The sequence below is a fragment of the Dermacentor variabilis genome, chromosome 2 (genome assembly GCF_050947875.1).
Source record: "Dermacentor variabilis isolate Ectoservices chromosome 2, ASM5094787v1, whole genome shotgun sequence".
Classification (NCBI taxonomy): Eukaryota; Metazoa; Arthropoda; class Arachnida; order Ixodida; family Ixodidae; genus Dermacentor; species Dermacentor variabilis.
The window spans coordinates 45784248-45856336 of record NC_134569.1 but is presented as its reverse complement, the minus strand read 5'-3'; the positions used below and the strand labels follow the sequence as shown (position 1 = coordinate 45856336).

At 46.3% G+C, this 72089-nt stretch overlaps 1 protein-coding gene and 2 long non-coding RNA genes across 3 annotated transcripts; 1 reads left to right on the top strand and 2 right to left on the bottom strand.

The window, feature by feature from the left end:
• Window positions 1-12736: 12736 nt before the first annotated feature.
• On the bottom strand, window positions 12737-19516 carry LOC142571752 (uncharacterized). The gene is made up of 3 exons (XR_012825946.1): window positions 19365-19516; window positions 12937-13005; window positions 12737-12845 (listed from the first exon to the last, which is right to left on the bottom strand). It is a non-coding gene; the product is annotated as an uncharacterized LOC142571752 (long non-coding RNA).
• On the top strand, window positions 13724-37799 carry LOC142571750 (uncharacterized). Its single transcript, XR_012825945.1, has 2 exons — window positions 13724-14177; window positions 37464-37799. It is a non-coding gene; the product is annotated as an uncharacterized LOC142571750 (long non-coding RNA).
• On the bottom strand, window positions 37731-67331 carry GlyRS (glycine--tRNA ligase). The gene is made up of 17 exons (XM_075680327.1): window positions 67035-67331; window positions 66825-66926; window positions 66305-66407; window positions 62955-63096; window positions 61134-61222; window positions 59648-59724; window positions 58946-59091; window positions 58354-58503; window positions 57270-57432; window positions 57018-57182; window positions 49904-50011; window positions 47286-47431; window positions 45879-45964; window positions 44368-44477; window positions 40032-40125; window positions 38964-39151; window positions 37731-38026 (listed from the first exon to the last, which is right to left on the bottom strand). The coding sequence occupies exons 1-17, from the start codon at window positions 67260-67262 to the stop codon at window positions 37916-37918; spliced, it is 2208 nt and encodes a 735-aa protein (XP_075536442.1). The 5' UTR covers window positions 67263-67331; the 3' UTR covers window positions 37731-37915.
• Window positions 67332-72089: the final 4758 nt, after the last annotated feature.

Sequence of the window (72089 nt, the reverse complement as noted above, 5' to 3'; positions counted from 1 at the left end):
GCGAAATGAATAACCGGTTCACGTGATTTCCCAGTATGGCGTCGCCATGTCATGCAGCATTTCGTCCCTTCCAGCACGCTCGCTTCAAGGTGAGCAATGTCGCCAACGCATGAAAAGCGTCTCTCATGCAGCAGTGCCACGGTGCAATGAATGAATGACCGAATAAATGAATTGTTAATGAACTAATTAATTACAACTTCTGTAGAGTCCATTTGACGAGTAATGTCAACGCAAAGGCGATTAGCATTGAAGCAGTGCAGCGAGACACCGTATTGCCGAATTCCCTTCCGTGCAGCAGAGTAGCTTTTATAGCAGTGACACGGCATTTCTTCGTCAGCGTGTACCTTTTGGTTTGTTCGGCTGTTATAAAGCAACAAAAAGCTACAAAATATAATTTTACAGAATACATTACTGGGGGCACTGCGAAACACTTTCGTTGCACTACCCGAAGAGTTTTTCATGGCGCTTGCACTCACGGCCGCTGGAAGAACCCGGCATTCAACGCAGCCGGATTTAATAAAATTGACAACACTGTACATTTATTTCACCTTTCGGCGCCATAATGACAATGCATTTAAGGAGCTTACCATTTACGCTCCCATTCATTTGTATGCTACCACTAATTCGAGGAGAAAAGAAGATATAAACATTGTAGAGGGAGAGAGAATAAGGAATGAATGGCACGCACGCCAAATAGATGCATCTGTGATTAGCTACCCTACCCAAGGAGACTGCGGTTAAGGGATGAAATGAAAAAAAAAAAAGGAGAGACAACCATCCGGCTGCCCCAAGACCTCTCCCGCTGCGATGCAACGTTATTGTGTCACTTGTGACTGGATGTGGCATTCACAAAGACACATTTGTTCCTCATTGGGACGAATGACACACCTTCGTCTATGGAGGAGTCTATTGAACATATCTGCTTCTGTCCCCCCGCTGTGAAAATCAACGCCTTCTACTCCGCGCCATGTTAGCTCACGGATTCAAGATCATTCTCGGCTACGAAAGCGCTTGTGCTGTGGCTATGCAGGTTGCGAGCCCAGAAAGCGCGATACATGCACTACTGCGATTATTGAAGTCGACAGACCTCAGAGAGCGATTTCAATTTCAATGCGCGCTTCTGGATGCAAAGACATACATCCGCAGTGTCACAAGCACTACGGTCAGCTGAAGGAATAGCAGACGCAAGTATACTATGCGCCCGCTAAAGGGAGCGTTTCAAGAAAATAACGTTGGCGAAGCGGAACCCAAACTTTATTCACAGCCCCGGAATTTCGGACAATGAACAATGGAATTTCGGGAAAAAAAATGCCCCTGAGGTCATCTGTCGAACTTCACGGCGATGCACCAGCGTAACTCAAATGCCAGAATTGTTAAAGACTGATATTTGAAAAGATCGCTCGCATTTCAACAAATTTCAGTTAGCATTGTCGAGCGAGTACGCCCATCTAGTAACATGCCTACTAGCGACACTTATTCGTAAGTGTCCTGCTGCGTTATAGCAGTGTTTTATTCCTGACCAAAATTCTGATGTTACACAGCAAAGATGCTACGACTTAGTGCCGTAAATACGTATGTTAATAAATGTGCGTACACTCTCGACATTCCTATCTCAACATTTTTGAAATTTGACCGACCTTCTGAAATATCACGTTTTGCATATGCCGGCCATTCAATTACGCTGGCGCGCTGCAGTGAATTTCGACAGATAGCCAAAGGGGCAATGTCCGAAACTCCTGGACAAGGAAAACAAAGAACAGGAGGATTTGAACTAACGTTGCCTGGGTCTAGTCAAGCTGTCTAAAAACAGCTTTTTTATTTTTTTTTTGCCCACGTACCCCTTCCCGAAATCTGCATTATGACTCGAAAAATAAACATGAATTAAATTGAAAAAAAGGAAAAGAAAATGCAGCAGGTACGATGAGTTGGAATCAATATACAGCGAAGCTTTGGGAATGTATAAATAATCGGAGAGAGAGAGAGAGAGAGAGAGAGAGAGAGAGAGAGAGAGAGAGAGAGAGAGAGAGAGAGAGAGAGAGAGAGAGAAATGAGTCATAGAAAGGCAGGCAGGATAACCAGAAGTAGTTCCGGTTGGTTACCCAGGGGGAAGGGTTAAGGGGTATAAAACGATAAAGAGAGAGTAAAGGGGAGATAGAGAGAAAGAGAGATGAGCACAAACAAACCGCGTACACTATGGAGCGGTAGGGGGCGGCGTTCTTAGTCTATCGTGAAGGCCGGTAGACGGAAACACGAGTAGACGCATGCACGCACTCATCGTCAACGGGGGGCACGGGCGACTAACTCCCCCCCCCCCACTCCCCCTAATTATATTGACGTCCAAGTAGAGGAGAAAGGGAGAGAAAAATCAGGACCTGTTCAATTTCTGAACCAAACAATAGGTTACCGCGGAAGCTCGCTGAGCGCCATAGGAACAGTGAGAGCTTGTAATCAGAAATATATTTGGGATTATATGGCACTGAAATGTGTATTGCCCATGGAAGCAGAGTACATTTCGAGAGCACGAACCAGGAGGCAAGAGAATATTTAGAGGTGGAGAAATACGACACAGGGGCACGTACCACCGATGACGGCATCTAAACTATCAGACGCAAAGAGAGAGAGAGAGAGAGAGAGAGAGAGAGAGAGAGAGAGAGAGAGAGAGAGAGAGAGAGAGAGAGAGAGATCTTGCACGGCATCACTATAAAGGCGACGAACGCCCAAATTCATGTATAAAGACGGACGAAAGAACCAAAGAAAGATGTTCGCTTTAAAACGACAGAAAGAGCCAAACAAGTTCATTCGGTTTATTACAGGAATGATAAACTTGAAGGCGTATGTCTGTTGCAATGAGATATTTTGAAAGGGCTTGTTGTTTCACTGCGTAATTCCGTAGAGAACACAGCTAACAACCATGAGACACATCTGCAGTGGTAGTACAGATGGAAATACGTTTACACAGACTCAGTATATGTGTGTGCTATCCTGTGTTGAACCATGTCGGGCGATGACGTAGTTTCCTTGAAGCGGAAGACTGCGGATCGAGACCTGGAGAAAATCCGCTTCTGCAGCAAAATCACCGGATCCCACGCGTATGTGTGAATCGTTGATAAGCGGAGCTTTCTTTTGTGTTTACTGAAATGTCCTCACTTTTCTTTGTTCACTTCTATGTCGCTGACTCATCGCTCAATGCATTCTCTGGTTTGCATTTGGCTTTGGCGTCGCAACTTCTGTTACCTGGCCGGTACCACAGCTACGCCTTGCAGCATCTGCTTAATTTCCTGCAGGACACGAGGCTGGTGCCTAAGCCGTAAATACTCCGCCTGCCTGCCGTTGACAGCTATGGGTGCTGTGACCGTGAAGATCTTCATTCTCTCTCTTTTTTCCACTTTATGTCCTCCTCGCCTCCCCCAAGTTGCTGAGACGCGTTCTCTAAATGGCTGTGGAAAAATATTACAACAGAACCCAACTCATGATGACTGTTGACTGTAATGCGATTAGCATTCCAGCAATGTAACGATACACCGCATTGCTGAATTAACGCTTGTTAATTGTCTGTAACGACAATTCCGAGACTTTCCTTGCTTCGGTTATATTAGATATACACTGTCTCCGGTATTAGCCCACATTGCTGTGGCATTCCGTTGCCAAAATTGCCAATGAGCATGAACAATTGTTTCTGTGCTCTGTGATTTGTTGGTAAAATCTTCGCCTTCCGAGGTGCCTCGCCTCCCCGTCTTGCGGCCATGGAGGCGGAGCATGCCAGAGGCCCGCCTGGCCAGAAGTCATCACGGCCGTCAACCGCAAGGAAGCGAGTTGGCTCCCCCAGTGACACCGAAGACACCGAGCTGTACTCTATGTCGGAAGACGACTCATCCGACGACGGCTTCATACCCGTCCGGAGTAAGAGGGCGAGGAGAAAAATCGTCAACACAGCGCCGTCAACTCCTGCGAGCACAACGACTGTGAAGTCAAGGCCTGCGCGCTGGCCACACGTCATCTTTATGCCGGAAGAACCGTCAAGCAACCTACGATTGCTGAACAGGCAAGCCCTATCCATTTTTCTGGAATGTGCGGTGCCGGATCAAATTAAAGACATAAGAATAAATCCACGCAAGAATATACTCGCCATAGACGTGTACAACGCGAGTGCGCTTGGACAACTTCAAGAAATCACGGAGCTAGGTGTAGTCAAAATGCGCCCCTTTATCCCGATCGACGACACATCCATAGCCGGTGACATTGACATTGCCATTCCAAATGATGACTTACCTAGCCTCATCAAGCCGGCATACGAGGGCACGATCATTGCGCAAGTGCGCCGCCTTGTGAATACGCGCTGCGTAAAAGTAATATTCAAGGGGGATTGTATGCCACCCCACGTTAAAGTCGGACATTTCCGACGTCCGGTTCGACCATTCATCCAGAAGCCGCTTCAATGCCATCAGTGTTTCAGGCTAGGACACGTCAAGGGCGTGTGTCCCAACTCGCTACTGTGTCCCCGTTGCGCTGAACCTCATGCAGAACAGACCTGCGGTGCCACGGTCCTAAAGTGCGCCAACTGTAGCGGCCCTCACGCGGCCTCGTCGAAAGACTGTCCCCGCATCAAGAGGGAGCGCGCGGTTCTCAAGAAAATGGCCAGAGACAATTCGGCCCACAGGGAGGCAGCCAAAGTAGTCCGGCGTCGGCGTCGACGTCGGCACCATCGTACGTCTTCGAAGAAGGCGCAAGCGCGAAGTGACAGTACCCACTCCCCTGCGGTGCCAGTTAGTCGCGCCGCGAAATTTAAAGGCCCACCACTTCCACGAATGAAGCAGGAAAGACTCTTATCTATAGAGGAATGGCCTACGCTACCGAGCCGCTTCCTTGCTAAGGAACCTCAGAAGGTCGGAGCCCCACCTGATACTTCTCCGGCCATGGATGATTCACCTAAAACAGACCGTCAAGTCATCTCGGTGCTACGTACTCTCATGGAGGCCATTCGAGCGCTTTTAGTGGACATGGGGACACCGTCTGCTCGAAGCGCACTTAAAGTGCTGGACGCCTTAAGCCCAGTGCTTGCATCCCTCAATTAGAAAGATGGCTACCCATACCCCATCCTTCCGGAAAGAAGTCAAGGCAGCGTCCGTCATCCAGTGGAACGCCAGAGGGCTAAAATCACGAATTTCAGATTTTCGTCAGTTTGTGTACACCAATGTGTTTCCACTCATCGTCATTTGTGAGCCCAACTTGTCGAAACCAATAAGACTGTCAGGGTACGAATTTATCATGTCATCAACAAATGGTGCATGCAGCAAAATCGTCGTTTTTGTTCGTCGTGAACTCACCTGTTTTGCAACCAATTGCGCCCCACGACGACAATCAATATATATGCATCACAGTTAAAAAGAACAAACTTTTGTTTACTCTCATAGGCATGTATATATCGCCTTCCAGCAATTTCGATACCAGAAGATTTGCGGATATCTTGAGTGTTGCGGCTCATGACGCTGGCAGCCCGGCCTGTGGTGATGTCTTGCTTGGCCGGGTCCTCGGAGCGCAGTAGGGTCTCCCAAGCCTCAAGTAGTAAGGTGCTCCAGGCCCCGCGAGGGAGGATCCGCCGGGCAGAGGAAAAGGATGTGATCGAGAGCGGCTTTGGGGAGGTGGCAGAGGGTACAGGAGGGGTCGGTGTGGACGTGGTGATAGCGCGACCGTATATAAGGGGAGGGTATATAAGGTATATAGGGTATATAAGGCGGCTCCAAACTCGCCCCATGGGTCATCATAGCAGATTTCAATGCACATCATCCAGCATGGGGAAGTACAAGGACAAATGCAAGAGGACGAAGATTAGCAAGCATCGCCCACAACTATGGCCTTACTCTCCTGAACGATGGTAGCCCCACCTTTCTTCGAGGCGTGACACACGGCAGCTGCCTCAACCTTACTTTCGTCTCCAACTCTCTCGCCAGATGTGTGAAGTGGTTTCCAGACATTGAGACACATGGGATCGAGTGATCACATTCCCACATATCTGAACATCAAAGGCTTGTCGTCTAGATCAGGCCCCCGGAATACCATTCGGACGATTCAATGGGCCAACTTCAAATCTGAGATGGAAGATGCCTGCCGCGAGGGCCTACCCTCTGGGTTAGAGCAAACGATTAAAATTACGATGCAAAGCGCCACTCGCATGATGACGATCTCTTCCACGCGAAATGACTTCGACATAGAATTAGAGCGACTTCGAGCGCTTCGTCGCCGGGCGGAACGTCGATATCGGCGTACAAAATCCATCCATGACCTTATGGCAGCCTGGAGGATGCAAAATAAGATTCAGCGCCGTACGGATAGATTAGCGTCGGAACGTTGGGCAACGTTTTGCCAGACACTCGACCCCCGCAAGCCACTGTCTCACATTTGGAAAACGGTGCAAGGTCTGCGTTGCCTTCCGGAACGGCGTTTTTCATTCAAGGCGCTAGCGCTTTTCTAAGGGCGGCAAGACATCGAAGTCGCAGAAGACTTTTGTGCGCGGATCGCAGACCAAGCGACTCGTCCAGATCCTCCAGCCCGAGCTGACGTGCCCCATTCCCGTGATTGCCGCATGGACCTTCCTTTTACAATGGAGGAGCTCGAAGGGGCACTAGCTCTCTGCAGGCGCTCATCATCTCCGGGTCCAGATGGTATATCATACCGGGCCTTGTGCTATCTCGGAGAGTCCTCATCGGATAGAATTGTTGAGCCTTTACAACTCCTCATGGCAGGAGGGAAATGTTCCTGACGAATGGAAAATAAGCCGCCTGGTGCCACTCTTAAAGCAAAGCAAATCCCCACTAGAACTCACCTCTTACCGCCCAATAGCGCTGGCCAGCTGTGTAGGAAAGATAATGGAACGGATGATCCTTGGCCGCCTGGAATGGTACCTTGAATACTACAAGCTTTATCCGATTTCCATGGCTGGTTTCCGACGTGACCGCTCTTCCATCGACAATGTAGTTGATCTCGTTTCATATGTCCAGCACGAAAGGTCCCGTAAGCGTTTGTCTGCAACTTTATTCTTAGATGTAAAAGGGGCATACGATAACGTATTACATGAGGCCATTCTCGACGCTCTTGCGACGGTTGGCCTAGGTGGTCGAGTTTTTTTGTGGATTGCAAGTTACCTATCTGCAAGATCATTCTATGTGTTAACTGACGATGGCAATATTATTGGTATTCATAGGAGAAAAAAAGAACACTGGGAAGATTAACGTGGCAATCACTTTGTGTCGCTTATAAAGTTAAATATGGCATCACGTACGTTCCTATTGCAGTATCCTAGCGCCGACGCCCCGAGAGAAAGTATAACGGTAATATGGAATTCGTCTCTATACTAATTAGGTGCCTTTACTTGCAGTGAAAGAGCGACGTGACTAATATTATTAAATACAACGTATTGGAGAACGTGCTTGGTTTCAGTCTTCTAAGGGCGCATGAAAAAAGCACGTTTCACAAGGATCACAATATTATCACTTTCACGATGTGATGCCTGTATACCGTTTACAAAGAAAAAAAAAAGAAACACACACACACATCTTATTCGGCATTTGGTATTATATATAAATTATTACTTGTACCACAGACTCACTCGATCACTCGATCTGCAAAAAAAAAAAGAAGAAGAAAAAAAATACTGTTCTCCAATCCACGCTGTGAAGGCGGTTGGACAGCGAAGCTGTATACAACTAGAACGATTACCCAATGCGACGCAGGTTTAAATTATTCACGTGCCGACGTTCGCACGTACTTCACCTAATTATTAGCCTAGATGTTTCGACGGCTTGCAACTTGGCTTGCGCCGCTACTTCGTGCATCCACAAAGAGTGGACGAGAGAGAAGAGAAATTCGCCTCGCCTCGTATGCACGCTGTTCTTCAGGAGTCTTCACTGTACGCTTCCCATAGCACTGTCACAACACAAATCAGTTACTAGGCGGGTTCTTCCTTTACGTGCGAAAGTGTAGTTACGTCACTCCCCGCTTCGTGGGCTACAGTCAAGCTGCCGTCGTCGCGGCAGCTTGCGCAACAGTAATCTTTACCGGGAAACGCATACGGGGAGCGTTACGTGCTTCGCATTGCTTGTAAACGCAGAAGCGGCTTATTATCAATTATGCGGTTCGGATGGTTGTTTTGAGCTTGTTCTTTATTGAAACGTGTGCTGTTCTGTATGTTGTATGCATGATTCCAAAGAACGCATGCCCTGTGAATTCGCTTCACTTTGCTGAGTGCTTCGCTTCTCTTTGCTGACTGCTTGTGGCCTCTGCATCGGATTTGGGGGTATGAGCCACAGGTGACGACACTTTTCTGTCGACGTTACGCCCAGGAGAAATCCCGGGACGCTAGCCATAGACAGCTTCGGCGTAAAGAATAAAACAGCATATTGCGCCGGCGGTTACGAGGAACGAGCTCCTGCTGTCTCCGCCTAGACTGGCGCGTAAGTCCGCCCATTGATGCAGAGCCATACAGGCTACCTGTTATATTACGTTGACTACACGTCTAAAGCTTGCTACAAATTACACACGTTCACTTTTTTTTTTTATTTTCGTTGCCCGCGCGTCTCCGGGCGAAGCCTCTTCAGCCGCGCGCTGTGCACCGGGAAGCGCGCTTGAAGTGCAGCATCTGCGCGAAATGCTGAGAGCGCAGCTGTGAGCTGCAGCGAAGCGGCACAGCTTGCGTGACATCTTCTTTGCAAAGCGAGCCGGAGAAAAAAAAAAAACTGAGAGGAAGGAAAGAAGTCTACGGGCGACCGAACAATGGTTGACTGAAAATCAAAGCTACACTGCAACCCGCTGACGAAAAAAAAAAAAAAATTTAAAGCTACGCTTTCTTTGAATTTAAAGCTTTCTTTGACGAAAAATAACGATTAAGCAGATCCAACGAACATTTTAGGAGTCTGTGCGAAACGGAGTTTTTGTGAAACGGGTAGTGAAATGCGATAAGTTTGCCCACTTCATTCCAACATTGTTGTTGGCGTAGAGGAAGCTGGGCGCACGCGCTTTCACATGTGCTTTCGCGCGCGGGGGCTACGCTGTGCGACAGCTCTTGTAATGGCTCGTGTCTTTCTTGATTTCGTTTTAATTATTTTAAGTGTGCCGCCCTCTTCTTGGGCGATCCTCGGTTGTGGGCGCGTGCCATTGTATGGAAATCATCGTCATCAACAACGCGCGGAGGCGACCGCCTCAAGAAGCTGGTTGGCGTTGGCACAAGAGAAGTGCACGTGCGATTGCGGCCAGATGTGTGTAGCCACACTTGAACTGGAAGCGTGCTGGATGCGCTTTGAATAAAAACGTTTTTACCCAACGACTCGATGTGGTACTGGCATTAAACATAAGGCAAACGATGGAGGAGAAATGGAAAGAGCACCTCCGTCTATGCATCACAAATTGCTTTGCGGGAAGGAAACATAAATTCTACGCTAAATCGCACCTTCAAAAAATAAACTTTCAACCACGCTTCTTTGATAAAACGCCAAGGTTCTGTTGGCAGCTCTCTGAGAGTTAAAAAAAAAGAAAGAAAATGTAATAAATGATGGGGTTTTACGTGCCAAAACAACGATCTGATTATGAAGCACACCGTAGTGGGGGACTTCGGAAATTCGGACTACCTGGGGTTCTTTAACGTGCACCTAAATCTAGGCACATGGGTGTTTTCGCACCCATCGAAATGCGGTCGCCGTGGCCGGGATTCTATCCCGCGACCTCGTGCTTAGCAGACCAGCACCGTAGCCACTAAGCAACCACGGCAAGTTCTGAGAGTCGATGACACCATAATGTTTGGACCATAATGTTTGGACCATAATGTTTGGAAGGTAGTTAGCTAAACGAAGTTTCAACATTTTGTAAAAATGGGTTTTCGACTTCGCGGAGGAAAGGCAAGCGAGAACCAAGTTGCCTAACAAGGAGGCGAGCAGGCCACCACGTTCAGCTGGAATGAAAAGGTTATCTCGCCTCATGGACTCACATCGCGAGCTCCAAATGAACGTAGAAAAACATTTATGTATTTCTTTTAAGACCACAGGCGTGAGCAATGCAATACCTGAACGACGTACATGGAGGCGGGTCACAAGAAATATATTGCAAGCTTCAGCACGACTAAATATGGCCAGATGTCGGCCCTGCCACGAACGAGGAAATAGCTGCTTTGTTCCGTGTTTCGCCAAATTGTCGCCTGTGTCCTTGGCATGAAACAATTGATCACTGTTTTTGTTCATTGTCGGGACGCTGTATTATCTTAGGACATACTACAGGACATACTACAGAAAACGCTAAAGGAATACATAGCCATCACACCATATACAATTCGTTACACGGCATTTAGAAATTTCGGTAACCTCCCACACGATCTTATTTCACTCCTTGGCTTGCATAGCCTCTTGCGAAGCAGTATGTGTGATAGGCATGCTGAATACCCAATATCTACAACGTCCTTTTTCTGTGAGATCATGCAGCCCATGTAAGAAGTCTGTATGCTGCTCAGGAGCAGCCGCAAGATTTGATGGCGATGCCGAACGCCTGCGTAGGCTTACCTGCGTTTTAGGTGTATTGTGTTTTCCTCTTTCTATTCCGCTTTCCCGCACCCCCAGTGTAGTGTAGCAAACTGGGTGCTCTTCTGGTTGACCTCCCTGCCTTTCCTGTCCTTGCTCTCTCTCTCTCTCTCTCTCTCTCTCTCTCTCTCTCTTGTGTTAAATGCACTGTTTTTTGCATCTCTGTTTGAGCTGTTTCCGTGTGTGGCATTCCATATATTAAGGAATAACAAAAGCGACTGAGGCTTGATGGTTAGGGCATCGAGCTGCTGTGCTGCGGGGCCGGGATTTGTTCCCACCTGGGAGCACGTGATTCCATATTTTTATATGTATAACAGCAGCAGCACCCAGCCAGCCACGGTATGGAAAATCCGGGAGAGTTCGCAGAGAAAGACTTCGCTTTAAAACGTAGTTCGTTAATATTTAAAAAAAAGGAAGGCTATAGGCTATACTGGCCACTGTGGCTCAGAGAGGGTGCGGCGTTCTATTGAAGAGCGCAAGGTAACGGGTCCGCTTTCCGGCAATCATCTGGCTCCGCAAATGAGATGTCATATATGCGCAATGAAGGCAACGCCAAGTGTTCATCAGCTCGCGTGGGAACGCGAGCGACTCAAGACATCGCGGAAGAAGTAGCACATACTACGGAGGTGACGTCGTTTGAGGACATGCCCGACCACGGGACAAGGTCAAAGAGACACTTAAATAACTATGGGGCTTCGCGCGTGCAGCTTCCATAGCGAGCCGCACTTGGCTCCCATCCCAACAACTTCACCAAATAGGTCGGGAGTGACCATTTAAATATATTATTCTCCTGCTGTTAGCCTTCAGGCCGCCACAGCCACAAGGGCAGTATGCGAAAACGCCGTGTGGCAGGACGACTCCGGTGGTCCGAACAAAAATTAATCCGAAGCCTCGGGCCCCAGCTACGGCGTCCGTCACAACCAAATTGTGCGGCTTCGGCAGGTTAACCACATGATTTTACAAGCCACGTTGCCCTTTCGTTCAATCTCACGCCTGTAAATGGCGGCGGCGATGACGTCAGTATGACGTGACGCATTACGCGCAGTATTTACATATATGTGGCGGCCGTTCTCATGCTGCAAAACCAAGGAAAGTTCCTGGGTCGAGTCTGCTTACTTTCTAATTCAATATTACATCTTAATCTACAGACAAACAGTTAAACAAAGCAGGCGTTCTCAAAAACACGACGCCACGTGTGGGAATCTCTAAGCGGCTCATCACCCATTTTCCTTTTAGAGCGCAGCTCTTAGGCGCCCGTCCCTGCGTTGAGCGTCGGCGTCCCTCGGCGTAACCGAGCGAACGAGCAAATGGAGGAGGAGGGTGCAGCGGAACCATGAGGCGGAAAGCAGAGGAGGAGAGTATGACGAAAGCGTGAGAAGAAATGTATAGCTATAATGCTGCACAAGGATGTGCTCTGCGGCGACAATCGCTATGAGATGGCGCCAGAGGAGCGCGCGTCGTCTGTTCGCCGATGACGCCATCGATAAGGCATGCGGCGCGCGCGTCCACCGATACCATATATGGATGCAAAGCGTTGCGTGAGCGGAGGTCTGTCTGCGGCGGCTGCTGTGAATCGCGCCCACGTGTCACCCACGGGCTGTCTCTCGCGTTCTCCCGATTAGTGAGGCAGTCGTGCCGCACTTAGCTCCGTTTGCAACGTGCCTCACGAGAGAGATTGTCCACGCCAGCCAATATATCGTGAAATGAAAACAAGCATAGAGCTGCGCACAAATTTCGCATTATAGAGAGTATCGTAAGATGTCGGTGAACTTTTTTTATTGCGCCTTTTCAAGCTTACCATAGATCACCTTGCTTAACCTAACAATTACTTTTTCTTGTCCCTTTAAAACACATCAGCGAAGTAATCACTTATGTCTCGCTGTAACTTTGTGCAAGTTCAGAGAGTGAGATATCTTTTAATGAGAACTGGACAGGTTAGCGTATGCATCCATATACGCCTGATGATACACTAAGATGTCTAAGATTATAGTGACTGCGGAAAGCTTTACAGGCGGTCGAAATTATCGAAGTTCCTTTTTTTTTCTTAAAGCGTATTAGATGAGAAGCATATTCCGAGGCGCTTCGAGTAGTAAAGTATGCGCGTTCAACTTCCTTTGCGCAGGAGATCGCGCATGTCGGCATAAAGCGACGCTATACATATAGCAGATCGCAAACGTCGTCGAAGTTGCTTGCTTTGATTGCGTCACGTCGATTCTCTGCTCTTTTGTTGTCTTGACATTACACAAAGAGTGCCGAATTTTCCCGCTGTGCGTGCTGGTGGAGCACCGCCTGAAAATGAGTCGCTGAGGTGAAAAACCATCGAGTATAGTGAGGAAAAATAAATTATATTGTTGTTTGTCGATAAAAATTAATTACTTACGTTTCTGAGCTATTTAGGTGCTGTATATTTTTTTCTCCATGCTTGCAAACCGGGTGTACGCTGCTGCAGCTAAAGGGACAGAGATGATAAAGATTTTGTTTATTGGCGGTACCATAAGGCTCCACTTTGTTCATATTCTTGGTGCTCACTGTAACCTACATTTCCGAGTTTGTGTACGAGTGGATGTGTGTGCGATTTCTTTCTTTTCGCACCTCGTTTGACCTCTTGTGATTTATCAAACCTGCAGTAGCATGACCAATTCTTTCACTCGGATAACCTCACCAGTTATCATTAATATTTATCTCACAAGCGCTCACGTCTTTTCACCTACCGGTTCATGTATATACGGTTTCCTTGTGCTACATTCATGGAATACGCAAGTTCGGCCAAGGTCGGTTCAGGGCCGAAACGTCGAAAATTTGTTGTTTTTCAACGCGTTTTTCAACACACACACACACACACACACACACACACACACACACACACACACACACACACACACACACACACACACACACACACACACACACACACACACACACACACACACACACACACACTGTTTCTTCATCTTTTTTATTTACGTGTTCAAAATTCTTGGCAGCGTTTTCTATTTTACTTTTGTTAATACACGAATTATTGACAATTCTTTGGCAAGACAAACAGACAGCTGGTAAGTAACACAACATTGAGAAAAGCGCTTACTCGTCGAGAGAAAATAATTCTTTACAACACACTCAGAAGAAAGTGTAGCATACGTCCAGCGGCAACCACTGCAGTGGGATCGGAAAAATCCACTGCCATTCCATTAGTATTCACAGCAATGGCGACTAGTTGACGTACACTGTGTACTCGTGATGACTAGAACTCAACGTTTACAATCACCACTTTTGAATCAGACGACTGACGTGGCGACAGAACTGCGAGGTAAGCAACAAATACACAAGCCGTTGGCCTGCCGCTACGCGTTTCTTACTGTAGTCGAACAAGACAGGAAAAAAAAAAGAAGAGAGAAAGAAGATCGATGTAAAGTATAACGGCAAAGAAAGAAAGAAAAAAAATCTTGGCGAACAGAAAGTATATAGAACCGCACTCCCACAGGCCGCAGGTAATCGGACGCATCGTGTTACACGAGACAGCCAACTTCACACAATGTTTTTATTTTCTTCAATTCGTTTTCTTTCCTTCTTCCTTAAAGACAATGTGTTCCTCGGCGAGTGACCCCCCTTGTTCCGTATCGGGTAAGTATGTCTGTTTCTATGTTCTTTCGAGGGCCGATCTCGGAGATAGTGGACTAAAAAAAATGTGGGCCATTCCCGTGGGTATATGTGCAGTCTAAAAATGTGGGCAGACCCCTTTTCAGCTGCCTCGGGATTACTTTAGCTGAATTACTTCAACAGGCTGACATATCACTTGTACGATAACAAACCATTATTAACAAAGTTACGCCAATTAGTTTCTTTCTTTACTCTTTATTTTTATTATAAACTCCAGTACGCGACTGCATATGCCGGGTCATGATTAAGTCAAGCGGAAATTCCGTGACTGTACTAGACACTGCGTCTAGCGCACAACGCTAAGACAAGGACAGAGTGAAAACCGACGAAGACAGGCGTGCTAGTCACTTGAGAGCCGCCCTTAAAATGTGCTGTCAAATACATTGCCGTCGCACAATTAGTTTTGTTTAGCATAGTGCGCGAAGATTTTGGTATAAAAATAATAAGCTGCAAGCTAGACTTTTACAAACACGTCGGGAAGGGATATATCCCGAAAGCGGTGCCAGTATTCGTTCTCACGTGTTGAAATTTCGTTCCGCAATTTCAACATGTGCCCAAAATGAATTATTTGACGGTGATTAGTGGAAAGCGTAGCTCCGCTATCTGCCGAAGACGACTTCTAAAGGCGTCAGTCGCGTTTCGATTGGGCCTGAATACAAAAACGCCCGTGTACCAAACTTTAAGGAACCACGGATGTATTAAGCATCCAGCAGCCTCTCCCTTGTTCTGGGACGTTGCACTGACTGACTGACTGACTAACTGACTGACTGACTGACTGACTGACTGACTGACTGACTCACTCACTCACTCACTCACTCACTCACTCACTCACTCACTCACTCACTCACTCACTCACTCACTCACTCACTCACTCACTCACTCACTCACTCACTCACTCACTCACTCAATTTTTATTGCAATTTTCGCTATCTGACTGGTCAATATTGCCACAGCTCTACTGCCGATAACGGTTTCTTGCAATCGTGCTCCAAAGAGTTAGTTTGTTTTCCAGAATGTAAAAAGCGAAAGTGCGCGACACCCACGACGCGCACATTGTCATTTACTTTTGCTTTCATTCAGAGAGCTGACACATAACCTTTGGGCATCGGGCGTCTGCGGGCAGCTATATCACCCTCGGCGCCGGAAGGCGTCAGCGAGCAGTGCCTGACCTCAGCCGCTCGTTATACACAGCAGCACCTGCGACATTGAATGATTTGACTTGCAAACCCGGCACCGTCGGTGACGCTCGCTTCAATCTACTTGCTTCTTTTCCTGGCAAGGGCGATGCTCGACTTATTTTAATCGCTGCTTCAATTTAATACTAATTAGGTCGTTGAAGATTTCCCTCAAGGGATTAACTTTCGGACGCTGCTCTCGAGGACAGTTTTTTGTACACTTGTACACTCCCTATTATTATTTCATGGCTTTCAGTTACGAAAATTTATTAATTCTTTTCTAATCTAGGAAGTTCCATAGACCATCTTATAACGCAACTTTTCGTCTACCTATAAATCTAAGCATGCGTGCCGTTTGTTTTCGAAGGAAGCTTACATTCTTAAATTGCTGGCTCCCCACACCAGCCAGACGGCGCTGTGATTCTTTCGTTTATCACACCGGTTTGGTGATACCTTGCCGCTAGGAGTGCGAAAAAAAAAATCAAAATCAAACGACGTTTTAAGTGCGAAGAGAGGCACCCATATCACATGCATGTTTCACTCCTCGTCTGAGTATTAAGCCCAGCTCATAACCCAAAGCTTAGCAAAAGGTTCGTTGTGGCGCCTTCGAGCGGCGATATCGGGCGCTCTTCCCTCGCGATAAGCGATCGGAAGTATTATAGCGAACGTATGTAAACCACGTCTTTCCGATTGCACTTCCTCCGCACGCCACGCTATGCGTTCTGGCGCTGCTGTCGAATATGGGAAGCTTTAACGCAGTGGGCAAATCAGCTCTGCGGAAACCCACAGGGTGAAGGAAATTTCACGATAGGGAAACACGTCATCCGCTTGAGAATAGTGCGAAGCTTTCAGGGTCAGTGTGCCTGCGTCGGTGTCGATCCCTGCGGTTCGAGTTGTCAATCAATTGGGCCTCGCCTTGCGATCTATTAGCCTCCTTGCCTAGCGGAGATGACAGAGCGACCGTCCCGCCAGAAAGCCATTGGCCCCGAGTTCGATCCCCCGACCAGAACAAAATTTTCTTCAACTGCGGATCTTCCTTTCTGAGAAATCCCTATGGATTTCCTCGCATAGCTTCGTGCTAACTCTCAAATGGACAAAATCCCCCCCTCCCCCCCTTTCTTGAACGCAGTGTGCCTACACGGAAATTTGCGTTCTCTGGCTCCATAGCGCGCAAGCTCGGAGCGCCGATTGCGTATGCATCTCACATGACACGTTCGATAGACGCCCCCCTATAGAGAGACGCGCACGAACCCCGCGCGTTGGCATCGCGCCGTTCTTTCGCCGTTAACCTTCGCAGACTCTCGCGGCGAGATGCCGTGTGCACACGTGACGACATATAGATCGCGACATTCCGCGAGCAGCCTCTGCGCCCGTATGCAGACGCGGCACGTCGCCGGTGCTTGTTTTGCGAGCGCGCACTGCACAGCACAGCTGCGCCGGCCGTGCGCTTGCCGCGGCGTCTTGGCATTCCATTGTGTGTGTGTGTGTGCGCGCGCGCGCGCTCTTCGAGAAAGATCGGCGCATTGGGGAGCCGAGCCACGCGGCGTCTTGAAGCGCGTGTTTCACAAGATGTCACTCGTGACGCCCGAAAGGGCGCCCGAGGTGCAGCGGCAGCCGCCACGAAGCCGGCGATATCCTTACGGGTTGGGTGGGCGACCCGTGACCTTTGTTCGCGAAGGACGACGGCGCTGATCTGCGACGGCGCTGATCTGCCGGGAACGCGAGCTCGCCGCACGCGCGCGCGCGCTGCGCGAGGAGTGACAAACAACAGGAACTCGCTCTTTGAAATTTACGTGAGCGACGAGGTTTTACAAGCACGCCCACGATAGTGTATTTTTGTATCAGACCCTTTCTTTTTATGTTTACAAATGGAGTTCGCGAAGGAGTTCCGGTTAAGCCCTCTGAACAACGCAAGTTACAGTAGCACATATAGAACTCTCCCAGCTGGCACCAGCTTTGCTGTAGAGTTAGAATGTCTGAAAAGTGAATTTTAGTATACAACGAGAAAGCTGCATGAATGAGCTCGATGCACGGAGCACGTTCCTTATACTTGAACAAATCAAGAGCAGAGAGAGAGAGAGAGAGAGAGAGAGAGAGAGAGAGAGAGAGAAATTTAATGATACAAATTATGCAGAGAGGTCGGCCTGAGGTATATCCCTCTAGCCAGCTACTCTGCACTGGGAGACGGGGAAGAAGGAAAGAAACAGGGAAGAAAGAGAAGCATGATGGGTGACAATGGCAAGAACATGTGCCAATAGTATAGTATAGGACCAAAATACTCCTTTTTTTTTTTGCTTGGCTAACTTGACTATCACAAATGCACGTACGAAAGTTTTCTGGAGCCATGAACGCACTGCTGCCACAGCGCGGACAAAAATGTTCAGCATGCGTGACATCGCGCATCCTATACAATTTCGGTTACCATTGACATATCAATAGGAAAGCGATCACTCTATTCGAACTCGCTGTTCTTCATTTCTTTCTCTTCTCTTTAATGTGTATGATAATCACTAGTGGCTTCAAGCGAGGAAGGGTCGGCTCACATTTGAATCGAAACGAAAATCTACATTTTTTTTCTTCAAATGTTAGAAGATCGGGGTTCGAAGGAAGGCTGCAGGAACACGGCATTGTGTCTCAGCCGCTGACTTCGGCGCACGAATATGTCTCAAGAATGATGATGTTGATCGTCGATGCTGACGCCCTTTTCGACAAACACTTTAAGCGTTACGACAACTGCCATCATTTCGTTCCTTCGCTTTAAATAAGGCGTGCGAGCGAGGCCAGCCTAAGTAATTTGCATATGCGACGTGGCCGACACTCTCGACAGTAGAGCTTGGCAAGCGAGTACTACATTTTCGACACTTAGTCGGCACTTAGTGCTGCGTTATGAGTGTTTTGGTCAGAACCAAAACACTGCTATAAAGCAAGTACGAAGTTTGGATAAGTTTCGTAAATGCGTCTGTTATAAGAAGGAACTACTCCCTGAACGTTGCTAATTAAAGCTTGTGGAAATATAACTTCGTGAAAATGTTGCCCATTGAGTCACGTTGGTGTACTGCAGTGAAGTTTAAAAAGATTTCGAAGGGGTAATGCCCAAAATTCTTGTAGATGCATGAGAACGAGGTAAAACTATAAAAAGAACATCATAAACATGTGTCAGAACGTTGTACAATGACATTAATATTAGAAAAACGTTTTGTGCCTGTAATGCCCACGTGACTTGCGCAGAGGCTCATCGGTATATTGTGCGTACTATGGGCGAGGTATATACACACTACTGCCTTACTGAGAAAGCTGTTGCTCACGATGCAGCGTGCCCCACGCCGCAGACTCCTGTGCAGCCACGGTTCTCAAATGCACCAACTGCCTTAGGTCCCATGATGCTTCCTCGAAGGACTGCCCCAAAATGAAGAAGGAAAAGGCGGTCTTGAAGCAGATGGCAAGAGACCGCTAGTCTCGTCGGGAAGCTGCTGAAGCCGTTAGAAAGCGACGCTCCCGACGCCGTCGGGCTTCAAAGAACGTTGATGCCTCTGTGAAGAGTACGCCACATCCAACAGCACCTTTTCCTCTGCCCCCTAGGCCTGGCCGAATCCAATAGAAATCAATCTGACGAGAAGGTCATGGTGGAGAACAATGAAACTTGATCCGCACTAGTAAATCCGCAGCAGAAGCCAAAACCACAGCGGAAGTCACAACCAAAGCCACAGCCGATGCCACAGCTGATGCCACAGCCAATGCCACAGCCGGAGCCGGAGCCACTTCAAATGATACAGCGCACCGCTGTAGAGTGCTCAGCGCGGGTTCCTGACAAATTGCCCGAAGAAGACCGGCAAATGGTTATGATGCTCCGGTCCCTGATGAATACTTTTCGAATGCTCTTGAATAATATGCATACACTGTCAGCGCGGAGTGCAGTGCAAGTGCTGGATGTTCTCAATTCAGTGCTTGCAAGTCTACAGTAAACATCAAGGCTCACCCGCAGCATTTTACCACTGGCCCCTTGATCTTCCCAGATGGCTTCAATGCACATCACCAGATGTTGGGAAGCACCAAGATTAGCCTCAGATAGCAGGATGACGGGAGCCGAATGTATGGGCGGGGCACTTGCTTGCACTTGACTGATTTCAAGACGTTTTGCTGCGTGCACACACAGTGTTCACTCTCTCCCGCTTTCCTCTTTCTGCTCCCCCTTTCCCTTCCCCACTGTAGGGTAGCAAACCGGGCGCTCATTCGGTTGACCTTCCTACAATTATTCTGCTTGCTTTCTGTCTCTCTGAGTAACGGCAACCTTTTATATACCACCGTTTACCATGTTCCCCATAGAGCTGCCTCTGAGCTGACCTTTACTATAGAAGTTGCTAAATATATTGCGAGTATCGTCGACATGAAGTACGATTCGGGCACTGAAACGCGGCGAAACGAGGCTACTGCTGCTAATAAAGCATCTATTAAAAAACAAGGCAGCATTTGTCGATACGCGTGGCAAAATCAAAGCGTCCGGCTACTTTGGGGTGCACGATCGTTAACTCTGCTATAAATTACGTGGCTTAGAGACATTAAAGAACAGCAGTAGACTAGCTCAGATGAGTGAACTATTATTTCACGGCCCTGTTCACTTGTCTAGAGAAGTTTGATTGTTGGCGGGGAAAATGATATCCAACTTCTCCCGTCTTGAAATTCGCGCCGTGGTTTGTGACGTCAAAAACATCAAGCTTTTCTTTTTCTCTCTCTCTCTCTTTCTGCGTGTTTATACCGGTTTTCTAATTCGTCTAGATCGTCCTTATGCTTTGCAATAAGAGTGTAGAAGTATCACATTTACAGTGATTTATAGTGTGACTACCTAGCACAACCTACTGCACTCAAGTAAAGAAAGACTGCGGCAAGGCAATAACGTCCCGCCCCGCGGTGCGTCTTTCGTGACTTCAGGAATACTTTTCTCCCAATACTACCGAGACCGCATTAAGTTGTCGTGCAGCGTAAACCGCTGAAAGTGTCTGTCAAGGTTACCATTCTTGTTTTTTTTTTTTCTGGCGAATTAAAACCAAAAACCAAGAACGCGACAGACCCCGCTCGTGAAGATAGCCGACCCGACAGGATCATACACAAGCTGTTTTCTGTGGTATAAACACAGTGGGGCAACGGACATCTCAACATAGGCGTGATTTTCTTTTTTCTCGCGCCAGCGTTGCGCGTTCGCCCCCTGTGCTGCACTTTCTCTATTCCTTCTATCTTCCGCTTTTCCCTTTTAAGTGCAGCGGAGCAAACCGGATACTCCCAGCTGGCTAACCTCCCTGCATTTCCGTTTATTCATTTCTCTATCTTCTTCAACATGCAGAAGAAGAGAACGAAAATCTTCCATCATACAGTTGTCGATGATCTCGGAAGGCTTCAACGCCGCCTCATACACGGCAGCATCGCAATATGTTTAGCGCGTGACCTTGTCTGTCGATGTGTCGCTTATTCTTAAATGTCACCGCTGTGAGCGGAAGAGGCACGCTGCCGCCGCACCATGCGCCCCACCGTGCTACACATAGATTCGCCAAAACAAAAAGGTACATCCCTATTCTGTACCACTCCCACGGTATAGGGAATATAGGGCTAGGCAATCGATCGATTAGCGTCTGATTATAATCGATTACAAAATTAATCACGACAAGCTCTTTTATCGCGATTAATATCTTAAGGCTAAACCCTATGAGAGCAATTTTGTGCGTGACGGCGACGAGCGACGCCTTCGAGCAATGAAACGGGCCGTCGCTTGAACAGATCGCTCGGTCTTGTCCCTCGGTCACTCGGTTTTGGAAACCTAAAATTCGTTGGCCGTCGCCTGGAAATGCTATGAGCGACTAGCCCATAGCGCGAAGCCGGAACTGGATGTGCATCACTCAAGTATACCACCGATTGTTGCACGAAACGAGCAAACGATTGAATTTTTATACGTGCAAGGATAAGAACCTATACTGCAAGACCTTCAGGTATATCTTATGCTGCTTTTTACAGTAAGACACATCAACTTGATTAATAAAGCACGCGTCACGCCAGTTACGACGCGCATTTGCTGCCCTCATACTGGCAATTAACACCGGCGAGACGTCGCTTGAAGTCATCGCTGGACTTGTAGGCGACGAGCGCATGCGGCAGCCACTTCTATCGCGTCACTTGTCGATGTTGCGCGTAAAATCGCTTGCATGGGGTAAATACTTTAAGCTTAACAAAGGGCAGCTGTAGGTAGTGTGGGAAAAAGCTTGCTTTCAAGGTTAGCCAATCAATTATCGGTCGAACAGATCGGTCGAACAGGTCCCGTATGTCCGGATGAGAAATTTGTATAGTTGCGAGAAGCAGCGCGAAAGAATCGTTAAACAGAGAATCGCGGTTGCAACACCGAAATGTCAACCGAGACCAGCATGAGACGTCGAAGAAGAGGCGAGTAGTAGGAATGTTCATTCGTGTTATACGATGCGATGGTGCGTTTAATAATAATTGGGGTTTTACGTGCCAAAACCACTTTCTGATTATGAGGCATGCCGTAGTGGAGGACTCCGGAAATTTCGACCACCTGGGGTTCTTTGACGTGCGCCTAAATCTAAGCACACGGGTGTTTTCGCATTTCGCCCCGATCGAAATGCGGCCGCCGTGGCCGGGATTCAATCCCGCGACCTCGTGTTCAGCAGCCCAACACCATAGCCACTGAGCAACCACGGCGGGTTCTTGTGCACTGAACTCTCGCCGTTTAGTACGCGTTTAAGTGAGAGGCGTCACGAAGGTAAATTCGCTCGCTGCTGCGGGCCCTATCTTGAAAGCGGTCGTCTTACGTGACGGACGCGTGCTGACGGACGGACGGACGGGTTCCTTCGAGGCATAGAAATGCTTACGCATTTAAAACGTAACTGCTGGCGTTCGGCGGAAAATGACGAGGAAAGCGCGCCAAGCCAGTTGTTAAATCGTTCGATCCCGGAAGTAACTGACGACGACTTGGACCCCTTGCAGTGGTGGCGAGCTCGGGGCTCCCTTCTAGTGGACATAACCAAAGTTGTAAAGACGGTGATGCGTGTCCGCAGACAACATCAACGCCACGCGAGCGCGCCTACTTTGACTGTTAACATTACTGCTAACAAGCAAAGGAACTCTCTGTTGCCACATAATGTTCACGAGTTTCCTTGCCTCCAGTGTTGGACCTGTGATTGCGTTCGACTGACATGCTTGCATCTCGTTTGAGCAGAGTGCCGTTCAAATAACAATGAACAAATTGTCGATTCAAATCGCACGGTTCTTTCGTTCTTCAACGTGCATGTATCGTGAGAAATTGCCTGCTTTGATATTTCTCGCTTACGTAGGTAAACCCACAAATCCGATTAACTGATTATTCAATCGATTAAGGTATATTGATTAATCGGGTTACATTTTTTAATCGAATCGGAGCCCTATAATGGGGAATCGATCGAAGCCGCAAGAAAATCGTGTCTTTCGACTGGTGTACACGAAGCAACTTCGTAACAGGCGCCACCTATAATGGTGGAAGCGAGCATAATTAGCGAGGGCGGCCCCCCTATGACAAAGATTTCGAACGATCGAAAAAAGGGGTCGCTTGGTCTGTTGCCTGCCAAGGTCACGAAAAAGAAAATCTAATTATATAATCCATCACGGAAGTATTTGTTTTCATGGATGTAAAACGCAAGAACACCCTCTGTATGCTGACATATATATGATCGTGTTTGACGGTGAGTCGTTCCCAGCCGTTCGATATAGGACGCAGAACGGGCAGGCCCACTTGTTCCCAATTACCATCCACCTTTCTCGTGTCGTGAGTCGATAGGTGAAATCTTGACGGATCCATCGCCCGGTGGCTTCGTTTCCAGTGGCGTAAAAAGCGAAGGAACGTCTCGGACGCTCACATAAAAGCGAGCGTTCTTTTGACGGCCCGAACACAGGCTCGTATCTGAAGCAGCCCATGCGTTGGCATATGAAATCACGCCCTCTCTGCCGTAAGCTGAACAGTGCAGGTGCAGAGCGCTCAGAAGCCACAACGGACAGCGGAGAAAGGAGGCCGAGATCGTGCCTGTCGCAGCGCGGGGAAGCATAATCGAAGGCCATAAATTTAGGATGAGAAAGGTCTCCGAGAGGGGGGCGGGGTCTCGGGGTCGAGAAAGCCACGAAGCATGCAGGGTACACGCTGTCCAAAAAAAGATAAAGAGCACGGGGTCAGGCCTATTGGGAAAGCGGCGGCACTTACAATTAACGACTGCGTATCTTCCAGCCGCTCAACATGAGCCGTGAAAGGATTGAAAAATTGCGCTCTCCGGACACTTAGTACCATGTTCTAGCTTAGTACCACTTAGTTCTACCTGCACTGTGCATTTTTACTGTACACATTAGAGAGGCCACATACACTGTACCGCGAAAACTTCATATTCCGACGCTAAGATTCGTCGTAAGTGTGATGTCATTTCACGAAGACAGTTTTTTGTTTCTTCCGGGCCTTTCTTCCGTCACCACAGGGTTTGTCTTTCACGAGAATGCACCGACAAACTTACGATAGGTGTCGCCGGCTCGTTCTAGACGACAAAAGTGAGCTCGTGAGGAACACCTTTCTGTCGCTACGACGGCAAATTTTATTGGGGGAGCATCAATGGGCGTTCGGAATTATTTCTGCCGTTACAAGAAAGCTTTCCGTTGCATTCCTCGTCACAGCACCAACTAAGTTATTGAAACTTCCTTTCACTAAGCACGAACCAAAATCTCGCCAAGGCAGCACGCAGTTAGGGCTAATTGGTCCGTCACACTTGGGAATTAAGTATCGGGAAACTTGAGAGACCTTAACCGATGCACTATGTGTTTTGTATCCTCGTCTTTCTACATAACGCTGCGCAGTTTTCCAGTGTGACAACCCTCGTTGCAGTTAGTAAACAACAGTCTGCCTTTCACCATCCGGCAAATGGCTGCATCGAACAAAGGGAAGAGCGATCGGCTCGCTCGGAATCGTTCGGGAATCTGCAGAAAGGGTTGTCAAAGCGCGCCAGCGCAGAAGTGGCGTGGGGGAACCGAGCGCCGCTCCCGCGGCGTGCAGCTGTGTGTACGGGACGAGCGCGCGATGATCGAGGCCTCGTCGTCGCCCGAGGAGGGCTCGCGCTTCGGTCCCACCGGTGCTTGGGGCGCAGGTATGGGCGGCGGAAGGGCGAGTCCCTCCACCCCCCCCCCCCCCCCGCCGCTGCCGTTGGTCGCGATCGATCGGCGTGAGAGGCAGGAGGAATCCAAATAAAGCAGCGCACGTGGGCCGCCGACGCCCAGGTCCCGCGTGCGGCACGGCACACGCCCTTGCGCGCGGCGCACGGCGGCGGCGACGCCGGTCTCCCCTCTCCGGAAGGGTCGCCCCCGCACGTGCACGCACGCGGGGCGCCGGTCACTGGCGGCAACGCAGTGCGCCCGGCTTCGAAGAGTAAAAAAATCGACAACGGGCTGGTCCCGTTCCTTCATCTCGAGTCCTCGCTCTTGCTCGTGGCACGCCGCAGGAGTCGCCGGCGACGAGCCAGCGCACCCCGTCACTTTTCAAACTGCTGCGGCAGCAAGCCGCCCCCGAAAAGACGATGATGACCGAGTCGAGCGGGAAAGTGCCGTTATTACCACATCTCAAGCGCAACTCCTGCTCTGAAACATATACAGCAGCACGCTTGAAGTCGCCGTCTCGAGATCAGATGCCATTAATCCTGAGAATCTGATTTTCCAAGTCACGAGGCCGGCCGCCACTGAGGCGAGAAATCGGCTGGACCATCTTACGAGCCGAAGAAATTGCCCGGCTGCATGGTTAAACAGGAATCGCAACATGCATGAGGCGACTTAGGTACGACTTGCTTTCTCGGAACTGCTAACTCGGAGTGACGATGACAACAGCGAAAAGCGAGCGAGCGCTGCTGCGCAAGGGTCGCACGTGCGCGGGTTGAAACGGAGTAATATGTAAGCCGAAGACGCTGGCCACTTGCCCGTCGCTGCAATCTAAAAAAAAGAAAATAATAATAACAATAAATAAGAATAAATCATGGGGTTTTACGTGCGAAAACCACGATTTCATTATGAGGCACCGCCTCACCGCAGTCTACTATACAGCCAACCTGCTCGCTGGAGTACAGCCGGACTGCACTCTCATCCGCTTCTGACGTGTACAGTTCGTCCACAGCAACGGCAATGATTCCGCAGACACGAGACACGACTGCCGGCATAGTTGAGACGCCGGGAAGCCCGACCGCCAGAGCTCACGCAATGGCTCCATCGTTCGTACATCGTCACGCCAGGGCTTGATGCCGAAACTACCACCATTTCAGAAAGCACGTTTAAAAGCTCGTTTCGTACACTGAATGCACGCGCCGTGCATGAACGCATTAGCAATGCACACACATACGCATGGCGTTCGCAGAGTCGGATCCAGAGCACTTTCGGAGGCGAATATCAGTTTTCTTCGCACAGCATACCGTTCCGCTATTCTATGTCTCCCCTGCCCCCTTGCCCCCTCCCCACCGTAAGCTAGCCAAATGGGAATATTTCTGATCGACTTTTCTCTGTTTAACTTTTGTACCATACCAAAATTCAGATAAACCGCTTCGAAAAATCGAGATTATACTGCATTACATAAGAGTTCGCGTATCGTGGAGATGGTATCGTAGTATCGTAAGACGAAGAGGACTCACGTGGAAGTAGCCGCCAGCTTTAGCATGCGCACCGTTTAGATTATTAGCGGTTTCAAACTCGTGTTAGACACCGGACCGGAAACATTGTGCACAGCCTCAGACGGGCCGCACTGTGCCTTGCTCAAGGGGCGGCGGTGCAATCGGCTGTTTTAAGGTACCTGGACTCTAAGACATGTTCTACGGTGCCTAAACGTTCAGAAGGGTATAGTGGTCTTCACGAACTCGGCGGGCCGTTCACATGCAGTCCCACGATGATTCTGATGATTTCTATTGGCATCCCATTCGAAACGGGGTGGCAGGAAATAGTCACTTACCAGTCTGCTTAAGCTCACGACGTATTACATACGTGTATAGTAGTCTAGCATTTTGCCTATCTCTCCTCGATACTTCTCTATTCGTTAAAACCTCTATATATACAGGGTGTCCCACATAACTTGAGTCAAGAATTTAAAAATGAAAGACGCGTCGGAAGCGAATTGAACTGAACGCATACTATTAGCAATAGCCTAATTAATGCGGAAACGGTTTTGTTTTCTTCATAACTCGCTAATTAGTTAAGTTTAATTACCCAAATTTTTAATTACTGGCTGAGGACCCCAAGTACGATATGCAGATTTGTAGGCCCCTTCGGAAACCACCGAATGAGTTGTTTCCTTTACGATACGTCTCACGCAGTCCTTTTTTTCCAGGTTGCAAAGAAAGCCTGAGAAATATGAAACAAGCCCCATGACGGTGCGCTTGCGCAGTGGTATCGTGATGCACTCATGCGCGCGTTCGGTGAACAAGGCCGGCTCCCGTCGGATGACGGCGAGAAGTCATGCTGCTGGCCGAGGGCTACCGATGAGATAAAGAACGCCCTGCCGCTTCCTCGTCTCCAGTCACGATGCAGCCGACCTTGTTTACCGAACGCGCGCTTGAGACCAGCACAATACCACTGCGCAAACGCTCCGTCACGTGGATTTTTTTTTTTTCATATTTCGTGGGCCTTCTTTGTAACCCGGAAAAAAGGACTACGTGAGACGTATCGTACAGAAAACAACTCGACCGGTGGTTTCTGAAGGTGCTCCACAAACCTGCGTGTCATACTTGGGGTCCTCAACCAATAATTAAAAAGTTGGGTAATTAAACGTAAATAATTAGTGAGCTATGGGGGAAAAATTGTGCGAGTCACTATAGGCCAGTGCGAATAGTATGCGTTCGGTTCAGTTCGCTTCCGACGCGCCTTTCATTTTTAAGTTCTTGGCTCAGATTACGTGGGACACCCTGTATCTTGCACAGTATGCCTGTATGGACTTTGGTTCTATCAATTTCTTCCCTGCATTTTTTTCTTCCCAGCAATACTCTAAATGTCTCTTGCTTGTCTCGACTCCTGACCAGTTGATGCTTCCATCCGATTTGAATCCCAGCGCTCCTGGAAGGTGGACCTTCCATGCGGGTCTTGCTGGGTGAATAGCTTGGCATTCCATTACGATGTGCTGAGTCATTTCCGGATTTGTGCTGCAGAAGACGCATGTCTCGTCCTGTTGCGAATATTTGGCAAGGCATGTTTTCGTATTCAGGCAGCCAACTCGGGCCTCAAATAGCAAGGCACTTGCCTTAGTGTTATAGTACAGATTTGTCTTTCGAATTTTTTCTTGTAATTCTTGTAAATACCTACGCTCTTCTTTGTATCCAATCTTTGCATCCAATCTACTGTCTTTGTTTCTCTCACTTTCGTTCAGATGACTCCTGGTTGTCTATTTACACTTTCAATTACCCTGTATTTGGTTGCCAACTTTCTTTACCTCTTTCTCCACTCTGTGCCCACGCTTTCTAGGTACAGATGATATCTGCGCGCTTTGTCCGGCCATTTCTTGTCATCCACGTTTCTGACCCTTGTTTGAAAACTAGTTTTGCTCTGTGCTTCTCCGACTTCAAGAGAGCCCCACCCATTTCACCCTTCACTGCCTCATTTGTGGTTTCACCACGGGCTGTCAACGCCAATCGGCGTATCGATCCTTGTTTGATTTCCAACTCCGACGAGACGTCTTATTTTAAGCACATAATACATTTGCGAATGACACCGTTACTTCCTTCCGAATTCTTCGCACCGCCTCATATCTATTGTAGCACCGCAGTGGTCCGTTTCATTACCACTGCCATTCCGCTTCCCGTTCATTTCCTTCCCGCGTGTTCAATCCCGGCGCCATCTACCGGCGTCAAGACGAGGCCTATCTGACTCCACGTGGATTCCCCGATGATACACGACCTCGTTTCCTCCACCGCCGTGCGCGGCCTCAACGACACAGCAGGTTGAACGTGCGGTTTCAGCCATCGTGCGCGCCAAAAGCGCGACCAAACGGAGACAAGTGTGCGCTCGCTCGCGATGTCTTTCTAGCTCGCGGCGAATGTCTAAAGAACACAACAATGAGCCATTCGTCATCGGTGCGGACAGACGGGTCGCTTCTGCTGCCGCTCCGCCGACCGCGTGCGTCTGCACAGCCGGTGGCGGTCGCGGCGACATTCAGCAGCGCACCCCGGCGCCAGGCGTGCTGCTGCTGCTGCTGCTGCTGCCTTGCCATACGCTTCGCCTTTTCAGCGGCCGTGGCATAGCTAGGCTGAAGTAGCAGGGCCGAGGAATCGCCCCGGAAGACCGCTGTGCTGCGCTCACAATGGGATGCAGACAACGGCCATGTCTCGAATTGTGCCGCTCGCGCGGTTTCCCGCTCGTCGACTGGGCTTCATTGCGAAAAAGACACTTCATTGTGTGTAATTTGTCGATAATTCAGCCTGAATATTGTGGCTGCACGTAATAGTGAAGATGTCGATGAAAAGCACACACATTTTACATGCTTCGTGTCTTTTATACCGTGGAGGGGGAAACGGACAAGAGCGCTGACTCGCCTATGTTGCAACGCATTGGGCGCGTCAAACCATTGTCTCATAGATGCATCGCTCCTAACTTTCCATAGCGCTCTCTTCCTCCCGCCTTTGTAACATGCGTTCTCCGTTTTCTTTCTTCACTAGATGTCAGCACTGCTGGCGTAAAGTTAGCACTGAATGTGCGCGCCGCGGTATGGTCCCTAGCCGCGGTGCAGACAGGGCAGGAAGTAAACTCGGCCATTGCGGGAGAAAAAACGGTGCAGTATGTAGGGCCATGTCATCACAGCAAAAGCGGCGGCCATCGCCTGAGGCGCGTCATCGAAGTGCATTTCTCGTTAGTTGTCTGCAGCATTGCCGCGCCTGAGAGCTGCGGCGTTGCCGGTGTTCCGAGAGGGCACAGGAGACACGGCAGTGTAGGGGTGCCAAAGTGACAGTGACCTTAAATGGGTTGCAATGCCACTGATGTGTTCATCCGAGAATATGGAATCGGTAGGACATTATAAAGTTAGACTGCTTTATCAGCCCAGCCGACACTCCGCGCTCTGTACCATGTCGACATTCACACAAATGTCAACAAAATCGACACGTCCCACATGCCACTAACAGCTTGCCTTGAAAAAAAGTGGCAGCTCAAGTAGCGAACTATATGCTGGGGAATTATTCGCATAATAACTTGTTAACCAACTATGTGGAAGCGTCATGTGAAACCAGGAGACAGGAAAGAAGGAAGTCTCTTGCAACGATGAGCGTTGCGGCATTGCTATAAAGAAATAGTATGCTTCATGCTTCACGGTCTTTAGCTGCGTTCGTTGGCAGAGAAGGGGAATGCTCTACAATATCACTTTTTGCTTCTATAATTGCTGTACAGTTATTGCGACATCTGCCCCGTGTAGTTCAGGTGTCGCGTCTCTCCGAGTCCACGCGAGTCATGTCCCAGACGACGCGCTGTGCTCAGCTGCGCTCAGACATTTTATCAGATACCCCGCACAGCAAGTCGCGGCACTGTTTTTTAGGTAATTGGCGACAGAAGCGTGATCTGCTTCAATACATTACTTATGAAGTCAATCAGTCTAAACATCCACAAATAACTTATCGGATTTGTGCAAAAACTGTCGTAATACTTCTTCCTTATTGCATATTACGTTTAATGTCACGTGTGACGGTGTCAACTGTTTCGCGACAATACAATGCAACATGTCATGGCACACTCCCATTGCAGCGATGGCCACGTCGAATAATGCGGCGACATGCTGGGGGTGTAGGAACCCTGTCCTCCCCCTCCCTTCCCAAAGAGTGCGGATTTCTTTTCTTTTTTTTTCTGTGACGATGTGACTGGCGAAAGCCGCCTCTACGCCGCTGTCAAGACACGTGAGCGCTCTCCTTTTTCGACCGGCTCCCGACAATGTCACGTGACGCTTTCCAGCGATTCCCGCTGTTATACTCTCTGAGCCGCGACTGCATCGCGAGGTGTTCCTCTCAGCTCGTACAGCTTCCCGGTGCCTCATTCGTAGAAGTCGGTTGAAACGACCGACGCTGAAACCGAAAGGTCGCAGGCTCGAAACCGGCTGTCGAGCTTTCTTGGCTTAATGGCTTACAGTTAGTCACAATGATTGGCGTTGCCACGGAAGCACGATAACAACTGGCACTGCGGAGCCGGCTGACGCAGCAACTGAGCCGCGTGTACACCGGCTTTCGCTGAAATTGGTCTCCCTGTATTCCAAGCAGTCTTTCGAAACTCCGCGCGCCCTGCTGTAACGTCCTCCTCGGATGCTTATTTCCGAGAGCATTATAATTTGCTTTTTGGCGTATCTTAGAAATTTCGGATCGCTTGAAATTCGCCCCAAGATACCTACTGCATTCCGGCTCGCTTCTTCAGACATTTGTGTACGACACAGCTGCCGTGTCTAACTGGTTTTTCTGGCAGGAAACATACGATGCGAACACCGTCATTAGGAGCGTGATATTAAGGCCCTCTTGCTGGGATAATGTAACGATTCTATTCTAACTGTATTCATTTTCGCGTTTTCTCACTGATATGAACTATCATCAGCGTTGGCCAGCCATGAACCTAGATAGGGGAATGGATGCAAGCGAATAAATCAAATAAAGAATAAAAGTAAAAAAAAATATCAGGCCCATACTAAATGAAGCTTAGAACGACAGAAAGCTGAGCTAGTTGGTAAGGATTCATTATGCAAAAGAGAGGTGAGGTGTGCAGACAGGACACAGGGTAGAGAAGTGGACGGCGTTCGTGTTGTCTTCTATACCCTGTGTCGTGTCTGCACGCCTCACCTCTTTTTTGCATAACCATACTAAATATTCATGTCCGAGCCTACAATTACAAACTACCATAGGTCGCACATTAGGTGTTCATGTTTGTATTAGCGTTGTAGTGCGTTCTCATGTGTGCAGATACGTCAGCCGCCTCGTCTGCAAAACTGCCAACTTGTGTGCACGTTTTCGGACTCGTTTGTGTGCTTCCACTTGTTCACAGAACTATGTGCGTCGTGCGACTCTCTTCCGTGCCTTCCATTACTCCTGTGGGGAACTTCGTAAATGTTCGTGCTTATTTGACTGTCTTCAGTGTTTTTAGTTTTATTTGTACTGCGACCTCCATATCCCTCCTTTAGATCAATAATAATGGGCTATACATGTCGGTCTTACGCCCAACGCGTGCATGCCGGCACACGACATTGCAATGGGTTGCACTCGATCGCCTAATAATGACGCGGGCCAAGCTGGAGCCCTTTCAGCTCATGTTACCTTTATTTTCCATTTATCACGACTCGCATGATTCGCGTCATCGTCGATTCGTACGGGAAAAAATAAAAATAATTGAAGTGTTTTTATTTACTACAGAAAACTGGGCAGAAGCAGGCTTCCCCACACAATGATGTTTATTGTGGAGAAGCCAGCGTTGACAAATACCGTTACAGAAACGGGTCGCGAAAAAGCGCTCAGGCTTTATTTTAGCACACCCATATTAGGGCGTTTACGCGTCATCGTCACTAGCCTGTTTGAGTCCACTGCAGAATGAAGGCCTCTGGCATGGTGGAGTCCAGTCTAGCCCTGTGCTACTACAACCGACTTTATCCCCCATGCTTGGAACTTTCCTAATCTCGTCATTCTATACTTGATCCTATCTGCCAACATGGGAATGCGATTCCTTCCCATTCGCACAAATTTTACTTTTATAACGTAACGCCTGCTCTGCACATTGTGTGACCCCCCCCCCCCCGCGACCGCCATTTCCTGCTATCCGGACTTGTTCACGGGTTCCACTACCTGCCGCGCGAAAGCCGCGTATTCCGAGAGGTACGAATGCAAGATACCACCTTGCGCCGTGCTTTGCGTGATTGGTTAAGAACCGGGGGCGTCCAAAGTTTATCTGGAGCCCTCCATTACGCCGTCTCTCAGAGTCTGTGTTGCTTAGGTACGTGGAACAAAAATCGATCAGTTAATTTACATCATCTACCGGCGTTTGCTAATTCATATATATATATATATATATATATATATATATATATATATATATATATATATATATATATATATATATATATATATCCCTCTCTTAACGATGCACGTATCATCTGCCGTTATATTTCGCTCGTTGCGCGACCTTTAGGCTACAAGTTTCTTTCTTGTTCCCGCACTAGCAACTTTGTATAGTTCGGTAGTGACAGATCGCACCGACCGAGCACATGTGCACGGGTTCGAGGTCCGCATATGTTGAGAACACGTACACGTAGCGAACTTTTTAATGCGCGGACAAAGGAAAAGCGAGAATACAAGGCCTCGCCGTTCCTGCTCGCGCGCCTCTGGGGACACGCGTCACGGCGCTACAGAAGTCACTGTGAAGTTTGCCAAAGTCCGCGGTACAATTGTGGGCGACTCAATGGAAGCCTTAGCGAAACCCAAATTATGGGTAGCCGGCTCGGTGATAACGGCACGACGACGACCGATGTACGGCTCGAACACGTCACGAATCAGGGATTAAACGAGTACCAAAACGCCCTGTGATGGTTCACGCGGGTGGGCATGAAGCTGAGCTACACAGTTAGAACTTGAGGCGTTCTAAACATTTCCAGCGCTGCCTTTATCGACACTCCTCGAAGGACGGCATGAGGTATGCATGCCGCCACGGTCCACGCAAGTAAAGCGCTCAGTACGCACAGCTGTCGCTGCGAAATTATACGACGGTAGACTGCGGGACAACGAAGTCCCTCCTCCCAGAGGCTGCCGCTCGCGACGCGGTGACAACTTGATTCTCGAGAAACTGAGCGCCATTAGGAGCTCGCTGCGGTCAGCAGCTAGCGTTCTTGCATGTGCCTCCGGTAGCTCTGGTCCACAGTCAGCGGCCGGTAGCGAGCAAAAAAGTTGGAGAAGCCAATGAGCAACTCAGCGCGCGGGTGGTCACGTGCCACGCGCGCTCCCACGTCGGTCGACTGTCGGGGCAGTCACAGAAATGAAGGCGACAGCGCCAAGGAAAGCTGCTCCAGCTGCTAGCTCGGCGCCCGACGCAACAAAGATGCGGAGAAAAGACGCGCTTTCTTTGTCTTTTTGCCCGACCATTCCTATATATGAGCGACGTGTGTTGTCGGCGCGCGGAGGTGCGTCCACCTGGTCCAGTCATATAAGCGCCGTGACCGGCCGAAGCAGTACTCCCACTTCACGCGGAGTGCCACTATGCGCAGCAAGTGCAGCCTCTTGGTGTACACTTTTTTTCCGAAGCTGTATAGACGCAGGCATATGTGCAGATCCAAAGTTTCGCGGTACGCTGTGGACGTTATTTTCCGCCAAATCCGTGCCGTTGGCGACAACACGTGACCCGTTTGGGTGATGAATCATTCGAAAGATGACCGAGGCGGTGCGTTTTAATCAAGTTGTCCGTGGCTGTAGCAATACTTAATCTAATCCACTGCTGACACAGGGAAACGTGCGACACGGCAGATTACCCGCTCGTGGAATGACCAGAAACGCAACTACGTAAGCAGGAGTTATTGCGATTCGAATTAACGAATCTTCGACGGCGACAAAACTAAGTACACGCAATAATAGTCGTTCCTCGCCACGGACTCTTATACGGAAACAAAGAAATCCGAGATCAGAGGTACACGAGGCTCCATCCTTCTTTAATGCGTCCACGCCGGCTGCGTCAGCGACAAGTGTAATGTGCTACGCTTGAAGATAGAGCAAACTCGTCCGAAGCAGTAACAGGCCCCTTGTTTGTGTCTTTAATTCGAAACATTAATTTCCCCAGTGATCGCACAGAAAGTCCCCCCTCTGCATCCAGACGCCGACAAAGGCGCATTGACACGGAGAGAGAGAGCGTAAATCAGAGGAAAACGTTAAACGCCGACGAGGAAAGTGGTGCGAGGTCAAGTGATCGGATACCCTCATAGCGGAGCCGAGCGCCTCTGTAACGCTCGCTTCGGTTTCCTTCGAGCTACGCGCGGCCTTTTGACGCTTCCACGTTCTAGCCGTCATCAATTACGTGGAGGCAGCGACAAAGACCGCAGCGCGACGGGGAATCGCGGCGCGCGCGACCGCGGCTCTGCAGCGACATTCAGACAATGCGTCGCGCGAGCGAGTTCCTATGAAGCAGGTGCGCCGATTTAAAATAACAGCCACAGTGGTTCCGCATCGAGCAACGAAAACCGTTGTAGGGCCAGCTCATTTAAGTCGGACAGCCCAGACAGCCCATTTTAAGAATTCAGGATGGCGGACACAGACGCCATTCAAACCAGGCACACTGTCTAGGAGAACCCCCGTTGAGCATCAGCTCGCCTAACGCAGAGGCAAACACTGAGCCCACTTCACTAGTAGCTTCGTTTAAGCTGAACTCTATACAAGCAGGTCAAATCACATTCGGGCACACCCAGACCAACACTATACCATGTCAACATGTACTTTACTAAGCAAGTCGGTGCAACACTTTGCAAGTAGCTTCACCCAACCCACCCCAACACTTTGCCGACCAAATCACGTGTGTTCACATAAACATGATAACCGGATTCCTGGCCAACAAGCTGCCTCTACCGAACTTTGATTCACGTACACGTAGCTGTAGCCACCGAGGCTTTAGAATACACACGGATAGCGTGACTAAGATGGAGGTCGCTTGTCCACTGCCGTCACGTAGACGCGGACGAGAACTGGGCAGTGGGCCTAATGTGCCAAGCCATAGCGAGGCATAAGTACGAGTATGGTGCAGTAGAGCACAGTCATCAACAATGGACTTTCTCATGAAGACATGGCAAACCGCAGCTTTCATCTCTTGTCATGTGCAGAAGAGAAACTTTAACCAGGTCGATGACAACACAGAACTTGCATTCTAACACCTCTGCCAAAATCAGGCATTTATAAAGTGACATACCATATCTACACGAGTATAATGCAACATTTATTTAGGAATTCTTGGCCTCAGGACATGCTTCACGGTGCATTTGGGCTCATATAACGCGAATACAACATTTTTTTCCTTTCCTTTTTTTTTTTGACGTGGAAAGTACGTCAGCACTCACCCTTTCACATTATTGTGCAATGGCATCTCACAGTAACAGTGAATAAAGCCCTTAGGCCATGCACTTTTTAGTGTAGTTTTCTGTTTCTACAATAATAATTCCTGTTTCCATGGCAATCTTTATGAATATATGAGGGACCGAAAGCCCGCTCGCATTAGGTTTATGGTCGCATTATTTAAGTGCAAAGATGGTATGTGTTTTAAGGGGAGATGCACCTCTGAGACAAATTTTTGTTAAGAATAAAGCTAATTGGATTAAATCTATGCACAATACAGAGTTAATCCTATTTTTGATTAAGATTTTATTTTCTCAATACTTTATTTTTCTGTGCCCCCTCAACGTGGGAAAGCTAGGGACATTGGGTAAGGCCTAAAAGAGTCAGCATTATAAAACAGCCTAAAGTAGCGTTATAAAGAGCTGGTGCCGACCCAGCCAGGGCTAGAGTTCGCTTGTTGTTCAGGAACGCTCCCCATGTGGACAACACTTGTGGTTGGGAGCCTCATCGGTTGAGCATAAATTAAATGAAGCTACTATGCCACCATTGGAATAATTGTTTGCAGTCTTCTGGTTAAAGAACTGCTTGATTTTTTACACATGGAAAATAGAGTGCTGATGATTAACTTTGTAATCAAAATGTAAACAACAGTTTTTCAAAACAAAGAATTAATTTTTCGATCTACATGTGCCTTTAAAGCTGTGACATTTCACTAGCAATCTGTGCTTTTCACTTTTCAATGGTGGTTGCAAAATAATGTGTGCATGCACGCGCGCGCGCGCACGCACACACACACACACACGCACACGCACTAGAATACAACTGATTACTACTGTAGAGAAAAATACACAAGAAATTAACCTTAGAAAACCCAACATATCACTATTTTATAGGCCAAGTTTGACATCTCAAAATGCAGATTTGAGCATGGGATACTAAATGCAAAACTTATACACTAGCTTTTTGTAAAAGCTGGATTTACGTTTCAGCTGTGGATCATTATGAAATTGAATTACTAATTACTGAATATACTAATTAAGTTTTAGGTCAAATAATGTTTCACTATTTTTTTTCTGGTATGAATGTGCTCTCCAAGGCCAGGAATAAAGGTGAACTAGCTCTAACTTTCCTTGATATTGAATGGTGTTTGGACATTCTGTGGTTAAATTAAGTTCAGCTGTATTTCAAGATAACGTAAATTTGCAATTAAAACAAATTTTGTCTTTACTTCTCAATATGTAGGGATAAGAAAGTAGGCATTGAGGCATTTAAGCTCGGGTGCCCTCAGCTCAAGAAAGTAACAGGTGATATGGCACACAGGAGTGATTCAACTAACCCAGAACACTGAATGCAGGGACAGCTGTGTCAGTTTTCACAATTTATTAAATGAAAGAAAGTAGACGGCCAAGCTCAAAATTCTGGTTCCTTGTCTTTAAGCCTTGATTCTTTCACAAGCGGACCTCATTTCAATAAGTGCCATGGGTGCCAAATGAATGTACATCTTTGTTGTCATGCATATCAATAAGTATGCACAAGATAATGCTTCCTGCTACAACTAGCCTGAGTCCTTCCCTACTGCTGCCTGCTATGTAGTTCAAAGAATGCCCTTCTGGGCCTCTAATTCACAAAAAAAGTTCTTGCAATGCTGGACAAATTATTAGCAAAGGTGACTGGCCAATAGCAAGCAGCACTTAGAGAAAGAGCTTTGCTAAGTTGACCCTTGAAGTGTAGCGATCCAACCCCTTCTGTATGACTTGCAAATGCCAAGTGTGCTGATTTGAAGAAACAGTTTACTGTTTTCCTCGAGCGCTGTAATCACAAGTTCAATTTGAAAATGAAGAACTAGTCCAGACAATAATAGCTCCTTGTAGATGCTCTACTGCAATTGAGAGTGGCACAAAAGAGGAAAGTAGTCACCAATGATGTTTGTGATCGTTTATCTGATTCAAGCTTGCAAGTAGTTGAAATTTGTTCACTGCCCTATATTCATTCTTTAATGACTTGTTTCTTTGCAGTGGTCTTTAGACATTGCTTGCACCAAATAGACAATATTTACTGGTGGTCTTGGCAACCACCATGTATCTGGATGTCATCAGACTTGCAAGAGGAATAAACGAAGAAGAAAAAGTAAGACGGAAACCACTGTGACACGAGAAGAGGATAACAGAAGCACATGACACTTAACATTACTTTATAGTACATGACAACATTAGATGCAGCCACGTATATGGACAGTATGTGACCCATGATATTCCAGCGTATCAAAACACAATGGTGCAACGTCCTCCGATGGTGCAATGTCCTCCACCATATATTCAAGTCTGCAGTACAAATAAAACGCCAGTGGAAGACCCCAAAAGATGCAGCTTCTTGAAAGCACGTTCTGCGATCTGTGACAGCGATGAATAAAGCACCTAGTGGGCAGGGCTCACAAAGCCACTACACAGAAAGCCTATTCCTATCATAATTATGCCTTGGTCACTTCCTGCTGCTCGAACTTTGGGTAGACAGAGCAAACGTGGTCCCAGGTGATCTTTCCACGTACGAGGTCATGCACCAAGGGAGCAAGGTCTTCAATCTGCATAATGAACCAAACGCAGATTAGAATACACCTACTGCTCGGGTGTTACTGGCTCCTTAAAATGAGCCTACTTACCAACTGCTGGTGCATATACAGATGTGACTAGCCTAGTGCATGTTTTGCCTGATGCTATGCTTAGCTACAACACTTTAACAGTTTTAAACGACTGCAAGTAGGACAATTCCTACTCAGCTCTCATCTTGAATGGTGCCTAATTACATCCCATTTACAGAAGTATAATAACTGCTATTGCAGAACAAGGCTTTGCTTTGAATCTTGATACAAAGTGTTACCTCTACAAGAAACTACTACCTTAGTGCTTCAGGCTAAATAATTATTTAAGTGGAGAAATAGCTACAGTATACAGAAAACTTTACACCTCCTTGATTTTAGCAGACAAACAGTCATAAGAATGAAAAAAAAAGTCATTACTGATATCAAACCAGAAATAAAGGTAAGCATAAAATGCCTCATTTTATATGTTAAATGTACTCATGCACTTGTCAGCCACTGTCACTTTCTTCTCTTATATTTAGTGATCTCACTTTTTCTTGTCACCACCACTGGCTTTCTAACAATGAATTAATTTAGCGATAAGTTATTACTGCGTTACAGTTCCCCTTAGCTGTCTGAATTCTTCGTGCACAAACATGCACCATGTACCTCATGAGCATTAGCAACTCTTTGCAGTGCATGATAGTGCAGACGAGCTCGTGGCACACTCAGCAGAGCACTGGCCTTTCCTTTTCCTTGCCATACTACCTAATGATGAGATGCATAAAGGGTCTATTGCCAACTCAAGTGGATGCAGCATCTTCTGCGCATTAGTTGCTGTCCGTACATTCTTTAGCACTGTTCCTCAGATTCAGAATTTAAATGCAACAAGTGGGCTATCAGGCTATACAGTGATCAATATACTGCTTGCCCTACTTACAGGGCACCGGACTTGCAGCATGGTGTCTCGTTCACGCAGGGTGGCTGTGTGTGGCTCCCGCAAAGTGTCAAAGTCCACCGTGATGCCATAGGGGACTGCAACTTCATCAGTGCGGGCATAGCGACGACCTATAGATCCACTGCTATCGTCAACTTTGTGTGCCACATCATGCTGTGTCAGTGCAGACGCTGCATAGAGGAACAGGAGTAACTCTGTAACTGCATAATAAATGATGATATCACAATCCTATGCCTATTAGGACATATAAAGTGGACAAAATTGACGGATTATACACAGCTCTCAAGCGTACCACTAATCTGCAAGCAGGGCTTTTGCAACACCCTCTTAAGCATTGCAACGATTTCACATAAGCTGCAAACTCATACATGTACTATCAAAGTTGTCAACTTCAGATGCTCTAAGAGATGCAGTTTACAGAACTGTGATATATGTCTTTTGTGCAGCATTAAGGATTTGTAAACTTTATGTTAAATTTTTCTGAGGCTTACCAATCATCAGCAATTTTTGTAAAAAGTATGAGGTCCTAAACAACATTCTGCTTTCTACAGTCAATAAAATATAGCTTTACCTCTTAAATGCAACAAATTTCATTCAAATTGGTCCTGTGGTTGTCTCTCGCGAGGGCATTTCTGCATTTTACGCGTAGCAATTGAATAGGAAAATCGGAGTTTGGTCCGAGTTAACACTTTTTCTTAACGAGAAACAGTGTACTCATGGCTAGCCATCCTAAATATTTGCTTCTTTCAGACTTATGAGCAAACAAGTACCTGCCCTGAAGTGTTATGGCTGATGGACAGCACTTGGAATTCCAAAGATGCAAAAGTGCTATGAGGTATGCAGAGTGGAGGTCCCAAAATTAACTTGAACAACTTGGAAATCCATCAAAATCTCAATACATGGATGTTTTTGCATACAACTTCATCAAAATGAGACTGAAGTGTCCAGGAGTTAAACCTGCGGCTATTTGCTTAGCAGCCGAATGTACCCACATTGTGACAAGTGGCGCTCTGCTATATGAGCAGAATAGAATGCACTCTGAAAACTTACAGATCTGCTGCACAAACTTGGTAAAGTCTGGATTGTTGCTCAGTGGCAGCACGGAACACTTGAGTGGAGCAACAGCAGCAGGCAGGGAGAAGTACTACAAGATAATAAGAATCACGCTATCACAAAGTGCACTTGCAATGGCATAATGAACTACCATAATTAAGCAACCCTTAAATCTAGGCACAGCACCTGCTTTGAGAATAGTAGAGCCCAAACAAAAAGAGAATGAATTAAAAATGTGCCCCAATGTCTTATGTAAATTAAATAATAAAGTCTTTCCCATAATGATTATCATGAAGATTGAAATAGAAAATGACACAAAAAGCACTTCAAATCCTATGGTGTATGGATACATGCGCAAATACACATACATACATTAAACTTCCGTTAATTCGATCACGACTGGACCAACGAAACTGGTCGGATTATATGGCGGTTTGAATAAAAACAAAAGGTGGAATAAACGCCAAAACATGCCGTTGATTCACTTGGCAGTGTGGGTCTAAATTTAGCTTCGCCACAACACAGCCGTACTATGAGGTGAATCATTCCAAGTGAGAAAAAGTGTTACTGTTACGGGACATAGCATCCGCAGGGTGTTCACCAAGTTGACGTTTCCAAATTCCCTGAGGGACAAAGAACTTTGTTTTATGTCAAGACAGGCTGACACCATGTTGCCTGATGCTGTCGCTCTCCAGTAAGCACGTTAAAAAATAAGAAACTACTTAATCCAGTTTGAATAGTTAGGAGTAGTATTTATTTTATTCAAAAACAGAAGGGAGGGTTAATGTATGTATACATGCACGAATACACATACACACATTAAACTTCCGTTAATTCGATCACGAATGGACCAACGAAACTGGTCTGATTACCCGACGGGTCGAATAAAAACAAAAGGTAGAATAAATGCCGAAACATGCCGTTGATTCGCTAGACAGTATGTGTTTAAATTTAGCTTCACCACAACACAGCCCTGCTACGAGGTGAACCATTCCAAGCGGGAAAGAGTGCCACATATAGGGGACATAGCACATGCAGGCACCAAGTTGACATTTCCAAATTTTCCCTGCGTGCACAGCGAAAAAAATATATTTGAAAAAGGTAAAACCCATTGCCAAACATTCCTAAATACGAATAAAAAGGAGATGCATACAGAAGCAAATATTTTCGAAGATGAGCTACTTCTGTCAACTCATTGATAGAAGTAGTAAGCTCATTGGTGTGAAACCCGAACTTTGTCACAAGTGAGGTTCTCTCTCAACAGCTGGTAACAACAAGTGTCCTGACATACTCTCAGCCTGTGCACAACACCTCAGTGTTGCGTTTCACGGCTTTAGAGAGTTTATTTTGGTTTGTATTACGGACTCCTCCATCTCGGCATCAGCCAACACTTTGATTATTGAGCTCAAGCTTCTTCAAAGAAGCAGTGGCACGCTTCCTTTTCTGTTCATTCCTCAATGCGTAGGTCCTTTCTGTTCTCGTCCTCCTTCCGCAGCATGTTTGCGCCGCGGCCCATTTGAAGCATCCTGCTGGTCAGTTGTACAGTCAACGTCCGATTTTTCAGACTCCCTAGGGGCAGCGAAAACGTCCGAAAAATCAAGCAGGCCTTAAGGGCTAAACTCGCCGAAGGCACATCCAAAAAAGCTCTGAAGGTCTGCCAGCACCGCTTTACTTTCGCGTATGCTTCACCGCGTAACATTGCTGTACTGACGCGAAGCTGACTTTCGGGAACCGGCATTGTGCAACGCGCCGTACTTTCCGAGCTTAGAAGCCAATCGCGAAGATTACAAAGGTGGAGTCGGTGCCATTTCTGACAGCGGCGAATTCTTTCAATGAAAAAACACGGCACCAAACGGCAAGAAGCTTAATACCGAACGTCGAAGCAGCTAGGCCTAGCGCTGCTGCTGTCTTGACTACGGCTGCCAGCGGCGGTTCGAGGCAGCGACGCAATAAAAATGGTATCGATGGTGGCTTTGATTAATGCCGATTCGAACTTGCGGTGGCGGCAAACAGTCCTGAAAATCAGACGGCAAAAGGTTCTTGCCTCCAAAATTTCAGACATTCTTATACATATGCTCTATGGGGTATGTGGTGGTGCCGCGAAGCCGTAGGAATTATCGGGCGTCCGAAAAGTCGGTCGTTGACTGTATACTGTGTGGGGATGCCTGACACTCACGCGTCCCCTGATATGTTGTTTTCCCGCATAGCACCCGTCTCCTGTAATCCGGCTTCGCCGCGAGGCCTGGTGCCCGCGGCAGTCGGTATGGTTGAATCGCACTACGAGAGATTGCGCGAGTGTTGCGCTTCTAACGCCACCTAACGGCAGGGTTACTTGGGCGCGGAAAGGAGAAGGCTCTTCCTTTTTGGCAGTGGGTCGGAAAGCGGTGCGGACGTTCCGCGCGTGCGCAGATCCATGTTTCTGCGAGAATGTCTCGCGAGGCCTCGTTCGAACGCGCCACCGTTCACGTGACCCCGTACGCGCGAACGACCAGGCTTTGGTGTCCAGCATGGGGCGAACATATTCGCTCGCTATCCGGTCGCAGTGAGTCGGACTTCCTAGATTTGTCGCGCGCCCATCGGCATGTTTTGTGGATAGCAACTCGGCTAGCAGGCATTAGTCTATGGAAGGTGCAATAAATGCCCTTGTGATTGTTTGCACTACTATGTTGTCGTTCCTTTGCCCCAAGAGCACGGGTGAGAACCCCACAACTGGCAACTCCTCAAGCCACGATGTCAAAGACGATTCTCTGTTACTCGAGCCAGCATTACCACAACTCTCTTTCCCTTTCAATAAAGTTAGAGCCAATTTTCCCTGACACAAGCACAATTTCCCGGAGTTTTCCCGGTGTTTCCAGGCTATTAAAAATCCCTTATTATCCCTATTAAAATTTCCCAGTTTTTCCGGTTGGTAGAGACTCTGCATGTGCAAGTTTACACCCGCACATGCGCCATCTCCGGTCACAGTATGAGCACCGAGACGCCTAATATGTTTGCTGGCAGGCCTTCAGAGCTTTACATAGACCCCAGCTCTCTTGTTGGCGTTGAACAACGCTCGACCTTCTGAGTTTTTCATCTTAGGCAATACTTTTCGCTAGCTTTCCCAAAACACAGATGGTTTTCCTCCGCTTCTCGATGCACGGCGCGTGCGTGCACGTATAATAGAGGAATGTGTACTAGGCTCCGTTAACGGTCTCATATACGAGACATACACGGCGGGCGAAATGAGTACTTAAAACGCCACATTAACGCCAGGAACAGTTCCGAAGTGCTGCCATTATGCTTATTACACGTCTAGGTGCTTGTACTGTGAACAGTGATGGCGCGTATACGAACAAATAATTAATAAATGCGTACATGTCCCATGACAGTGGCCCCGTTCCATTTTTGGTATGTTTCACCGCAATAATATGCGTATGCTTCATCGCATAACTCGTTTGTATTGCGGCGAAGCTAACCAATCAATTTCGAATTATTCTGCGAAGGTCAATATTCAGATCAAAATAGCCTAAGTTTCGGCTCAAGAAATGTATGGGTGCTGGCGGGGACCTTCTGTAGCGTTCAAATTAACAGAATAATCGAATTAACCAGAGTTGAATTAGGGCCGATTTACGCTCGAGCCGCCCATTGCCACAAGCCGCACCGCACGCTTGCGGTTGCGCGAAAAATTGCCTGTATCAAACACTTATGCACAAATTTCGGTTTACAATGTGTAAGGTATCCACTGTGTACACAACGTAAACGGTAATTTATGCACAAGTGCTGGATACGTGCAATTTTTCGCGCAACCGCAAGTGTGCGGTGCCTCTTGTGGCGATGGGTGGCTCGAGCGTAAATCGGCCCTTAGGTGTCCACTGTATACATGCAAGCAGTCTGTCAACAATTTATGGCATTGCTAAATGAAGTGAAGCTGCAAAAACATTTTGCTAAATGCTACTTCTGGGTTTGTCATTCAAGAAGTGTAGGCAAATGCCATGAGAGTTAGCAAGCTTCAGGCACATGTATAACTAATTTTTATGGCTGCACTCAAACAAATGTCGATTGAAAATATGTGTTGCAACAATGCACAATAAAGCATGTACACTGCTTAGCTCGCATCCTTATGAACAATACGGTTCTTCTAAATGTGGCAGATGTTATAATACAACTAACAACAGGTAAAATTATCTAGGAGACCTCTTTGCAGGCACAATTTACAATTCGAGTCTCAGACACAGGCAATATGGCATGGTACCTTCAGCTGCTGCCAACAGTGACTGGTTGGAAATTTGAAAAACCTGAAGTAAACAAACGGAAATTAGCAAGTTGCCCACTCTAGTGTCATGGATCAACTCACCGTCCTCTGCTCATCTCCTTCGCGGACTCTGAAACTGTGCTCAAAGACGGCATACATTATTCTCCCAATGCCAAATGATGGCTCAATCACACCAGGTACCAATTCGTCCACTGCAAAAGAGGGGAAGATGTGTTCACACCAAGATGTTACAACTTCCTAAAGTTCAGACACTTCCCTACCTAACCTATAAAGTAGTATATACTATATATTCTTTTCCAAAGTGCATTCACACATATCCTGAAGGGATGCTAGAGTTTGGATGGATAAAGTATCCTTTCAAATGACATTTTTATTAATTTTGTGGTAATAAGCTGATTATCAGAAAATAAAATACAGCTGGAAGTTTTCTTTTTCTTGAATTTCCATCAATATCGCAATGGTGGTACATCATGTGACGTTATAGATTTTAAAATATTTTCTCATATTTTGTTCATTGTGCTTCAGTAAAAGTTCTCAAAATTCTATGGCTCTTTTTGAATGTAGTACAGTTAACATTCACTGAAAAGAAATTAACTAGGCGCGAGCAGTTTGATCAAAATCCATGATATCAAGGTGAGCTGGTGCGGGTTCTTGAAAGAAGGAGTCGCCTCCAATCTCTCTCTCTTTTTTTTTTGCTTCTTTAGCAGCTTGTCAAGCCTCCCTTAATGATAAGAGTGGCTTTTTAGTATTGTAGAAGGGCAATTTACAAATGTGTACAGCTCAAGTTATTTTTATCCCTAGTGTCTCTTTATGGTTTGCTGCCGTGATGTGTGCCTCGGTGTTCCAAGGTCATGACAGATGTGAGCTATTATCATGCTGCACCACTCAATTTATCTTTGCAAAATGTGCGAACAAGCTCAAGTGCCCTGTGCATGTCTGAAGAAAGTAAGACTTAACCTTGACTACCAATATACACTACAGAATACCCCCCATTCACTCAATTCTACAAATAAATTTTTTTGTAGAAAAAAACAACAACATAAGGTTAGCAATCACACCAGTAGTGTATGAAGCCAAGACTGCACCAACAATGACCATCGTCACTGGTTTTACAATATGGTGGCTCACCATATTCTATTGCATTCCTGCTTGTAACTATTTGCAAACAGTGGCCAACCAACTTTGCATTTGCCATATGTAGTGTAACATCTAGGAGGCCAAAGGTTGTCCCCCCCTTTTCTTCTATGTTGTTGTGTTTTGACTTTGTCATTGCAAGAAGGCTAGCATGGCTATAACTTTAGCATGCTGAGCCACTACGAAAGCAGTGGCTAATATAGAAGTCAGATTCGTTATAACATCATAACTGCTAGTTTCAGCTGAAACAAGAAAGCTGAAAATGGGTTGTGTGCTCGGCACCGGAATGTACCCGCATTATTTACAATTCAGCCACAGGAGAAAGTCACTAGCAAGCATCATGGGTCCCCGCATATTCTAAATTTTAACATGCATGGACAGCTTGATCAATCAGGAGAGTACATTTCAAGGGAAAGAAGTGACCATAGCTTATATAAGGTAGCCAGCATTGCACATACCATGCACAGTCTTCTGGTAACGCTTGACTTGAACCATGTCCTTTGTGACCATCGCCTTTGAGTCACCCACAGCCACTTCAGACTCCCTGCATGGCAAGTCAGCAACCATCACAAGAATGTTGACAGGAGACATGAGGGCTTTGAAGTAATCACAAGTGGCTGAGCGAGGGATGTCCAGGCTGGAGCCCTAACAGAAACATGTCCTCTTGTCAAAATGTAGGCTCCAGCCTATGAGCCCCCATAATTGCATGCTCATACAAAACAAAAGCCATCTTGATAAAGTCATCAAGCAAACCAGGAATGAACGAGCATTTGAGACATTAGCTGTTTTTGCTGTCATTTTTATCATCGTCATCATCATCATCATTGCTGAGCCACGGCTGATTACTTCAAATTTTCATCTTCCTGTGAATCTCTGTTTTAAGAGGACTGTGACTAGTACATAGAACCACTATGCCTAAGGAAGTTTATGCAACTTCATGAACAGCATTGAAAAGTGGCACATTACTGGTTCAGTTAGAACACGTTATGGAAACATGGATTATTTAGTATTAACAGTTGTCATTATGGGCTTTGATGAATGGCTGAGCCTTCTTTTAAACAAAGCCTTTACAATACAATGAAATTGGGCATCACGGATGCAGCACTGAAATCAACTGCATGTTGAATGAATTTGAGCATGTGGCCCTCACAACATGCAAAGTGATGAGTTCAATGAGATTTAACACTTTAAATCAACCCTGCAGCTTTGAGAGATGCTGTAGTGGAGAGCCCAAGGTTAATTTTGATCACCCAAGGTTGTTTAACATGCACCTAAATCTAAGTACTACAGGGAGTCTTGTCTTTTAATTGTGCTAGTGGTATGTATAAAACTACAGTGAACAATGTTTCTACTATGATTTCGCCAATGCTCAGAAGGAGCTTAGAATCACATTTTCTGATTTTGTGTGATAGTATCTGTCCCACCCCTGCCTCTACCTCTGCTCCGAGCCCCCCAACCCCACTTTCTAGATTTAACTGCACTAATATGTATCAAGAATAGATAGCCTCAAAATAGAGGCCAACAAGGCTTAGTTGAGCACAGTGTCACCAGGCGTCACCAGAAGTTACCACTGCTGTTCACGGTCTACTATCCTGGTACTCTACTAAAACAGCACGTAATGCTAAACAGCATTGAAAAGTGGCACATTACTGGTTCAGTTAGAACACGTTATGGAAACATGGATTATTTAGTAGTAACAGTTGTCATTATGGGCTTTGATGAATACACACACACACACATTTACTCAGCATCTCTATAAACTGAAAATTAACATTACCCCAGTGCAGATAGCGCTAGAAGACAACACATGTTAAAGTCTGCAAACTGCAACAATCATCTGATGTGATCAAGCATGAAACGCTCACCCTTTCTCATTTAGATCCTTCTCGAGAAGATCAACCTGCTCAGGGGCAAGTGCTGCTATAGCATCCGAAACTGGCTTGGCTTCCTTTTTGAACTGCTTGCCGAGGGCTGCTTTGTTAGGAAGGGCTTCCACCACATCTACAGTCTTGTGCTGACACCACAATGTGAATCAAGAAAAACACAAAGTGCAGAGAGATTTGTAGTTCGAACTCTCTGTCATAATTTGATAAACAGAAAAGTTGCAGAAGGGAGGGCTTCTGGCTGTGAGGTACATAATGCCACCCATTTTTTCATGCAGCACGCTTATCGTTTCCTTAAACACATCCTGAATGAAAATCCTGAGGCTAAGTTGTCGTCATGAGTCAATTTTATTGATCGTACAGATCCCCTAATACCTTAAAAATATTTGGAAGATTGTGTGACTGCAGAGCTTTACAAAGCTGCACCTTACTCTAGTGAGAGGACATAAAGTAGAGACCAAAACAGTGACATTGTATATACATTTAAACCATGATGTAACGAAATTGGTAAAATCTGCAATTTGCTTTGTTATATTGAAATTTCGTTACATTGAAATTTGATCGTTCATGCAAATAAGTGCAGTTGCCAATGCATTTTTCTCACATGGAAGGGGTCGCAAAATTTTGCGAATGGACCTCTCCTTTCAGTAAACAGTAAATGTGTGTGATGTCATGAGCTGCACACAAAGCAAAGTACAAGATGTGTGCAAAGAGCTGTTGGGCAGAAAATTTCTCTTTCTCCATAGCTACCATGACATCTGCTGTGATTAATTTATCTCAGTTCACTGCCAAAAGCTGCCCATCAGCAGTACGGAGAGAAATGTTAGCTTGCGGCTAGCGGTACTCCGATTCTTTCCTGCTAGATGGCTGGAAAAGTTATCCAGAGTGTTGGCTGAAGAATGTGTGATTTAGCCACACATAGGTATGTTTATCTCATGAACACGCCTGGACAATACGCTAAGGAGCAATTAAATTGTGCTGTTTGCTTGCTGCGTACATCTTTGATATGGAGGGATGAGCGTGGACATTTGGTTGAGCTCAATGAGCATTCAGGGTGCAGACGATTGATATCTGTGATCGTGATCATGAAGATTTATCACGATTGAATGAATCTGGATCTGGTTCGGCCGTAATCGAAAGTGCCAGTGTCACAGCGGCATCAATCTAAGCAACAGGAGGTTTAAATTCTTGTTTGCCACAGTAGCAAATCAATGCTCACATAGTTCGGACTTATCTAACACACCATATCGGTAGAGACAGAGAGATGACAGAGAGCTGCCAGAAGCTGACAGAAGGTAGATGACAGAGAGCTGCCTATGTGTCATGTGCTGTTATCACCTAAATGTAAATGTAATTGCACTTGTAACGGTGGTTGCCTCTTGTGTTCACGTTCTAAATGAAAGTAATCTAGTATGAAAGCAGCAGGACAAAGTGCCATGGCTGCTGGATAAAAAAAAAAAGGTGCGGCCTGCTGCAGCAGGCGGGCTGCAATGGCAGTGAACGTGACAGCCGCAGTTGCATTCTCAACCGCATGGCTGGGCCGAACGGTGCTACCTGTGGGGGCTGGGACACGTCGGGTGATGGCATTGCAAGCACATTCCTGATGCATTTTCTATGCCGATCCCAGACAAACAGTCCTAACCGGTGATGCCGCAGCGGATGACTGTTTTCCCAGACAAACAGTCCTAACCGGTGATGCCGCAGCGAATGACAGTGTTTTCGATGCATGCAACAGGGCGCACCTTTTTTTTTTATTCAGCAGCTGTGGCACTGCCAAGGCAGCTGCCACTTAGTTAGTTTCCAAGAAAAGCGCATGTGAACTCCACATATTCTGTCGGTGTCTGATGGCTACCATTTGTCCCAGCGTGTTGTAAGCACCCATGTTTGTCGCCACTTCTTTCTCTTAGGAAACGAAAACAGCCGATTACACTCTTTTTTCATATGATTTACACATCTCACTGCATAGAAACTCACTGGCATGACAAACAGGCCTGGCGGGCATGCACAAAGCACACAATAAAAGCAAGAACACTCGCACCACATGAAGATGTCAAGCATGTGCAAACATGCGTGCGGCATGATTTTTGCCCACCAAACACTCCCGCATGTACTGGGAGATCACGTGACCGACTCATCATGATGTAGGCCGAAAGACGTCTATTATCAGGTAATCAGAAAAACTAAGTTTGAATATAAAAAAATTATTTTGTTGAACTTGAGAGTCGGTGACGAAAGATACGGTTTCATGTCATGTGGATGATATCTTTATATTGACGGTAAAAAGTGAAGCCAGCCACGCTTTCGTGACCACTCAGCCCTCATGGCTGATAGTGTGGCCCATAGTGGGACGACTTGTATCATGAAAAGCGCTGGCAGTGTGGAGCGGATGCTTTGTCTGCCTCTCGCTTCAACAAGTCTCAGAAACTCAACCTCCAGCACTAAGCACAAACGAGGACAACATGCACCATCTCAGCGTCCTTAGTCTCTGCACATGCGCAAGGCAGGAGAAAGGAGATATACGCGTGCAAGGATGTTGCTGTTACAGATATCACACGACATATTAGATACAGCAGTGCTAGCACGTGAAGGTAAAAGGATATTGGTTGTGGCAGCGGTTTTTCGGCCACAAGACGCACACCTGTGGCCTTGGTGTGTTGGCTCAAGTCATAGCAGGAACGGTCCGCACAACCGACACACTCGACCCAGCCCTGAGCAGAAAGGCATAAAAAAAGATATTAATATGCATATAGGAAAATGGAAGAAAAGACAGCTGACAGCTGAACTGTATATGCTCACACAGGTGCATCATGTTAAATAATGTAGTCTAGAACAGGTTGCAAATTTCTGTGGTTTAGCAAAGTGTAACTGTTTAGAGGGTCCCGCAACAAAATTTTCAACTTATGTTCAAGACTTCTGACTGAATTTTCATGTACGAGTTAACCCAATCTATTGAATATTATTTAAAGGCACTTAAAATAATAATATATTCATAAATTATGGTTCTTCAATAGCAAAATAGCCAGAGAAGACGTGAAAATGAAAGGCAGGGGGTAACACCGTCCTAAGATTCTTGAACCAGCTAGTCGTGACACAATAAATTTTCAGCCAGCTAACTGGGATCTACTTACTGTTTATCATTGAGGAAGGACTAGGCTACATTCAAAATAACATAGCACGCTTCCAGGCCTTAACCCGTACCAAAGCAAGCCAAATACGAGAAAATCCTATGAAATTCATGACGTAACATTGTTGTACCAGTGCTGAGGTTTCATCAAGAAATACAAGTGTGAGCTTGCCTTCATTTTCTCAACCCAAGTTCTCAGCCCAAGATCCCAAGTAGCTTACCCCATTAACATTTACACGTAACTACCTTTGGGGAACAGTTCAGGTCATGTAATGTGTGGAACACAAATAAATGGGCTTCTTCAAATATCAATTTTCTGGTTCAAAGCAATTCGAAGCAAATACCATATAGACTCGCGTAAGGGCCACACCTTCATTTCACAATTTTGACGAGGTGCAGCCCTTGCACAGGACTGAACCTTTTGGTCAAAATGGTGCCGACACAGCTGGCGTGCTGACGACTTGTGCGCGCACCAGATCTTGAGCACACCCTGGCTCTGGGCATCTAGTAGCGGCATGGGGAAGTACACAGCGCGTGGAAATTCACCAATGTGCACGCACGGTATCGGAGCACCAAACGTGATTGCTTCTCCATTGGTTACCTTTCCCCACAAAATGTTGGCATGACAAATTGGGGGTGCAGCCCCCAATTTGTCATCATAGGTGCAGCACAGGTGCAGCTTTTACACGAGTCTATACGGTAGTGTGAATAGTTGTGGGATTTGCATATACCTATAAAACATATAACTTCTGGCTGTTGTTATATATATAACAACAGCTAGAAGTTGACAAATCCATAAGGGCGGGGGGTGGCTTTACCTGCAGAGATGGAAACAGTTTCCCTTCTGGGAACAGTTTATATTAAAAGTGATGTTCAGATTTTCAGCATTTTCTTATGCCAGCAGTATGGAAAAATCAATAACAAAATTTTCTTCAGAGTTGTAGTTTTGTCTGTTAGAAATTTTGTGATGGTCAAGGCTGCAGGAGTGCTTCACGTTCACCTTTACATATCCCGATGCATGTCATAGATTATCTCGGTGAAGCGTTGCGCACGTGTGGCTGCTCATGCCACCAGTTTGGGCTGCATTGTACAAATTTAACTCGGTGCTTTCTACCAGCAAGTGAGCTTCAACGATTCCATCCACTAAGTGCACAGACAAACTTGGTAGGCATGTTTGCTGTATTTGTCGGCTGGTCCCCTACAGACCCGAGTGCTGCATATAACCCTCAGTTGAAGTCCCACACGCGATCTCAGGTCCGGTCAACGATGACCCATCTGTATTGTAACGTATAGAGAGACACAAACAAAGGGACTACTAATTACGATGTATTTACAAGAGAAGCGCAGCCAGAGACCAAGATGGAAACCAGCTCATGCCAAACCACTATGCCCGTCTTTGTCTTCTTTCGTGCCAGGTCTCTTAAGTGTCTGTTGTATTGGAAGAATATGAGTATATCAGCATAGTGGCAAATTTCTCGTGATTGCTTGCCACCTACCCTGCTCGCTGGCCAGCCATTAATTTTTACTGCAGTTGCACTGCCTTAGCCGATAGGTTTAACGAACACACCTTCACCATGCATCAGCAACCAAAGTTACGGTTTGATGCCCAGCTGATGCAGATGTATTTGCAGTGGCCATGCTGCTCTCAGATATCTAAGAAATTATCTAATCAGTGAACGGGTATGTATGAGACAATTTGAATGGTGCGAACTGTTATTATGGCCATCAGTTTCCAGACATCGTACGGGTGGATCACGTCAAGAAATCAAGCGAGATGCCATACAGCATCTGCAATTTTGGCTGCTGTTACAGTGAAATCTCGATATAACAAACTTCAGGGGACCGCAGTAAATTGTTCATTATTCTGAAAGATTCTTATAGTGAAAGCCCCAAAATTAAGCATTCTGCCCATCAATTCATCAGTTCACAAGTTGTCACCATATGAGCTATCCACCAAAAAGTCGCTGTTAGCTCCTGGCACGTGCTTTTGCTATTTTTCATAGATTCCGCCACCATGCACCTCCGAAGCGCCGTGTAATTTATAAATGACGCGTGTAAAATAGACGATGACGTCGAGAAAACTACCGACAAAAAGGTAGCTCCATGTCGCCTCCAAAGCACAATGTTTCTTGTTTCTTCTCCACATTTCTTGCCACGGACACCACAACTGTCTTGCTTGAGGTGGGCATCTGAACTACTGTATTTACTCACATAATTATCGCACCCCTGAATTCTATAGTCAAAATACAATTTTTTTTCTTTCCCGTGTAATGATCGCACCCTGAACTTGTCGCAATGATATGTCATGTGCTAACTGTCGCGCTTACCATCTGTCGAATGCTACGCGGACTACTCTTGAAGACATACCAAGCGGTCTGCACGCACCCAACATTCTTAAGCAGATGCCAATTTCATTCTTTTCATCACTTTCTGCACTTCCATGAAAAAAAAAAGAAGCTATAACCAAACTTGCCTCGGCTTTATTATTTGTAGGCTTCATAATGGTTTGGGTCAACAACGACAACATAAAGGGCGCCTTTCGATTCTTCTCATCTGCACTCGTGGGCACGCAACGAATCGCGAGCGGCAACCATAGTGGCCATGTTTACACTGATACGTTAGAAGTGTACCCTATTCTTACGCCAACGCTTGTAACGCAGCTAAGATATTCACCCACCCATAGCGGAAATGTGCAATATTAGTGAAGACAAATGCCGCATTTTCTGCAGCATGCCCGCCATGTGTTTCTATGTCACTGGCAGCTAAGCACGCCCATCTCTGTTTCTGTCCCCTCAAAGTGGACATGGCTATGGTATTGTCGCAAACTTGCCGATATTAACGATATTATTCATTACTGATATGGAAGAAACTGTTTCAATGCACGTAATGTACTCACGAGAAGAAAAATAATCGCATTCGGCGCGTTCACCTTCTCCGCCAGCCGCCATTTTTGTTTTGGTGTCCAGCACTAACAGCCGCAGCTGCCTGCTTGTCATCCCGCAGCAAATGCGGGATGAAAAAAGAAAAATTTTTTTTTTTCATGGGAAATTTAACCCGCATAATGATCGCACCCCTAAATTTTCGTCAATTTTTTTTACAGAAAAAGTGCGATCATTATGTGAGTAAATACGGTATGTCAAAGCGCATGCGTGGGTAAACGACATCGTCTGAAAAGTGCAACGTATTACCTTGTGGCATCCCCGCGAGTATGGAGGTTACATGCATTTCAACGCACGCGCAGCTAGTCCAGCCACAGAAGGAAGCACGAAAGAAAGAGGCATAAGCAGAAAGAAGAATGAAAGCGCGACAAAAGTTTGCTATTTTTGTTTGATGTCGCAGCGGCCTGGCAGCGACGACAGTGGGCTCAAACTTACTTAAGATGCAAGCTATCTTTTCAGCCAGCCCCCTCTTCATGGCAAACACTCGCATGGCAGATTCTTCGTTGGCATTGCATATTCTCCGTGCACGGGTGCGGCATCGCTGCAGAAGTCACGGGATGCCTTTTCCATTGCGGGGTGCTGTTCTCGTCACGATGATTGCGTTCATGAGGCTGACGTAATGCGCAGCTTCTGCTACTGTCAGGCCTGAATCGTCCGTGCTGCCACTTTCCGTGTTGTCCTCATCACTGTCGTTAGGCAACACTTTGACAACAACAGAGGCAATGATGGCAAGAAATTATGCGTGGCTCTGCTATTGCAGACACAAGAGACCAGCAGAGCTGGGGGAAGTTAAAGCTTTAAAAAATTCATGCAGTCTTCCTCTGCGAGTTGTTTCGGTTGGGATGGCTTGCCATTTGAGGCGCCCGCCGCAACAGAAGCGATTTGTTGAGACGCCATATGCATTGGTGTCGTGTGCCAGACGCTGCACTGACGTGATGTGGCAGCATTTGCCACACCTTAGCTCTGATGAATGCTAGCTCCGACGTCTTATACCTGGTAGCTTCTTGAAAACCGCTGAAGCGAGCGCGCAGGCTTTTATCGGAGAGCAATGACATCACACCACCTGTGTCCCCGCTGCGCCACTCCTCCTGCCCGACTAGGTTCCACACCCTCGCCACGTCGCTATGCTGCGCGATGCTATTTTTATACTCAGCCCTCACTCCCTCTCAGCTCTGTCTCGTGCAGCTCGGTGAAGCTGCAAACGTCAAGAGGAACCCAGCAAGGCTCCAGTGTAAAAGTCGAACCTCATAGCCGACATCTTTTCGCAGTCGCAGCAGCACTGCCGAACAACTTCTTCGCATTCCAAATGCCCCACACCGTAGTCAACGGTAGATCCCTGTCGCGTGCCAGTGCCAACTTCTTCGTGCCCCGTTCGATAGCATAAATGATGTCCAATTTTTCTTCTATGCTGAACACCCGTTTTTTTATCCAAGCTTTGGCATGACGCGAGTCCTTGCTTGCACGATGCCAAAATGATGTTGATGTCAATGTGGCTTCACGCGCAAACGCACAGGGCATTTGGAGGCCGTTGTTCCGATCTCTGAGGCTTGTTGTTCTGACGGGCTGCCTGACGGGGACAATGCACCGCCGGGGTTGCACGATGAAAAGTGGAAACACTACATGTTAACCGTTCTGTACACAATAAGCTGGTACGAATTATGCGGACACAAAACACATTATGTTCAATGGCTGCTGAGTCGGGGATTTGACTTTACTACGTTTAAAACGACACTACTGCTTAAGGGGGTACGGTTTAACGAGGGTTTACCGTAGTACTGAAATTTCTTTACATTGAAACTATAAGAAGTCAGCAGGGGATTTCTGAAAAGTTTGTTAATGTGGTGTATAATGAAAATTGGTCAGAATTGAATATTGCATATCACAATATTCAACTGAATATTAAACAATACTGAGTATTTGCACAAGCCAACAAACAACTAGTGGTCTCAAAGTTAAAGAATGGGTGCCAAGGAAATGAAATGCAGCTGATGGTGGCAGAGAATTAGGTGGAGCGATTAAATAAGAAAATTCGCAGGAACAAGATGGTGCCGCTTAATACAAAACAAGTGGAGATCACAGGGAGAAAGCTTTGTCTTCTATGCATCAGCTGATGATGACCATGAGATTCAATGCACTTCTCATAAGCTGAACTTTCAATACGAACCACCTTATAACTTTCCTTCCCTTCACATACAGTAAAACCTCGATATATTGAACACGGATATATTGAATTATTGCGTATATCGAACACTTTCTATATACTGAAAAGATTTTGTGCCAAAAAACAACACACACAAGAAAGACGGCGACACCACGGGCACTTGATGCAAGATCACCAACTAGCCCAGCAGTTAACTCTTCTAAAGTAACTTTCTATATCATCTGGAAAATCACATGCATTTTTAATTTTTTATTTCGAACGGGGTCGGACGTAAAACGGATATATCGAACTCCGCCACCCCAGACCAGGTGCGCTCTGATGACAGGCGGCGAGCTTTCCCGCAATACCCTAGAAGATAGCGATGGCGCGAGGGGTGTTCCCGATTGCTCCGCACTATAGCTGGAAGAGGGCGCTGGTTGCACACATCGAAAGTGCAGAGGGCACCATTTGAATGTACCGGCGTACACACGAGGCAGCTTGGCTAGTTCGACAACATCATAGAGTTTCATACTGGCAACATGAACGACGCAATGCATTTGCCGCACTGACTCCTCCTTGGTGCCACACTCTGTGTCTGCCGCGCCTCGCTAGTAATGGCGGTTTGCATCTACAAAGACGCGCAACAGTGCGCGCTCACTGGCTCACTCATAGATGCCACTGACAGTGTTTCAAAATGCTTCGATTGACGGACGCGGAGGTTGCAGCGGAAGTAGCGGCCAAACAAAGATGCTGTCAAGGTTGATCCCGTAAGCACTCATGCTGTCCTGCTCCGGACTTCAACTGAGGCTGTAGGTGCTTTGGCCCTTCTTCACCACCGCTGCGGCACAATAGAAGGTGCCGGCCTATCGCTTGTGGATCATTTAGACTATGTTAAGGACACCGTGGTTAAGCATGCGGCTGCCAGTAAGCAGCAGGCTACACTACTGCAGTACTTTCAGCCACAGAAATAAATACTTTGTGTGAAGCTTCAAATGAGTATTTACTGCGCCACGATTGGGGTGCAATCGGGGATCGTTGTTCCCCCGATCGTGCCCTTTCATTGATTGATTTGTACAAGTTTTTGACACATATTTTACGTGGTCTTATATATCAAATTCTGGCTATGTCGAACTATTTCGTGATCACCGTGCTGTTCAACATATCGAGGTTCGACTGTATATCTAAAAGGCGATCTAGTCCACTTTTAATACCACTGCAGATTTGCTATCTATATAGATTCCACTAGTGTTTAGCAAAGCTGAAGAAAGTTCAGAATTCATACGTCAGTCGCAAGAACAAGTTCTTGAATGGTGCTTTCAGGAAATTGCTAACATTCAGAGAAAAGTACGCAAAATTCACTGCATTTATCCCCTCCCAACACCAATGAAATTAAGCAAAGGATGCCCTCAATGCCTTGCACAGAGGAATGAGACTGGTCAAGTCAAGCTTCAATTGCATCAGGTCACACCATGAAATAAGGGACAGTGAAGGAGGAATAAAACAGCACTCACATAGGATGTCTTGCACTCTGCATCCCAACAGTCGCAGGCATAGTGGGCCATCTCGTTGCTCATGTGCTGCCGGAACCGTAGCCGTGCAGGGTCGACACCCACACGCTCCAGGAATAGCTGAATGCGAGCTAGGAAGTAGCCCAGGGTCTCGTTGGCCACCAAACCCTACGCACAGACATAACTTGGATAAGACATAACTGTCACTAAGGAAGCTCTCACGATGACATGGCCAGCTCATGCCTGTTCTCATACCTTCTCGACTGCATGTCCAATGGTGATCTTCTGTGCAGGCTGGCCATCCATCTGGTTGCAGGCTGAGTAGAGCACCATCTCCAGGTTCTTCACAGACGCAAATTTTGGGTGTGCCTTGTTAGAGGGGTCCACAAAGTGCTCAATCTCAGCCATGGTGAACTCACTGGAGAGAAGGGAGAAGTGGCATTTCCAAAAGCTTGACCGAGTTCTGCTATACTGTTTATCTGTAAAAGCCTAAATACTAGCTACTAGATAAAGTGTGCATGTTTTCTTTTTTTTTTTGTATGAGAATCGCATCAGCCTGCCCAAATTAATGTTACTGCTGTTTATTAGATAAATGTGTTTGCTTTTGCATGTTGTATTACTGCAGAAAAGTCTAGCCTAGCAAAACTGCTGGCATATTTGTCTGTGTACTTAATCCAACGAGTTGCTCTTCATTTCTCGTCAACTAGGTCAGTGGACTTCAGGAAGGTGAGAAGCAGGTGCAAGATGTGCCAATGTAACTTGGCTCCTCTGGGTAGGAAAGCACGGCTGCATTGTTCACAGGATAGCTCAGACAATGCACATGCATACAAGGTGAAGACAACATGGAAACAATGGCCACTAAACAGCCAACTATTAAGCCATACAGTGATGTTGAGAGGTGTGCTCTCATATTCACATGAAAAGAAAATTGCACCAAAGTCACTGAGCCTTAAGGTGTTCCATGAAGCAAAGTTGTCCACAGTGCATGCAATGGTTAACTAAAAGCTGAACTTAACCAAATTGGCTATTGAGCCTTAGTGGTGGCACTTATGAAATAAGGTTGCTGTACATTATCACTTCTCACTTCTAGTGAGCAAGCACCATGTTTGTTTTTTTTCCCCAAGCCCCACCGTAACAACATGAACCTGTATGTGGCAAAAAAATCTCGAGAAACTTCTATATTATCTCATCAGCCAAGTATGCATGGTGACATTTAACATGAGACTGTTCCCTTGATATCTGCCATCGAGGATGGCTCAGAAGTTATGTCGGATAAACTAAGAAATCTCATCCACTAAGCTCCGGTGTTGCCCATATGCCATTTCTAAGGTGGACTCACCGAACTCGAATAAGTCCCGACCGTGGTGAGATCTCATTACGGAAAGCGTTGCCAATTTGAGCGGCAGCAAAGGGTAGCCGACCCTGATTGAACTCGAGCAGGCGCTTGAAGTTCACGAAGATGCCTTGTGCTGTCTCGGGTCGAAGGTACCTGGATAGTGCACGGAACAATTACTGCATGACTGCAAAATGTTGAGGCTCATGCAACAAAAGGAAGTAGGGCCTCTGCCTGCAGGCAATAAGCAGCAGCACAACATTTTGCATAAACAGAAAAAAAAAGTAACATAGCTGTCATGGTTAGAATGTTTCCTTAACACTTTAAACAGTCACAAGTTCAAATGTGAACCACTGCCACACACAAGCCATTTCATTATGAGCATAGGGTTTTGTGCAATTCACAAAGCAGTGCATTTGATAAAAAAAAAAGCATCAATTATCTTCTAGTGAGCTCAGGACAGAAATCAAAGGGCCTTAAACTTCTGTTGTAACAGGAGAGTAGAACTTTATTTATTGAAGAGGCGATGTCTATGTCAAATGGTTACCACACAGTGTCAATGAGAAGCGTAGCAATTTGAAACCAACATGGTACATACCCTTTAACAAGGCCTGAGGGGCCAATGCATGTAGAAAACATGAGGTTGAACTCAATGGCATCGCTGAGATCATTTCCCGTCGTAGGGGACTTGATCGCGAAACGCCGCAGGACAGCATTCATCTCATCTTTAGTCATGCCGTCCAGCTGCAATGAGCACAAACGCACACAGCCTTATTGGACAAAGATAACACACTTGTAACACAATGTAACACCTCAATTACAGCATCTAATTAGTAACTAACTACTATGTGACTCAGTGTTGGTAACTTAGAGAGAAAGTTGTTAAATTTAGTGAATTTTTAGTTGCCTTAGAAACATGCTTGCCTTTCAAGTCTTAGTGACTTTTTGTGATGTATAGAGTGAATGAGTCCAAATTTTTAAACTCTTAACTAGCAGCTAGCCCACAGAAGGTGAAAAGGCCAGGTAATTTTCAGTTCCCACTGACAGCTGAGCTGCCGTGAGTGTCAGGTTTTGCTGTGTTGCCAAAGGATATTGCACTGCTGCGTTTCAATCCCATGCCTAATATTGACTAATTGTCAAATTAAATAATAATAAAAACAAGAGACACAAGCACAACTTGACCTCTGCCTGGTGTCATGAAGATTCTTCTATTCAGGCATTTTACAAAACTCATTTAAAGCACACACTTACTGAACTGCCATTCTTCTTATAATGCAATCAATAAGAAGGCACAGCACACCTTGACAACAATGTCTTCATACTCTGCCTTCTGTTCGGCTGTCGTCTTCTTATCAGCACACAGCTTTTCCAGGTGGGCTGTTCCAGGTCAGCAGCATGGATAAAATTTACATATGCAAATCATCATTTATCATCAATCATAAATTGAACAAAGATAATGATATCGCAAAAACCATGCACTTAATGCATGATCAAGAAAAATTAAATGTAACATAGGTGAGCAGTTGCCACTCAAATCTTTTACAAAGCAATCAGCTGCAAGCTCAGACTTCTGCTATAACACTGCCTGCACAGTATAAAGTTGCCCTAGTATTTTCTGAAGTGGCTTGAAACAGATAAATTGAAAGATCAACTGCGAATGGAAAAAATAACCAATAGGAACATAGCTTTGCTATTTTATTTCAAGGTTGCCACGCACATGCACACATATTCACTCTGCTCTCACTTATTCTGCGTGTGACAAGAGATTAGTCCTGTGCATTATCCTTATGTCTTCCCACTGTGATTGTGACTACAAGCACCATCATCAACCATGCACTGCACATTAAACAGATGATGGAGCAGCTAACTGTCATTGCACACAGCTTTTGCCGATCATGCCGGCTCCACAACATAGCACTGATGCAACTAATGTTGCACAAAAGGTCATTGCTGCTTAGTAAATTAACTCGTTCCTATATTTGCAAGTCCACTTCACGACACTGCACACCAACCTAACTAACGGGAGAATCAAACATCATCCAAATGAAGACCAAGGGTGAACTGCACATGCAGACCTGCCAACCTTGTATTTCAAAAATACTATAGTCGAAGCCAAACAATACTAAAATTTGGAGAGAAATACTAAGGACTGTTTTATTGCTCAAAATGTTGACTGGTTATTAAAAAATTCCCAGACTTTGTTTCATAAGGATGCTGTGAACAGGTACTCTCTCTATAGTTGCAGCAAGAAAGATAAGCGCCACAAATCATCACCATCATCATCATCATCATCCTGGCTATGCCCACTGATGATGATGGGTGTAACGTTAAGGGATAAGAAAAGAGCAGATTGGGTGAGGGAACAAACATGAGTTAACGACATCTTAGTTGAAATCAAGAAAAAGAAATGGGCATGGGCAGGACATGTAATGAGGAGGGAAGATAACCGATGGTCATTAAGGGTTACGGACTGGATTCCAAGGGAAGGGAAGCGTAGCAGGGGCGGCAGAAAGTTAGATTGGCGGATGAGATTAAGAAGTTTGCAGGGACAACATGGCCACAATTAGTACATGACCGGGGTAGTTGGAGAAGTATGGGAGAGGCCTTTGCCCTGCAGTGGGCATAACCAGGCTGATGATGATGACGATGATGTTCCTGCAAACTCACAAAAAAAAGAAATGGTACACTCTTGAACATGTTGCAAGAAACACAAACATGAAAGGTTGCAGTTTAACACAACTAAAGCTTGAAATATGCTAGCGCAGAGACGGAAGAGGAGAAGATACCTTTGATAAGGTGGTCGAGCCTGAAGCATTCACCATTCTTGAGGTCCTTGACCATCAAGTCTGCAAAACGTTCCACGTGCCCGGAAGCCCTGTGTGATAGGAACAGGACCACTTGCAGAGTCTTAAAACACTATTCGACCAGTTCTGGTCTGCTATAAGCTGCTTTTTAATTTCAGTCCATGTATCATGGCAGTAAAGAAATTTTTCAATGATATTGAAAATAGGCCAATTCTGCATCCGGCAGAAAAAAGATATCTGAAGCAGATGCTGTACAGCCCCATTACAATAAGTCAACTGGTAGCTGTAGTAATGAATTCTTACATTAACTGTTGACAGTTACAAAACTTCTTAATGTCATGAGATTTCTGCTGCACACCTCAACCAAGTCTCAATTGGCCAAATCTGTTACACCTACAGACTTGGCCAATCCGCAGAGTGAAAGTGACATCTACAAACACAAATGTTCAGTACAGGTCTCAGAGGCCACACAAGGCCCATCCTAAAGAAAACCATGATTTCCAATGTATTGAAACATGTTTATTGATAAGTTCACGTAGCTTTGCTGTTGTTATGGTTTCCTCAGACCATTGGTGATGTAAGTATACAGTTCTAATCAAAAGTACCCAGGCAACTATGCAGGTGACCCGCACTCTTGCTGGGTCGCCTGTGTGCATTCGTGCCTGAAATACCTTTCATTAGGAGTGATAGATCAGCTCTGGTGTCATGTCCTGCGTGGCACACGCAGCATGCAGTCTGGAGTGATTCAGAAAAGAAGTACAGACCTATTTGCACACACTATCTTATTGACGAGTTTTGCATGCCATGTGGCTTTAACAAGCGTGACAGGGCATGTCCACACTGTATTTGTCTAAATGTGGCAAACACAAAGTATCTCCCATTTAAGATCAAACAGGCACTGTGCCCTGCATACAAAGTGTGTGAAGATATAGCTCACCTAATCTGCACTTGCAGGCTGTATACACTACAAAGACTGGCCTTAATGTCTGCACTTAACATTCACCCACTGTCCTCCTCGGAACCAAAGCACGTCGTTGACCCATGGACTAGCACTGCCTTTGTATCTTGCGCTATGACGACACTTCTGTGTTTTCTTAGACACACCCGCCTCAATGAGGCACTTTAGTCAAGTGTTAAGTACTGCGTTTTGTTTATGTTGTGTATTTTAATTGTGAACTGTGCACATCACTTTATTTTTCACCTTATCCATATGAAGTAGCATGCTAGGCATGCCGCCAGACAAACCTCTCCAGGATCCATTAAATCTCTCTCTCTCTGTTGGGGTGCCTATGCCACTACTGGCTCAATGAAGAGCTGTAAGCAGAACCTAAAAATTTATATACCCACAGGCTGTTACGGCCTTTAAAATGCCACTGGTGCCATACCATGTGACCCAGAGTCAGAACCAATCATGTGTGGCAAAACCTGTACAATAAAATGAAACAGAAAAACCATGACAGAGTCCAATAAAATGACACATTTATAACTAATGCGAAAGTATAGAGAATGGAGTAAGATGAAAGAAAACTTGTCTAGACAAGCTATTCCTTGGTATGCGAACAAAATTGATGCGTTCGCAGTCAGTTCTCCTTGCTGCATCCCGAAGTGCAATGGGGGATGGAGGTTTGAGAATGTATTGTGGTTCCAAAACAAAAATGCTTGAAACTTGCAGTGTAGACACACAAACACTGGACATCAACTTCTACTCTGCTCATCACTAGTGCTTTTGCATTGAAACACAGACCATTCTCAAGCGATAGACCAACAAGTCAGCTTGTTTTTGTTGACAACTGAGGTACCTACTTTAGCACAGGCTCAGGTGTAAGAATGGTGCAGTCCACTTCCAGCATCTGCTCCTCAAGCACGAAGTGGCTCCTCCAGAGGCTGAGCAGCTGTGTCTTCATGGCACAGCCCATGGGGCCAAAGTCGTACTGTCCAGCCACGCCTGTGCGCAACAGGCATGCTTCACTAATACTGGCAGTGTAAATGATAGAGCACATGAGAGAGCTGCACTTAAAGGAGAAACTACTGCACTGAACAAACTTGCGATACCGAAAATGAAGCAGATTAAAGGTTACCCGCCAAAGATGGCTCAGATTGAGTGCCACTGTAATGTGACAATGGTTGTACCAAGTTTAAAAGGCATCTGCAAGCTAGAAATAGCTTAGCTCAAGCAAGATCGTCTTCGTAACGAGCATTGCCACTGCTACATGAAGTACTCTTTCCTTAAGTCATAAGTTCTGACCTGCTATGACAAAGAGCTGACTCACCACAGCACGTCAGCCCACTTACATTTCAAGAGGCAACCTAAAGACAACTAATATTATCTTGATATTCAACCAAGGCATCAAAATTTGATCATTAGCAAGAACTAAAGCCTTGGACAATATACAAGCACAAAATCTTCACTGCGACTTTACTTGACCTGTGTAAGACCTCCAGCAAACTTGCACAACAATTAGTTTGCAAGAAAGGATAATGCTTGACACTGCAAATGCTGCTTATGCATGATCATGCCAAAGAAAATTTACTGTCGTGTGCAAATGTACCTCAGAATTCTTCAAATCGTGATAGGGCATCTCTTGTTGGGACAATTAGCGTCAATTTTTATTTGAAGGAGCCGTGACATGGTCACCCAACTATACTCAGTTTGTCAGTGTAACTGGGAGCAGAGGGCCCAATATGGTTATACACATGAAAAACTGGGTTCTGTGAGCCGATTTTAACCCAAAATTTCAATTTGAAATCTGACTCTAAGCCCCTGCCATCGACAGCGGCTGAGATTTTGATATGGCATCTGTAACATCCCAAGTTATGGGGTTGCTGCTGTGTTATCTGCTCCAAAACTCTGAAACTGTGTACACGCCTTGTCAAGAGAATGCATGCCCACCACTGTGCGAGTGTTCTAGCAGCAATGACTGTGTACAATGTATTCCTCTTCTGTATTTCCATCCCATGTTCAGCTTCCACGGCATACGTTTTGTGAGCTTGTTTGGAAATGTGCCAGATCGACGTTTGACTCCCTTTGCTCTGCATGCTTTGGCATCCAATGACGCAGCAAGGGCACAGCCGATGCATTGTAACAGCAATTATTTCATTCGCCTATTAAGAACACCATAAGCTAAAGCACAAGCGCATTAATGATTTCAGGTTGATCGCCGATAGCAGAGATGCGACTGCGAGAGTGGAATCACATAAAAATCATGCAGAATGTAGCTCATGACATCACACAATCTTGCCAGAATATTGCACAGTTAAGGTGCCATATAACAAAATTAAAATATAATTTATGTGCTGCACCAAACACACACAAATTTTCACAGTTTGCTATGCAAAATTCAGGTTCGAAAATTTAATGTGACTGTCTCTTTAAGGTGCAATTGAATGCCTTAATACTTAAGTAGAAACAACAAATTTGCTACCTGATGCAAAAATTTTGGTCAGAAACAGAGATGAGGTCAGTCTTTTTTTTTGTCATGTGTAACGTGCATGTGTGTAGTGTATCGGATGGCCAGTGGTGTAAAAGGACGACAAAGAATGGTGGGAATCTATGAGCACATAGGGCATGGCACTTTGCCCAAGACCAAGATGATACGGATTCTTGAAGAAAAAGAACCAGACAAGTTTGAAGCACCAAGAAAAAGAGAGCGAGGTTGGACCAGACGCAAGTGCATCGGGCAGAGAAATGATCTGTCAGGCTAAGGGTCTGTGCTCCAGAACTTCTAACAGGCTAAGGCAACCATCTGGGAGATGATCTTGCGGCTTCTCCGCTTTCTGACCTGCACTGTTCTAGGACACACAGGGCTGAATGCAGGCAGAACCTCATCCTCCAGTTCAGCGACACCGTAGCCAAGCTGCGTGCTATTGTTGAATGTCTACAGCGGTCCGTCCACACGCAAGTGACGCCGTAGCTCTGCAACGGTGCCTTGCTTTGCCAGTACCGAGGACCAGTTACAAATTGCCTATTATGCGATCGTTTAACCTTCCTTTGAAAAATTAGCGTAGCATGACTGGTACCATTTGTGTTAGTAGAGTGCTTGTGTGTGAATAGCAATGAATAGTGCACAGAGAACGAGACAGTAAAAACCAGACACACACGAAGAGTACACACATTAACTTTTGTTGGAAGATAGTGCTCGTACTGTTCGTGTGTTTGGTTTTTACTGCCTCGTGCTCTGCACGCTATTCATTGCTATTCAAATCATGCACCAACAAGAACAAAAAATTACGTTGCTACTTGTGTGTGTTCTTTATTTCGTGTTTCTGTTTTAATTAGATGCTTTTGTTTTGTTTTACAACTAGTTTCACTGTCTTTTTCTCCCACTGAGGCTCCATCTCAGAGGTGAACACTTGAGTTTTGTAATTCTACCTATGCATTATGGTAGTCACACTCACGTGCAACTAGCCTGAATGTAACATACCTCTATTGTTCACAGGCTGAGTCTACAGAATTTTAGATTAGGGGGACACAAGCGTTAGGGCCCGCTAGTGCTTGGGGCCCCCAATGCTTGCATCCCCCTCATCTAAAATTCCCTAATACATCATTACCACATCTCATAGTGAAATAAGGTCAGCAGACATCCGAGTTCAATGTTGATTTAAATGTACAGCCTTTGCAAAAAGTTTCAAAGCCATCACAGGACAGAATGAGGTTTTGTTCAACCTTACGGCAGTGATCCTCTAGCAGTTCTGGCTCGAAAGTTCACAACAGTAAACAGAAACATAAAAACTGCTAAACTAACCTAACAGTTTCACAGAGGAACTGGCATGGGATCTGGTGACAGTTCCAGTAATGAATGCAGTGGCTTTGGAAGTTATGACAAAGTGTGTACATGCCACAGATTATTGATTAACTAAAATATAGCTAGACAAATGATACAAGCAAGAAGTAGCCATATGGTTAATGAGACCTTGGGCCAAATTTCATATTAAGCTTCATGAGACACAATGATTCCCCTCTAAGTTGTGATTATGCCAAAAATCTTATGGTAATGAAATGTGCATGAAATAAACATGAACACTCCTACTTGCAGAAGGCCCCTAAAGTATGCACAAAGGCAAGCATGACAGCATTTTATCATATGATTAACACGGACAACAAACGACATGTACAATATTTGTTCATTTTGTTGTAATTTTAAGTGCTGACGTACCTCCGTAAATAGAGAAGGACTGGTCATAGAAGAAGCGCCTTTTTAGAAGATCTTCCATTCGAAGCCTGTCAAAGCCCACTTCAGGAGGTGCCAATTGAAGTTCCTGAACGAGCAAATAAAATACTTGCCATTAGATTGCAAAAAGCACGGACTATCACACTTTGTTCAAAACAGATGCTATTGGTGACGTTCTCCCACGAGCTTCATTTTCACCGACACTTGCCGGTAAAGTCCTAAAATTGTATTTGTGGAGCTCTTGGGGAGCAAGATCTAGACATTGGTCTCAATTACAGGCGTTTTGTAACGGCTCGCCTTAAAAGATCATGACAAATGGTGAAGCAGAAAACCAGCACCGACGACCAGAAGAAAGGATGATGAAATTGTGCCAAACAACAGCTGTCAAACGCCGCAATATGTTTACGTCTACGTCTCGTTAGCAGATTATTAAGTCGGCGCGGAAGACGTAGGCACCAGCTTCATTTGAAAGCTACATGACATCGAAGACTCCAAAACACAACACCTTGTCTTCCAGCACTTTCTTTCTTGCTTTGAGCTCGTTAACAGCTTTCTTGACGTCCAGCTCCGGTGCTCCACTTTCCTTGAGCTTCCGGACCAAGTCTCCCTACAATGAATGAAAATAACGAGAAGCAACCGATAAATTTCCCCGTGACTTGATTAGTAAGACCCATAATAGTAAGTCGCTTAAATTGCGGTAGCACCACGATGTTACCTGTTCTTTGACGGCATTTCTGAGAGGCTCGAGAACCTGGCAAACCTCCGGCGTGGCCATCTTCTGAGCAGCAACCAGCTTCCTGAGACGAACTTTCTTTGTACCCCAGTTGGGAGCGAGTTTCCAGCACACGTGGCACTTCGAGAAGTAGCGGACGAGCGGCCAACGCGACTTCGAGGCTGTAGTACCTACGGTTCCTAAAATACAAGCGAAAGTTCCAAGGATCATTCGCCCCGGACTAGTTTTGCCTCGCACATGTCCGCTCACTCCGCCGGCGCGAAAAATCAAGCAAAAATAAGAATGAAAAGTTTGTCAATCAGATGGACGTCACCAATGACATGTTTCAGATTCGGACGCCCTGAAGTTTTTTTCAGTGCGCCGCCATCTTTTTACATCAAATCAAACAAGTATATTATGTTTGTACAAAGATTTTAGCGATACGTAGTCATACATTAACAACTTTTGTTAATGTTTTGTTGTCACTTCTATTGTTTCTAAATATAGCTTCATCTTAAAATAGCAACGTGGTATCGCTTTTATTTGTACGTCCAGCGCTAGTTTGAAAGTTTTCAACAAGACTTCTAAAAAATGGAAATTTGTACCTTTACAACAGTGCGGATAACTTGCGTTGCAAAACTAGGCAAAGAAAGCCAAACAAGCATTCAACGTGAAACGCGTCAAACCATAGAGAAAGAGCGAAAACTGTACACACAAAGCTGGCTGAAGCCATTGAAACTTCCGGCACGCATTCTACTACTCTATACGGTATATACATTCACTACAAGGACCTCCGAAACATGACGTCTAAGACGCGACTCCCGCTTTTAAAATCACTTCCGCTACATTCAACTAGTAAAAGCATAGCCTTTAAGATTTGTATCTTAATCAAAAAAACGTCATCCTAAAACACGCGAATTTGGACACTGCTTATAAATATTTGTTACCTTAAAAATTTACTATGCACTTTTTTTGTTCCAAGACGTATTTTTTGGAAGCATTGTTTTGAAATATTTTCTTTTCGTATCTGCGCATGTGCTGATGTAATCTCGGAGGCCACAAAAGTTTATCATTTGTTGTTGAAAGTTTTTGAGAGATGGCGTTGCATTCGCTGGTAGTCTTGGCAGTTTCGGTTTCGTAACTTGAAATGACGGAATATATACGAAGCTCAACGGCGCTAGAAGTCTCGTCCGTGTCAAAAGATTACGTGTTGTGGGGCAAGAGAGGACGTTCAATTTCCAAGCAGTTTGTGATCATAGCGAGTAATGTACCGAGTAATGATCTACCGAGCACTGTAGAACGCTATGTTCGCATATACTGTTACAGGCTGGAAATCCGAATACTAGGCTGCATGCGTTGGCTGCAGGACACGCAGATTCTGCGGACCGTACATCGATTAATGCGCACATCACGGGTTAACACAATGTGAACAATACTCTGGAATTGTAGATAAAGCGTTATTATTTGAGGAATTTGAGCAAGTGGATCAAGCTGCTTCAATGGAGTTTTAAGAGGCTTTCTCGAGTTCGTCAACGGCTGTTGCAAAATGAGACTATTGTTACATTAAGACTTGCGTTCTTTAATTATTCCTGAGGTTTATTCACGTGGATTTGGAACAGATAAGGCAGTTGGCCGAGTCTCTGTAGTGCTTCAAGTAGGCTATCGCTTTGGACAGCTGAGGCACGGAAACACAAACAGTGTCGGATAGTTAAGTCTCGTGTTTTGAGGCAACTGCAAATAAATGTTACGAGAGGTGATGGAGGTAGCTGCAAGAAACCGGTTGCGCGACAGGCATATGCATGTACATAAACTCTCCATTTTGTTCGCGGGATGAGAGGAACTTTTGCGACAAGGTGCGGTGCAGAATATGTTAGCACCAAAACTCCGCTCCAAATGTAGAAACTTGACCATCGATCCCCTGACCATCGGGATCTCCTTCCCCCGGCGGGGCGGTCTGTTACGTTTCGCCTACGACGCGCGGTATAGCCGGCGCGGATGCAACGGACGCCGGGGCTTCGTTCAAAACGGCAGACATTTTGGCCCGTTCGGCGCCGCCGCTACGCCTCCCCGCCAAGCGCGTCCAGGCATGTTCCAATGCCACGTGTCTTCGGTGTGCGTGTGTGAGTGTGTGCATGTTGGTGCCCACGCTTGTCAAAGCGCGGCAGCCGGGGAGAGGAGCTCCCCCACCTGTGAGGCGAGGAGGTCTGAACGGCGCCGGCCCGGCGGATGCGCCACCTACTCATCCCAACGTTTCCGAGCGGCGCCGGCCCGGCGGATGCGCCACCTACTCATCCCAACGTTCCCGAGCGGCACAGTCACGTGCGCGTCTATAGAGGCGTTCCTTCTTGCCCTCAACTGCGAGAGTATAAAAGCAGCTGCCCCCGGACGCCAAGGGGGAGGCTCTGATTTCTTCTGATGAGTAACGTGCACTCCCGTCTCTCTACTTCGGTCGACCTGACCGCCCGCTCTTATGCTATGCTTGAATAAACAAGTTGTTCTGTTACCAGTCGACTCATGCTTTGCCGGGACCTTCGGATGCTTCCAGTTGTGCCCCAGGCCGCCAGGCCAACGCTACCCTTGGGGCTTGCGACCCAGGTGCAACAACGGGCGTCAGCGCTGAGGTCCCAACACCACGTCAATCGCTGCGCGCCTGGCTAAGGAGCCGCGCTCGTCTAGTCATTGCGAGCTTGGCCATGTATGAGAGTGGTATACCAGTTGGTACACCAGTTGGATAACAGACAGCAAATGCGCTATCATTGCAGCAGTACCTGCATCCCACGGAGCTGCGTGAATTTGTTCAGTACCTCTTTTGTTTATTTTTATTTTAGGTTGTTTGACGTACGCCGAAATCTAAGTACACGGCTGTTTTCGCATTTCGCCCCCCTCGAAATGCGGCCGCCATGGCCGGGATTCGATCCCGCGACCTCGTGCTCAGCAGCCCAACACCATAGCCACTGAGCAACCATGGCGGGTATCCGCTTAAAATTAAACACTGAAGGTGAACCCGAAATCAATTACGACTTACATAGCTGTGCTTATTTAAATAAAGTGATTATATTACATTACGTGATAAATGAAAACTCCCGTTGCGATATGTTGTCTGAGGTTGTCGCATTTCGCCATAGCGCTGACCCTATCGCGGCATTTACTTTTTCTTTTAAGGTTTGAGTGGGACGCAGACGCGATTGCTCGAAATTATTAACGAAATAAATTTTTTTCGTTCTATGCGCTAAAAGTGGTAATAAAGTCTGGCTGCATGTGCAGTCAAACTCTCAAAGCTGGCTTAGTTGTCCTTGACTGTATACACAGCCCCACAAGGTTGATCACTTCTTAGAGATACAGCGTAAGCACTGTAAAATATGAACTCGTCAATCAGTAAGCGCAAGAAAGAAAGAAAGAAAGAAAGAAAGAAAGAAAGAAAGAAAGAAAGAAAGAAAGAAAGGTGGTAACGAACACTACAGTGTCCGGTTTATGGGAGCACGCTTCATGGGCGTGACTTTTGTTCTGAACGATAGATCGGGAGGTGAGATCTATGCTGATGACTATTATAGGCAAGCGCGTTGCACGTATATAGTGACCGACCGGAATCGTATGATCGAAGCAAAGAAAACGTGTTCAAGGTTACGGCTCCTACGCTGGCCTCTTAATTGGGGCGTTTCCGTGTCCTTTATTCAAGCACTGCAACTCTGCGGAGTAAAGCGGCGCGCCGACTTTGTTGCATCAGTCTGTGCTGCAATTGTGCTTCCGTGTATGGCGAACTGCTAACTCCGCAAAACTCTGAGGGTGTTGCAAAGATGGACGTCGCATAGTTTACAAACAGAACGGAATAAGTGTAGTAATAACAAAATATTAGGATGCCTGAGGCCTAGAGGGCAACGCTGCTCTAGATCGTCTGTTGCCTTATTATTCGCTGCTTAGCTATAAAGTTAGAAATTTTCGAGAGATACCCCACACCTTGTAAACAAGTGTTAGGGCTTTCAGAGTGATGCGCAGCGAGTAATTAGCCGAGAAGCCAAGCAAAATAGAGAGGTTTGGTTGGGTTATATGGCCGGCTGCAACTACTGAGCTGCCTGACCGTGTATCTACAAGGACAGTAAGCCAGAAGTACCGCATTTGCTCGATTACGATGCGCCCTCAGTTGTAACGCGCACCTGATTTTCACGGCTAGGAATAAAAAGTGTGATGATCTTGACTGCTGACTTGTCAGTTCTTTATTGTAAAAGTGAAAGTGACCCCATTTGAAACTTAAGGAAACTCTTTTTTCGCCAGAGCAACAGTGGACAGGCCGGGCATGGCTCGTCGTCACTGCCGGGGGTTATCGACATCGCAGAGCATCTCATCTTCATGTTGCTTGAGATAAACGCCTCTTCCTAAATCAATTCTTTCTACGCGCGCCTCTTATTCCTTTCGTACTCCTTTCAACGGGAAGCAATTTGCGTATACTGTGTGATTTTGTCCTATGAGATCATTGATCATGCAAAAATAAAAAAATAATAATACGATAAAAAAAGATTTAAAAAGATAAAAGAGATAGCACAGGAGGTTTAACAAAGCGCGCGGCGTAGTATCTCCAGCGTCCAGAGCCTCTCGCTACAGTCATTTCGCCGTGTTGCTCTGATAAACTTCGTCAGGTAACCTTAGTATCCAGATATATGGAAATCAGGGCCGTGAGGGTTACCTAGTGACGTTGCCACACACACACACACACACACACACACACACATATATATATATATATATTGTTACGTTTCGCCTACGACGCGCGGTAAAGCCGGCGCGGATGCAACGGACGCCGGGGCTTCGTTCAAAGCGGCAGACATTTTGGCCCGTTCGGCGCCGCCGCTACGCCTCCCCGCCAAGCGCGTCCAGGCATGTTCTAATGCCACGTGTCTTCATGTGCGTGTGTGTGTGTATGTGCATGTTGGTGCCCACGCTTTTCGAAGCGCGGCAGCCGGGGAGAGGAGCTCCCCCCCAACTGTGAAGCGAGGGGTCTGACCGGCGCCGACACGACGTATGAGCTACCTTCTCTTCCCATTGTGCCCCAGCGGCGCCGGCACG

What these genes read in the sequence shown, in the direction of transcription:
- GlyRS (XM_075680327.1), bottom strand. Translation starts at nt 67,262, where the DNA reads ATGATCCTTGGAACTTTCGCTTGTATTTTAGGAACCGTAGGTACTACA. An exon ending in GAAATGCCGTCAAAGAACAG is followed by an intron (nt 66,927 to 67,034) that starts GTAACATCGTGG and finishes CATTCATTGTAG; the next exon opens with GGAGACTTGGTCCGGAAGCT. An exon ending in AAGGAGATGAGCAGAGGACG is followed by an intron (nt 40,126 to 44,367) that starts GTGAGTTGATCC and finishes ATTATCTTGTAG; the next exon opens with TACTTCTCCCTGCCTGCTGC.